The sequence below is a fragment of the Varanus komodoensis genome, unplaced genomic scaffold, assembly GCF_004798865.1.
Source record: "Varanus komodoensis strain SLA01 unplaced genomic scaffold, ASM479886v1 scaffold2, whole genome shotgun sequence".
Classification (NCBI taxonomy): Eukaryota; Metazoa; Chordata; class Lepidosauria; order Squamata; family Varanidae; genus Varanus; species Varanus komodoensis.
This window is the reverse complement of record NW_025335568.1, coordinates 1,170,125-1,239,765: the sequence shown is the minus strand read 5'-3', so window position 1 is coordinate 1,239,765 and position 69,641 is coordinate 1,170,125.

Genomic DNA, 69,641 nt, shown 5'->3' with positions numbered 1-69,641 from the left:
GACGGGGCAAATCCCCTGGGAATGTGGCCCTCTTTGGGGCTTCCCTTTGGCCACCGTGGGGACAGCAGGTGGGCCGGAAGGACCACAGGGCTCTCCTGATGCTCAGGGCCCCCCCTCTGCAGGCAGCGCTGGCTGGGCAGGATGTGGCCCTGCACGGGCTCCTCGCCAGCCCGCTCTGGGAATCCTCCGGGGAGGTCGGGTTCGTGGGACGGATCCCTCCCGGCAACCCTCGCTGCCCTCCCGGGTGCTCGCCACAAGCCGCGGGGCTCAGAGCAGGAGCTGCCGCGGGGCTGCCGTCCCGGCGGGGGGGCCCGTGGGTTGCCGGGGCAGGCTGCGCACGCCGGCTTGCTGTGAACCGGATGCCTGGGGCTGTGCCAGAGCATTTGTCGCAAGCTGGCATCGTTGCCACGGGCATCTGCGCAGCCCCTGTTGCGCAAGCAGCTCACCCACGCTTCCGAGCTGCAGAGGGGGCGGCCAACCCTTGCCACACGCCGGCTGGGCCAGGGTGACCCGACCGAGCAGCCCCTCCGTGGCCGGGAGCGCGGGATTCCCAGGCCGGTCACCCAGCACCGGGCGCTGATGCACCAGAAGCGCGCCCGGCAGAGGTTTGTTTAGAAGACAAAGCCGAGCATGAGTCACTTCGCAGGCACTTCCCTGGCTCGCAGTGGCAGTGGTGTGAGAGGGGCCTCATGTTTGAGTCGGGCAGCCCCTTGCGCTCTTTTAAAAATAGCTCGTGTTCACAAGGCCTGCAATTAGCCTCCCGTGGGGAGCAGCCAACTGACGGGCGGAAGGGAGCACCCGGGGCAGGGGTCATTGGGATGTCGGCCCACGGACGGTGGGGGAAGAGCGCCTGAGGGCTGCAGCAGCGGGGGGGGGGGGGGGGGAGATGCCAGCGCCTGGGTGTGTGCTAACACTCGCGTCCAGGGCTGTGCTGCCTGCGAGAGTTGTTCTCCGTGCGTGTCCCCTTCATTCCACTTTTACTCCTCGGAGCAGCAGGAGACTCTCTTCTTCCAGAGTTCCCCCTGAAGACCCTTCCATTTTCCAAAGGGGTCAAAAGTCCCCTGGCCGTTCCCCCCCACTGAGCTCGTCCCCACATGTGAAAGTCTGAGCTGCTGCCGCTCGGGCTGGGTGGATCGGCAGCAGCGGCCCCGGGCTCTGAGCCTCCCCGCTTCCTGGGCAAGCTGTCCCTTTCCCCGCGTGCACCGGGGCCCGGCATTCCGCAGCTCGCCTCCCGTGCCGGCGTTCCGTAGCTGGACATCCGCCTGTCGGAATGGCTGCCTGCTGTTCCTTTGCTTGATATGCGGTCAATGCCATTAATACATGCAGTGCGCTTGTGCTTCCGCCTGCCGTGGAGGTTGCAGTGTGGAAACTGAAGGCAGGCCGCCAGCGGTCTCCATAAAGCAGCCGGCACGCCTGTCTTGCGTGCAGTCGGATCCGTGGGCTGCTGGAGCACACGAGCAGGAGGAGCTGTCTGGCGCTGATGGCCACCAGTGCGGCGATGAAGCGATGTCTCCGCGGACGCCAAGGCCACCGTTGCCGCCATGAGCCGGCCTCCCCTCCCTCTTCCCCTCCCCAGCAGAAGCACAGTCCCTGGTTCGCGCCCGACAGCTTGCAGAACTGCATAAGTCAAAGAAGCACTCTCCTCAAGGTGTGGGAGAAGCCTCTGGCCATGTGCAGAGCTGAATCCAACTGGAACAGCCCCTCCCACCCTCCCTGGGTCCACCCTCCTCCTGTTTGAGGGCCGTGTGGCAGGAATGAGGATGCTTCCTGGCTGGTCTGCGCCACTCGCCTCCGGTCTCCTGAGCGGGTCGAGTGATGGGATGCCCGCAGCACGGGAGAGCCCACCTCCTCCTCAAGGTGGAACAGGTCCCACGCTCCATTCGGTTCCTGGGCGCTGCCACGGCCTCGGCCCCCTCTGCCGCTCCCCGGACTGGATGACTCCTTCTGAGCCGTGTGCGAGGGGCGAGCGCCAGGCCCTCCCACACTCTCTGAGGGGACCGGGGCTGAAGGAGGGCCCTGGTCCCCGGTCCCGGTCCCGGTCCCAGCTGCATCTCCTCACAGGGCTGGGAAAGAAGGCTGCCAGACGCCTCGGAAGGAGGGCTGGCACTGCCAGGCAGTGCCGGCCGTTCTGGGCCGGCTGGAGCGAGGGCCTGATCCGGGGGTGCTGCACAGACTCCTTGGGAGAGCCGACGCTGCCGTTCGCTAGCCGACCGTGGCTGCCCAGAGTCCCAGAGGGGCCTCCCGGCCTGGCGACTCCCTGCTTCCCGCCTGAGAGCCCTTTGCGATTCTTGGGGGCTTCGGGGGCGAACGGGGGCCACGTGCCTGCTGGGTGCCGAGGAAGGGAAGGGCCCGCAAAACGCAGTGGTGCCTCCATCGCCCGGCTTTCCCCACGCAGCTCCTCCTGCTGTTGTCCCAACACTCCAGCGCTCCTTTTCCCATCCTGCTTCCCAGAGCCGCTCCCAGGCTTTCGTGCATTGCAAAGGGCCTTTCCTGGGCGCGGCTCTAAGGCATCCTCCCACGGGCAGGTCCCGCTTCCGGGGATCCCGCTTCCTTCCGGCATCCCATCAGCTCGGTCACACCTGGTCACACAGCAGAGCTCGCTAAGCCGCTGGCTGTCCTCGCCTGGGCAGCGCCGCTGCAGCTCCGGCCGCTCTCTCTTTAATTCCCCTCTTCCACTCACACCCGCCAAAAAAGCAGAGGCCTGCAATTAAGATCTGTCTGGGCTCCAAAGCTGATGTTTGGTGGAGTTTAATGGAAGAAGCCATGTGGGTTTCTGGTGAGCGTTATGTATCGAGGTGTCTTCCAGATTTTTAAGGTACAGCAAATGTTACCATTAAAACAAAAATCAAACTTTACTTTTCTGGTTTCTCATCAGGCCAAGGAGAACAGCTGCCCAATTTCACGCCATTGAACTATTTGTTCAAGGCATTTCCATCTGGGGGAGAACCGAGAAAGGCTGGGGGGGAGGGGGGGGTTGGCCTCCCGTGGACAAATGTGGACCGGTTGCTCCCCAAAGGCCCGGAAATATTTGGCAGAGGCGGGAGAGGAGTTCAAAAGGCCACGGGTGACCTTGGATGGCCAGCACACACCTCGGGATGGAGCCTCACTGCTGCATTTGCTGGGTGTTCCAAGCAGTTTGGTTTAATATTTTTGGCTGACAGTTTTCAAGCACTGCACTTCCCACTTGGCTGAGCTCCTAGAAGTGCTGCCAGGAGAAGCCACCAGTCGCTGCAGGAGGTTAGATCGGGAAAAAGAAACAGAAACTCTCTCCCCGATTCACCTGGATTCCAGAACTGTTTAACGAGGATTTCCAGTCTCATGCTCCCCCACCAGAGGTGAACGGTGTGTCTTCATTGGGTTAAGGGAGTGTGCTTCGCGCTTCGGAGCGGCCTGGCAAAGCTCTTTGGGTGCTTTTATTTATCTTATTTAGCCTCAATTCAAGGATGGATTCCCCTCTCAACTCACGAGGCACGTCAGGCCAACAGGCCGCCATGATGTTTATCAGCGAAACCGAGGCCTCCTCTGGTGGAAGCCGTGCTCTTTCTTTTCAGAGTACCTGCCCTTCCTACTTTTCGCTTCTATAATGGTTTCCACCAATTTACCCAGGATGCACACTAAACTGATTTGCCTGAAGTCTCCCAGCTCCCCCACACTGCCGTCGTGCGGGCCATGCGGGCTGATCCTAGTGATGTGCTCCGTATCTTTATTATAGTCAAGGCTATGGTTTTCTCAGTTGCAACATACAGCTGTGAGAGCTGGACCATAAGGAAGGCCGAGCGCCGAAGGATCGAGGCCTTTGGATGGTGGTGCTGGAGGAGACCCCTGCGAGTCCCTGGGACCGCAAGGCGATCCAACCAGTCGGTCTGCCCCAGGCTGCAAGGCCCAGTTCCCCATTAAGGGAGTTGCCGTGCAAAGGGTCAGAAGGGCTTTGGGTGGCCCGCCCCAATGTGGGCCGTGCTGGTGTGGCTGGTGCTAAGCCGGTCGGGGAGCGGGGGGCTCCGGTGGCCAGGTGCCAAGGTAGGTTAACTCAGGGAAGTTCCATGAGGCACGGGGCCTATTCTGACCACCCCTCCCCACAGCTGCTCCCCGCACCCTCCCCAGAGCCCCTGATGGTCTTGTGAACCCTCCTGAGCACACGGAATGGGCTTGGGGCGGGAAGCCTTGGAGTCCACCCCCGCTCCCCGAAACATCTCTTTTGCCGAGTGTTTTATCAACGAACTCCCGCACTTCCACAAAACCGTGTTGAACTGGCATGCGTTGACTCTTTCCACCATTTAGCTATACAGGCTCAACTAAACGTAGAGTTTAATATTTTTCCCGTTATGTACGAGAGAGCAATAGTTATGCAAAGAGTAGAGCCAATTTTTAAAATTTTATGTGAGCATTAAAAATATACAACAAGAAAGGATTACTATTAAAAATTTATAGAGGAAAACAGATAAAGGAAAGACTACGGTGCCTAATATCAAAGACACAGCGCAGCACCGTTAAGATAATTTTTACAAGACGCAGCTCAGGAAAATCAAGCTAGAACAAGCCACAATACGGGGAACGAGAGTCCTATGAAAGCAGCTATTTATTTGGATTGATAAAAACAGGAAAGAGAACAAGGTGGATATCGTACTCTTGCCCAGGTCCAAGACTGAACAAATGGAGAACAACTTCAAGCACCAGGAATTTCCACAGTGACTCTGTTTCCAATTTCTATTTTCATTTTATGGAGCGGCAGTTTCTAAAAGGGGCCACTGCAGGTACAGAGTCTTTCAAAGAGTTTTACCAAAAGGAATGTGTTGCCTGCCATTCTGGGATCCCCGTCCAGCGGGCTGCCAACGGAGTCTGCGGTGTGGAGGTCATCTGCCAACGGAGCACGTAACCAGGGAAGGCCAAGGCTCCGCTTCCGGCCGCAAGTGGCCGAGGGCCGAGCCGCCCGCTCTCCACGGCCTTTGCTTCGCCACCCCTGGACCTGCGCCATTCAGGTTGTGCGTCATGGAGAAGCCTCTTTCTCTCTGGCACACACGGCCACGAGCGCACTTGCCGCATGCGCGCTGACGTGTTCGCCGTGACCCAAGGGACGCAGAACTTGGCCAGAGCACGGGTCCATCCCATGCAGTCCCTCCGTCCCTGGCTCCGGGCGGGAGTTTTCCAGCCCGGCTTGGGGAATCCAGGGATCAAACCGGGAACCTCCTGCACGCGGGCAGGGGCTCTGCTGCTCAGCGGGGGCCGTGGTGGACAGGGTGGGGGTGCTGGTGGTGTGCGGCAAGCGGGGCACCGCACGGGAGGGAGATGCTGCCCGGCACCGAGAAAGCTCGCCTGGGCAAGCGCACCTGTGAGGCCTCCATCCTGTTTCAGTGAAGGCCCAGCTTATTTGCAAAGCACTTCCCCTGCGCAGGTGGCGATCTCAAGCGGAGGGGGACACATGTGCAGAGACACAACTCTTCAGGTCAGAAATGGGCATGTTGCTCCGACAGTCAGCAGGTTTTTCCTGATGCTTGCCTAAAAGCTGGGCCCTTTATTCCAGGTCCTGCATTCTGGCATGGCTGAGAGGATATCCTGGCCTCCTCAGTGTTTTGCAGGACTGCAGATCAGACCCTCCCAATGAACACAGCGAGGCTGAACATGTATGTCTACATTGCAGCTGGAAATCTGACCTTGGGATCGTTCGAAAATCAGATTTTCAGAAGTGAATTTTCCATTCTTCCCCTTCCCTGCAATTTCTGGGCTGGTATGAAAATGCATATTTGCTTTCCCTTTATTTCTACTGTATGTTGTATACTTTATTAGATAGCCTTCTTCCTTCCTCTCTTCCTCCCTTTCCGAGAAGCACATACTTCGATGTGGAACCTAATCAACTGCAACCTACAGAGGAGGAAAATATGCATAACACTGGCAGGGTGAGAGGACCAACCTGTTCCTTAGAAGGCGACCCTGCCCAGAGGCCCCTGGGAGGGAGCGGGATCCACTGAGCTCACTGGGACTTACTTCTGAGGAGACGCACCGTGTGACCTGGTCGACAGCGCTTACTTGCACTTCCAAAGGACTTTTGACAAAGTCCCTCACCAAACGCTCCTGGCTAAACCTAGCAGTCCTGGAATCAAAGGGAAGGTTCACTTGCAAATGTGCGGCTGGTTAAGGAACAGCAAGGAGAGAGTCGGAAATAATGGTGCATTCTTCCAAACTATTTAATTTTGTGCTCTTCTATTGCATACTTTTCAGAGATAGCATCTTGTTTGTCTTCTAGATGTGCTTCCAGACGTAGGATGGATAAACTTATCTATCTCAGATTGTTTTTGTTTCCTTTCTTGAACTCCAGGCTTACCTTACGCACCGAGAAATGATTCAGCCTTCAGTTCAGTTTATCCTGACATCTGAGAATTGTTGTAAACATTTGTGGGGACTTTTTCACATGACTAGTAACAGATGCATTGTTGCAATCTATATGCACGTATTACATCCATTTTCCTAATATTATGACTTGTACTGTTGCATTTCCTAATGTATAAACTTTTGCACACTTTTTTAGACTGAAATCTCCATTGCCAAATTTTCAGAAGTGCCATCTTCCAAAGGATAACTTAGTTTCGAGCTTCATAGCAGTTCACATTAAATCGTGCTCGGGACGCATTTCTCTCCCATCCCTTATTCCAGAGAGAGGGACCCCGGAACAGATCATCCTTGAAGTTATTGTCCAGCTAATTTGCTCCCTCGCAGATTTGCTGGAGCGAGAAAAAGGACGGAAGCAGCAGTGGGAGAAGATGGTGCCGGGAACCCCTTCCGAGCGGCAGAAAGAGGCAGGCTGGCTGCACAATGAAAGACACATCTGGAAGAGTTCGAGGTGTCCACACAAGGATGAGTTGCCTAAATTGGTTCCAGGTGGGCCGGCCTTCGCTCTTTCTCTTCATGCAGGTTTCCACTGCTTTCGAAAATGACCCAAGGCGTGCCTTGGGAAGGGAGGCTCCCGGTTTTGCTTTGGGGGTGTCTCCCCAGCTGGTGCTGGGGGCAAACACAAGCGTGCCTACTGGTCTTGGGGCCGGGCACGGAGCAGCCGGAGGCCCCAGCAAGGGCAGCGGGCGCTGCCACATCAGCGCCTGGGAGAGCATCTGGGCCGCCATTGTTGCTCGGGGTCGGCTAGCTCAGAGAACGAGCAAAGTGAGCAATAGCAGCTCAGCACGGGTGAGACTCTCTTTGCCATGTGCAGGAGCGAAATTGCAGGAAGTGCTGTGGTGGGAAAGGCCAATCTTCTGTCTAGCTCAACATCCTGTCTCCATCTTGACCTCCTATTGGGAACTTCCTGGTTTTTCATGGTCTGGCCACAAATGTGCTCAGCACAGCCCATCACAGAAACCAAGGCATGCATGAACTGCTGCGGGGGGGGGGGGGGGGGAGGGGAGGGGGGGTAGACCCCCCCCCCCCCAGACAGCGGGTCTCCTTGGGGCTGGAAAGATGAAGCACGAATGTCCAGCGGAGACCCATCGCTCACTTTCAAGGCAGTCCTTCCCCATCTCTGGAAAGCTACGCGCTGCTCCGAGGCTGAGGGATAACATGAATTACGACGGCGTGCTGTTTGTGCTGGACGCGAAGCCTCGCTCGGCTCAGAGAGCCAACAGGTTCGATTTGTGGCTCTCCAATCAGCTGGTCCAAAACTGGGGCGATTTGGGGGATTCATTTTAAATGCAGCACCATTTTACAGCTAGTTGATGGTAAGGAATAAATTTCCGTACAGGCCGAGGCCGAGGCTGGAGGTGCCGGGAGCCCGTCGGTTCCCACTCCACATCCCTCTTGCTTCGGTTCACTTGCAATGCTGTTTTGATCCATTTCCGAACCACATTATTCAAGTCTGCAACGCACACACATGTGTTTTTAAAGGCCTTTTCTCCAAAATACACATTCGCTGAATGCATGCTCCCCCGTGTGACCGGCACGCCGGACGGGGGGAGGCTGGGTCCGAGCCAGCATGGTTTGTGGCACGTGGAACTGCGTGCGCCGAGTGGCCCTTTTCCTAGGCCACCTTCTGGGGCTTCCCCAGCTCACCTGGAGGGGCCGGGGCAGGAGCATGAGACGGTTTGCGTGCAGAGGGGAGGGTTCGTCTTGAGCTGGGCCCTGTGCGAGGGATCCGTCGATGCAGGAGTTCTGGGAGGAGGGACTAGGGAAAGTTGGTCAATGTATCGTCACCCTGTGATTGGACAGGAGGCTTCGAACGAAGGAGCCCTCAGTGAGAACAGCGGGATTCCTTACTGAGAATGCCGCACTCTCACAGCGCTTACATGCACACGCATCCAGTGCGACACAAACAGGAGCTCCACAATCCCCTCTGAGGTGCTTCGCATTGTGAGGGTCCAGCAGAACTTTGGTGTCGTGATGGAAGGCACAAGCCAGTGTGGGGCTTCGGCCCCCAAGGAAGCCAGCGCACTCCATCTGTTCCCCAGTGGCCCCTGGAAACTCCCCCAGATGCTGCGCCCGGCTGGAGTTTTTTGTCAGGGAAGAAGCGGGGGGCTATTCAGCCCCCCTGTAAGGCTTACGGTTAGGCCTGAAGTCTCCCAGGTCCTGCTGGAAGGAGAAGAGTCCTGACTGCGCTCTTATCACCCCTTCCTCGTGCAGCCTTCAGTGGAAGGACCTGGCGAGGTCGCGCGTGGCAGCACAGCGCACCCCAAGAGGGCAGCGGCTGGAGCGATTCCACTCTGAGGAGCCCCCCGGGTGTCCGGAGGGGGCTTTTGAGCTTACCAAAGGATGGCTGAAGGAGGGCGGGGCAGAAGGGTGCAAAGCTGCGCGGGGTGCGGAGAAAGCTGAGTGGGAGATTCCCCGAAGCTGAACGGCAGGGGATGCGGCACAGATGGAGGGCGAGGCTTCCTGCTTCAGCGCATTCTGAGACTCCCGCCAGAACACCGGCTCCTGCCAGATGTGGTGGCCGCCAACCTGGATGGCTTCGGAAGGGGATTGTGCAACTTTGTGGTTACCCGCGGCCTGGAGGGACGCGCTGCCTCTGATTCCGGGCATGATATATGGCCGTCCGGATGAGCAGCCATGGATGATCTGACCCTCCATGAATTTACGGGAGAGGGAGAGCAATGTCTCTCTGGTTATCCACTTTCTTCAGACCGTGTGTACCTTTACAAACCTCCGCAAGGTCCCATGTTACCAGCATTCACCCTTCTTTTGGTTCCATTTTCGATATCTGGAAAACTGCCAGCACCTCCTGCCTTGATCTCCTTCCTCCTTCGCAACACTTCCAGCCCGCCGTCGCCACAGAGGGTGCTTCCAACGTGCTTCCTAGAGCCGGAGAGCTGCAAGGGGCTGGCGCTGGGTGGGGGTCCCGCTGCAACCCTGCCAGGTCACGTCTGCCTCTTGGACTCCCCTCCTGCACTCGTTGACTCCCCAGAAAGGCCCCCACCACCCCAGCGGCCAGACGGCTCCGGTGCAGCGCTGGCTGGAACTGCAGCGCTCCCGGGCGAAGGAGCTCCGGGTCCCTCGTGGCCTCCGATTGCCCCGAGCAGCCTTGACCAAGGGTCGCTTCCATGAGCTGTCTGTTTGTTTGGGTTATCCCGGTTGCTGTTGACTTTATTCCTGGATTGCTTCCTACGGGGAACATGTGTCATTTCCTGAGCGGTGGCGTGCCTCCGTGGAGGACGCAGGGGACACCACGCACCGCCCTGGCCGCACGCTGCTCCGGAAGCGGGAGGCACTGTTGCAGCCCCGTCTTTTGCAAGAGCAGCCGATGAGAGCCCCCTCAGTAAGCGACTGCGTCCTCACACTCATTCTGGCATCACTCATCTGCAAAGGAAATTAGCGAGCGGTTTTGTGGGTCAGCGGTCTTGTGCTGAAGCCCCCGCATCTCCGCTGCCAGGGCAGGCCATGTGGGCCACATCTGTGGCTGGACCGATGCCTCCGTGGAGCTCTGCAGCTCGGCCGGGGGCGAGGCCTCCAGCCCGGGCTTGCCCACCACTCCGGGATCCAGGGGAAGGCTGCCCTGCATGAGGCGGCTCGGTTCAGCCTCGAAGGGGGCCCCTCTGCTCTTTTAAGCTGCTCAGGTTTAGTAGGGATGCCCTCAGACTGGGAATTCCTACCCAGCAGATCCCAGATCCACGGCTGAGTGTTCCGGCAGAGTTCTCAGCTTGAGAAATGAATGGCTTAACATCATTTTGAGTAATGGCAGTGAAAATGCATATTTTGAGAGAAAATGATTTTGGAAATACGGATTCTGAGGGGGAACACAAAAGCTCATAGCTAAATGTGAATTTCTTGCAGTTTGCCATTGTCAGTCAGAGATTCAGAGAGAAATGGGTTGGATCAGACTTTGGGGTGGGTATTTCAGGAAATGAGCTGGGCAGGAAATAGATTCACCTGGTTGGACTTGGGCGATGTTTGTGGAAGGCTGCAGAGAAACTGAAATGGGGACACGGACAAGGACAATCGTGAGCCTACGGAGAAACTACGGAAGTGGGCATGTCGTGAGCGGAGCCGACTGGAGCCAGGGGTCAGACTAGATGGCCCGGGAGACCTCTTCTGACTCGCTCTGTTTCTACATTTCTATGAAGCCTATCAGTTCCGGCCAAGTCAGAGCTGCATCAGCCCCCTTTGAATCGTTCCTTTCTGGTGCTCCCTTCCCAAGTGTGCAGAACTGAATGTGGTCCCAGGTGGGAGCGCCGGTCTCCAAAGATGCAGAGACCTCCTGTCTCCTGCATGCAGCATCTTTTCGTCCCGTTCCGCTATATCGGTTTGTGTGGTGGGGAGGAAGGGCAGCGGAGGGGCCAGGAGGTCCCCCCTCTAAGCCTAGCTCAGTTTCACGATCAGTTGTTGGAAGGTCCACCTTCTACTCTTAGTGCATCTGCTTTGCGGGAAGACGGGGGCGGGATGGTGAGGTGGCCTTTCTTCCAGCACCACCGGGGCTCCTACGAAAAGGGCCTGAAACTGGGCCTCAGCTCATCCTTGCCCCTGTGCCGATCCCTCCGAAACTTCGCAGGTGGCTTCCTTAGAGGCACCTCTGGGCTCTCTGTCATCTTCAGAAAAATAGTGCATGGAGAACATAAGGAGTAACTTTTTCCCCCTTTCCTGTTGGTGTGTTTTTAACTTTCGTTAACTACCCGGAGAACCTCGGCGACTGGGCAGTATAAAAATGAAGTAAACGCAATAAGGTAACTCACCTTTGGATGCACCCAAAAGTCCAGGCCGCCCTGGCACAAGGTCCCTGCGCCCTTTGGCTCGAGGTGTCCCGGCTCAGTCCCCTTGGGAGGCTCGGCGAAATTCGTCGAACGAGGTGGGGAGCTGGGGTCCAAGTCAGAACTTGGGGTCAGGGCGCGCCTGTGATCAAGGCGTCAAGCGGTCGTGGCTTTTCCGCTGTGGAACCCAGAGGGGTGTGGTGCTTGAGCGCTGGCTCGCTCCGGTTCACTCTCAGGGGTGCCTCTGGCCCCGCGGGTGACGCAGCCTCACCTGGAACAGGGAGGGCAGGCTGCCCTGGGTTCTCCTCAGAGGAAAGGGGGGGCACTGCCTGTGCGGGTCAAGGTTGTGGACAGGATTCTTGGAGGACTGAGGGCCCACCACTTGGTGCTGGACATCTGCCCTTCCTGGCTGAGAAAGGCAGCTCTCTCCATCGCCATCTGTGTGTGGGGGGGCAGGGGGGGCAGGTGGTACTGCTGAACAAACCAGGGCACTGGTGAGCCCCCATGGGGGCATTTAGTCCAAAAGAGGTGCTGGCTGTTGAAACGGCCCGCGGCGTCTCCTGCAGCACCGGACCCGGCCAGTCCCCAGCAGCCTATTGCTCGGCAAGGCGCCAGGAGATGTGGTGCCACTGGGTCCTGGGGGTTTCCGGATGAGCTCGGCCATCCAGGCCCACTCCAGTCGGGCTCCAGGCCTCCCTGTGTGGCGGAGAGAGCTCCCAAGGAGCGGTTGATCCACTCTGGCAGGCAGGAAGGAAGCGCGTCCACTGGTTCTGCTGGAATGCTGGTGGCCCGGAGCCCGAACGCCCCGGGTGGGGTGGCATGGGGGGCACGCTGGCACAGCGGGCGCAGCCCTTGCGGGAGGGGCCCTTTCAGAAGGTGGTGCTGGGGGGCTCCAGCTCAGCACGTGGCCCGCGGTGCCCCACAGGGCTCTCCCTCACCTCGGCGCTGTTCGACGCGTGAATGAGACCTGCAGGGAGGCGACTGCGACTGCTCCTGAGGATCCGGGCCTGTGCTCCGGCGCACTCTTGAGCATGGTGCGCTGGTTCTGCTGGTGGCTGGGAGACTTGGCTGGGCTTTGATTCTCCCAGCTGTGGTCTGATGCCTTGATTGCTTCACACCTGACCTACCGTAACATGCTCGACACGGTGCTGCTTTTGGAACACGCCCACAAACACCACCGCCCTGGAAAGCTGCAGCGCGGCCGCTGCCTGGTCTGGTCCCAGGGGGCACGGGGCACCTCGCTGCCACCACTCCCCCGGCTCCTGGTTTGCCTCCAGGCAGGATCCAAAGTGCAGCTGCGGCGCCTGGGGCAGCTCAGACAGGGCCTCCCCGTCCTCCAGGAGGGGTCTCCCTCTCCTGGTGGCACTGCCCCCTTCAGGGCCCCTTCTGTAGGCGCCGCAAGAGGTGGCCTGCTCGGGGGCCACTGCAGGGCTGGGGGGCGCCTGGCGAAGGCATCCCCCTTGGCTGCCCCCCACCGGCAGGCAGAGGCCTGTGGGTTCCAGCGGGCCTGTGGGATCTCCGGCCGGGTGCGGCTTCCATTCTGCCCCTGCAGCGTTTGTAGCTCCGCTCGGAACGGAGGGGGCCCTGGTCCCTCTGCTGTCCCGGGAGCCAGGTGGGGAGAGTCCCACCGCAGCAGGGGGCCGCTCCTTCCCGGTCTCCCTGTGCCACAGTTCTGCCGTGTGTTCGGAACAGAGACAGCAGAGGGCAGCAGCGGCGTGGCCTTCCCCGAGCTCCAGGATGAGCGGCGCATGCAATGTGGAAACTTTTAACATTCATCCTGCAAAAGAAATCGACCTGCTCTACTTGGTGCTGATGGTGCGAGAGCCAGGAGAGGGGGTGGGGAAGGAAGCTGGAGCGTGCGCATGGACCACATCTCAAGTCTGGCACAAGGGGGGGGGGGGGCTGGCTCAGAGAGGACGCCAAAGCCGCACCCCGTTCTCCACAAGCATCTGGGATCGTGCCTGTGCACCTTCTCTGGTTTGTCCCACCTTCAGCACCGCACCATCGCCGCGTCGTGCGAGGCCCCCGGCCTCCACGTGGTCCCACGGCCTTGTTCCTGCTGATCCTCTCGGCTGGCATTCACTGGGTACCTGACAACGATGTTGCTTCGGGTGTGTGCTGTGAAGATGCTGTCCCGTCCATTTCGTGACCCTCGAGCTGGCGGGTGAGCCCGGGTGGCTAATTCTGGAGAGGAAGAGCCGCTGCCGGGGGAAGCCAGGGCTCCGTAGCAGGAAGAGGGGCCAGCCGGACAACCGGGTTGGAACGGCACCATTCCAGCAGGGGAGCAGACTCTCTCTTCTCCCGAGATGCTTTGGCACCTTTCAAGCTTACGTCTTTATTTTATTTCTAAACTGCTGAAGCACTCTGGATGGTTTATAAGGCATAAAATACAATAGAGATGAAAACAGCAATAAAATCACCATAAAAAGATTACCATATCAAATTTCACATCAGAACAGCTGAAATAGCGGGATCCACCTGTTTAGCAGCTAGCAGAGGCCCGACATAATGCGACCATCTTAACTGCACTGCGGTGGAGGACAGTCTTAGCCCAGTGCCAGAAAAGTGTTAAAGTCAGCACCAGGAGGGCCACAGAGGGGCTTGCTCCAGAACTGCGGGGCCCCCACTGCGAAGCCCCTTCTCCTTGTAGCCGCCAAGTAAGCTTCCACTGGAGGCTCAGAAAGGGCGCCAAGGTGGCTGGTCCGTTCCAAGGGACGGCGTGGGGCCTGACCGGGCCCATGGGACCGTGGTGGATGAGAAGTGACGGTTTTTTAATGAAAGGACTCACTCCCAAGAGCGGCCACCGACGCAGCCCTCCGGAAGTGGGAATGTATCAGCAGAAGAAGGGGACGCAGTCTGCATAAAACATAGGTATGCAAAATGTTAAGTATGGCTGCAAATTTAGCTTTTTTTTTTTTTTTTTTTGCTTAGTTGCAAAGTCATGCCTGACCCATCACGGCCCCATGGACAACCTTCCTCCAGGCTCTCCTGTCTTCCACCATCCCCTGGAGCCCACCCAAGCCCACTCCCACCGCCCCAGGGACCCCATCCAGCCACCTCATCCTCTGCCGCCCCCTAGCCTTTTGCCATCATAGAATAGAAGAGCTGGAAGGGGCCAGGAAGGACACGACCTCGCTCAGACGGCTGCCCACCTTGAATGCCTCCAGTGTGGGAGCGCCCACCACCTCTCTGGGCAGCTGGTCCCACTGCCAAGCTGCTCTGACAATCGCTCCCAGCATCAGGGTCTTCTCCCGGAGCTGTTCTAACGATAATTACGATCCTTTAAATAGAAGTGCAGCATTTCCTGTCCCAGGAGGGAAGACTGGGAGTGGCTGATGCTCGCGTCTCTTCCGCCTGCCCTCCAGGTGCCCAAATGGCAGTGGGCGTAGGGGAGCCGCTTTGCCGGTCTGCCCCTTCCAGGTGGACCTGGATGGGCCGTGACGCCCCTTCCCAGAGGAGGCTGTTGCTCTGTAGCGGGTGGTGGATGCCCCCACCGCACACGGCCCTGGGCGCAAGCTCAGGGAGCGGCACGGTGAGCGTGGAGGCAGGGCGCCGCTGGGACCGCAGGAGCACGGGGGGCCGGGGGGCCGCCTCACGGCTCCGCACCCGCAGCTGCTTTCCTGACGCGGGCGTCACCCTTGTGGCCAGGCTGCGCACTGCGCACGGAGGCACACGCCGCGAGGGGAGAGGCCCCTCTGCTGCCATGCCGCTTTTCAGAAGGATGCTCCTCATCTAAGGAGCGACGCGGGAGAGAAGAGCAAGCACTGACGAAGCCACGACCCAAGGCCGTCGAAGCACGGGAAGACGGGGGGAGGGCAGGTTCCCCTTGGTGATCTGACCTGCCCCGCGGCCCCGCCTCTGACCTTCGTGGATGATGAGCCACGGAGTGGAATGCAGTGGCTGCGGGAAGGGACGGGTGCGGAAGCGGGCGAGAGGCGTCCCATGGCAAAGACTCATGAGCGGCCGCAGGTGGGCCGGGTGCCCCGAGGCCAGGTCCCGCTGTGCAGGGGGCCGCCCATCCCTGCGGCTGGAATGAGCTCCCCTGAGCCGGGCCCTCCACGACCGCACTGCACGGGGCCCGGCCCGCTCCGACACCTCCTCTGGACGGCTCGGTTTCTTCAGCGTCTCCTGGCCCCTCTCACGTGCGCCGCTGCCGTCTAGCCCCCGCTGAGCCATCCAGCAGCCACACACCATCCCGTCTCCCCAACCCCACACCCCCTCGTGGAGCACTGCCTCTGCCTCCCTCTCATGGCCTCTGGTGGCCCCTTCTGCGGCCCCAGGGGACCCCCCCCCCGCTCACTCTGGCTCTCCGGCATTTCCTGCGAGAAGTTCTGTTGGGACACAAAGCAGCCTCCCCCCACCCGCATTAAATCATCCCATCGTTTGGCCCCCGCTGCCTCGTCTCGTCTTCATCACAGCGAGCGCGACGTCCTCTGGGTGTCTCCCGCCCCGCTTTCCTGCCGCGCACTCCGGCTTAAATCAAGATGCCCTGAGCCGGGCTTGGCGTCTTCCGCTTGGGCACCGGCCCTGCTTCTGAACGGCTGGCTTTCAGGTGTGATTTACAGTTGGCCCAACACACAGATATTTGGGCTGCCTTCGCTGAGATCTCTGTATCGATACATTGGGAGCTGTTAACAGGTAATCACTATGAAGTGCAATTGGAAATGGTGGGGGTAGGAAGTGTCCCCACCCAACCCATGAGGGGCTGTTGCGAAGCCAGCCAGCCTGGCATGGCTTTCCCACGAGGCCCAGGCAAGAGGGGCGGCTCGGTGGCAGGGGGCGGGAGCCGCGTGCCCAGGGCCGAGGGCTCCGTCCTCGGGGCGCCACGATGCTCCCAGGTCACAGGGCTCCAGGAAGGGCTCCTGGCGCCGGCCTGGCTGTGCGGCGCTTGCACCCGTGCGATCGTCCACTGGCCGAGTGCATCCATTTTCTGGCCCAGGAAGGTGTTGCCTTGCTCCAAGTCGCCTGCTTATGCTCCGGGCCAGATCGTCGCACGGACAGAACTGAGCAGCCCTCGGATCCCAGCCCCTTCCTGCCGACACTGAGACCTCACGCAGTTGCCGATGGAAAAAGGCGGCGTGAAAGCAGCAGGCGAGGGAAGGGTCGGGGGTGTGCCGGACTGCGAGGGGAGCATTCGCACGGAAGGGTCTTTGTGGCCACGATTCCCCTTGCTGCTCCTCGTCCGGGCTCCTGGCCGGCCCGGTCGTACCCGCAGGTCCCCCCGATGACGCGACGTGGACATCTCCGTGGGCCTGGGCGAGAGCACAGGATGTCCCGTCCCGTCCCGTCCCATCCCACTGCACATTTGATTTTAAACAAAAGAGAGCTCACCTCAGAGCGTCTTGTTTTCCTTCTGGGTAAAAAAGAAAACGTCGCCAGTCCGCTGACCGGCATCTTGGCACAGCGGTTCAGAGCAATTGGGGGGGGGGGTGGCGTAACGTGCCAGAGCGGCTGCCAAAAGGCCTCGCAGGGGCCGGGCCAGGGCAGGACGGGCGAGCGCGAGGGCCGAGGCCCCTGTGGGAAAGTCTGCTCACCTTTCACCGGCCATCTTTTATTCTGCTGTCAACACGCTTCCCTCTCAGGGTCTCTTTTGGGGCCAATGCGAGCTTCTCTCTCTTCCTTTTCTCTCCTCAGCTTATATTTCCTTTCTGACTCTTTGTTTTGCGGCACAAGCAAAGGAACGAAATTTGTTTGGAGACGCCTGGAGGTGCGCAGGGGACCGCCCGGTGCATGAGCTGGCTCTGCTCCGCGCCTGGATGGGGGCCTCCCTTTCACGGAAGAACAAGGAGGTGACGCTTAATCATCGGTTGACAAGCTTCCTTCCAAGCCTCCAACAAAATAAATGAGCAAAGGAGAGCGATTCGGAGAAATAATTGCGGTTTCCTTTAGCCAGGCATTGTAGCGCTGGTATTTTTAGACTGCATTCGGCGGTCACAGAAACCCCATCAAAAAGCCTCGGGAGCCCGAAGAGTTGCGGCAGGGTGAGGCTCCTCCTGGGCCGAGCGCTCCGAGGCCGGCAGCCGTTCCAGACGAGACGCCGCGACTCTCTCGGAGGCGGCCATCTCCCCTCCACCTTGGGCCACCCCGAGACATGGCTGGCGAGCCCTGGTCCTCGCAGGCCTGCAGCGAGGCGCTGTGGGAGCCCCCGGCCGGAGGACAGCCCCCCCCCCCCAGCTTTCCCCAGCAAGGCGAGCCCAGGCCGCGTGGAGCCCAACCACGGGCCAGCATTGCCCCCACCCCCCTGGTCATGTCCCCCCTGCTGAGCGTGCTAGGAAGGGGGGTCAGGGAGCAGAGGAGGGGCAACGGGGCAAAGCAGCCCCCACCCCGAGCCCATGGCCACCCTCCCTCCCCAGGCAGAGCAGAGTTTGGGGAGGGGGCTCGCCTGCGGCGCCTGCCTGGGGGGCCTGGGGAGCTGGGCTTGGTCCAGGGCCGAGGTGCCCCGTCTCTGCATGACAGGCGAGGCAGGTGCACTGCCGAGTGCTGCCCTCCTGTTCCTCTTGCACCGATCTGCGCATTGGAAGAGGCGCACACAGACCCGGGCGCTGTTCCAAGAAGGCGAGTGGGAAAATGTGCACATGCCCCCTGGCCGAGCAGCGCTGCAGTCCAGGCACCGGCCTGCCGAGGGGGCGCGGGAGAGGAGGCTGGGAAGCGCCACGGGGCCGCGCTCGGCTGTGCCCCGTCCTGCTGCTAGGAGGGCCCGGGGGAGGGGAACTGGGCGCGCTCCCGGCCCAGAGGGGAAGGTCCTGCACCCGGGGGCTCCGGGGCCGCCCCCTCCTCTCTGGCCTCCTCTCGGGCAGCCCTGCCTGCCGTCCCTCCGGGCTCCTTTCCCACGCTTGTGGCTTCACTGCAGCCTGGCTCCCGCGACTCCCTCCGCGCGCCTTTTCCGGCCCGGCCCTCAGCAGTCTCCTCGGCTCCAGGCCCGTGGGGGTTGGCCCCCTTGAGGGAGGGTCTCTTTGGGGGACAGTGCCCAGTCCCCCCGGCAGAGGAAAAGCCCGGGCCGTCTGCAGCGGGACCAAGCCTGGCATCTGATTCTCCGCAGGATGAGGACAGGAGGACCGCCTTGGGGCCCTTGGACGGACGGGGCTCCCAGGAGGGGCCCGCCCAGCCAGCTGTTCCCGGGGCCCCTCAGAGCCGCGGCCCTTCAGTGGGTTCTGGAAAGTCGGCGTGAAGCGGGGCCGGAAGGGGGCCGGGTGGAAATCTTGCCTGGGGGCTGGAGAGGCAACGTGCCCATCCCGGCTGCTGCCCGGGTCACGCGGAGGCTGCCGGGCAAGGGGCCAAGGGGCACCTGCGCAGCCCGGCCGGCCGCCGTGGGATGAGGCAGCCGGGAAGGAAGCGCAGGCCCCCAGCAGCGGCCCCCCTCCAGGAAGGCAGCCACACTTTCCCGGCACCTCCCTGCCAGCCATGCAGAAGGAAGCCGAAAGGCCGACGGGGAGTGCGGGGGCCTCGCTCTCGGCCCCTTCAGAGCTCCTCGGGCCAAGTCCTGCTCCTTTCTGCCGCTCCTGCTGCCTGGCCTTGAACCCACAGCCTGTTTCCCGTCCTCCACCCCTTTTCCTGCCTGCTCCCTCCCTGCTGATCCCCCTGGAAAACCAATTCCTCCCTGGACCGGACCCCGAGGCCAACGGCTCTGCTGCGGCTGACTCCACAGGGCAGCGGCGACCCTGCCGGTCCCCGACGCTCGCCAGCGCCAGGGGTTTGTGGCGTGTGCCAGGCACAAGCACCAGCAGATGCCGCTTGCCTCCTGCCCGGGCCACGGGTCTGAGGCTGGGGCTAATCCCCGGACGGCCGCTGTCCCGCACCCAGGCAGCGGAGCCACGACCGCCCAGGCAGAGTCTGGCTGCTGGGGGAGCCCAGTGGCCCTCCCTCTCATGCATGCCCAGGTGCCCCCGGCTTTGAGGCGGTCCCCCGGCATCAGGCCCATGTGCCTTCCTCTCATTCGGGGGAGCTAGGGGGAGGACCCTTCTGCGAGGGTCTTGGCTGAGCCCCGCATGCCCGCGAGGGCTTCTGTTCTCACACCATCCGTGACCCAAGGCACTGGGGATTTCCTGGGGGGGGCGGGGGCCGAGCGCTGCCGCGACACTGGCTGGCCGCACGGTCCCATGAGCACGGCGTGTTTGTTTCTGTGGTTCTCACTGAGCCTCCGAGGATGGAAAAGACGCATCGCTGTCGCTCCCCCATCCGGCCGTCACTCTGGCCCGGCCGGGCAGCCCGGCTCTGTGCGCGAGGCTCCCAGCGGGCTCGCCCGGGACGCTCGGCGAGGACTCGGCCGCCTGGTTCGCGCGGGGGCACGCCCCCCGGGGGCCGTGGGCATTCCACAGGAGCAGCATCACAGGGTGACCGCGATTTTCCTGACCTGTTCCGAACAGAACATTCCCCTCTCTCCGTTCCATGACCTCTCGCCCCGCTAAGCAAAACAATGTCCCTCAAGCTGCATTCGTAATGCAGAATACTTTCTCTCCCTTTTCTTCCGTTTCACATGCAAACACTGGAGTAACCTGAGAATCTGGTGCTCTTTCAAGACAAGGGGGGCGATCGAGTGGATCCCGGGGTGGGGGAGTGAGGAGTCCGGAGCGCGTGGGAAACGCGGAGGACCAAGGGAGGCGAGGGAGGCTTGGAGAGCGGGGACGTGGCCGGCTGCCACAGGCCCTTCTGACGGCCAGCGACGGGAAGCATCCGTGCGGCCCAAGCGCTCCCTCCGCCCGCAGGCATGCCAGCTCACCTGCAACGGGCAGCCGGGGCTTTCCTCGGAAGGGGGGCACCGGCCGGACTTCTCGCGCCACGCTGGGGGCCTCTGAGGGGGGCTGCCCAGCTTCTCTCGCTAAGCGAGCGGTGCGTGGCCAGCCTCTGTCCGGCATTCCAGGTGAATTGGGGGGCACACGCCTTTCGGCCTTGATGCCCGTGGGCGATGCTGCCTTCGAGGCCTAGTGTCCCCCCCCCCCCCCACTCGAGCACCGGCTGCTGCCCCCCATCGGCTTCGCCTGGAAAATTCCTAAAATGGAGCAGAAACTGCCGACATCCAGGGCGGTCCTTGGGTGAGTTGTTGAGGGGTGATCCGTGGCCTGCAGGCCACAGATTGTGTGCCACTGATAGGTACACCCCAGGCATCCCAGGAGCCCAGTGAGCGCCTTCCTACGGCCACACATTGCAAAGGAAAATCCAGGATTCCCGGAGTGAGCTGCTCGTGGGGCCCCGCTGCCCTTCGCGCCCGATTCTGGCTTCCATGGGGATCGTTCAGGGTGCCCTCCCCCAGGTGGACCGTGGCCACCACCGCGGCAGCCCCGGTGCTCGTCAGAGGAGCCCCTCCGAGGCCCCTACTCCTCCTCCAGGCCACCCTCACCCCTTTCCCTTGGCAGGAACCAGCTGGGGCTGGGAGGGGAGGTGCCCACAGGCAGGGCAGGGCAGGGGCCAGAAGGGCCCCCCTGAGCCCCCCTCCAGCTGGGAGCAGACCCCGAGGCAGGCTGATCAGGGCACAGAAGCCACCCTTGGGGCGAGGCTGCCGGGCTGCTCCGAGCCTGGTCCAGCGGACGGGCACCCGCCCCCTCTCCTGTCGGCGCCCCACAGGCTTCCACGGAAGCTGCCTGTGGGCCCTGTCCTCACAGGAGAGCTGCAGCCCTCCCCACGCCCCTGAGGCTCCTTCCCCTGGCAGGCCTCCTACCTGTCTGCCATGCGTGCAGGACGTCCGGAGGAGCTCAGGGCAGGACCGTTCCGGCGTCTGGCCGAGTGCTGAGGAGGAGCCGCTTGCCATGGTGCTGCCCCGCCTGCCCTCCCGGGGGCTGTTCGTTTAGCCCCAAGCAGTCCTCGCCCCAACCATTTCCTGCCCGGAGCTCCCAGGCTGGGCCAGGCAGAGGGTGGGCTTGCCCCGCATCCAGTTTCTCCAGCGGTGACCAGCCAGAGGAAGGCGCGACCGGCATTCGGACTGCCCCAAACATGACCGTTAAAGGCGACCTGAGCAGCTTCCCCTCGGACAAGACACTGGGGGTCTGCTAGGCGAGCTGAAGGAGCTTTGGCTAGCCAACTGCCAAGCCCCTCGGGGAGGGGGGAACTGAGCCAGAAGGAGGCCACAGAGGTACCTGGGGATGCCTCCGTGCTGGCACAAGCCCCGGTCCTGAGCAATCCAAGGTGCGCAGCCTTGGGTCTCCGGCCAAGAGCCCAGTGCGGCCTGTGCCAAGCCCCGCTCCCCGTTTTTGTGCACAGTTGGCTGGTCCTCACAGCCGTGGCACCTCGGGAGGAGGCGGTGGGGGCCCCGTCCTCAGCACAGCCCAGGAAGCCCTCTTCCGTGGGGGTACAGCTGGAGTCCGACCACATATCAGCGAAAGAATGAAGCTCACGCTTTGCATAATATATTTATCTTGGAGATCATGGTTTTCTTCAAGCTATCCAAGTATCCAAGTGCTGAAACTAACACTAAGTCAACAGCACTTAGAGTAATGAAATAAATTCTTTTGAGGAATCCAGCAGGAGGAGTTGACGAGGGTTCTGAGCAGCTTGTTTTTCTTAAAATTCTCTCTTTCTTGCAAACCGGCATTGTCTGTGATTCTTGGATGTGGCCAATGTGAAGAAAAAGTGCAAAGTCTACCCTTGAGTTTATTTAGTCTGCCTGCCTGGAGCAAAGGAAAATAGAATGCTTAATAAAAGATTTCCTTTTGCGGGAGACCCTGCAAATTGCAGATTCTAAGATAAGCGGCCTCTGTAGTGGAAGCTATAATTCTACAACTAAACAGGGATGACCTTCCCCAGTTGAAGCTGAAAAGAATATATCTTGAGCACTCGGTTAACCACAGCCCTGACTTAGAAGCCACGAGAATCGAAAGCTTAAACAGTTCTTAATTGTACTGTAAAGCTCTAAGGAAAATATTTTCAATGCTCTGTCCTCTTTAATCTAAACATGATTTAATTTCAACCTCACCATTCACCTTATGCCACCAAGAAGCTCGCATTTGTATTCCGTAACCTTTCGTGGGCCTACTCAAGATTAATTTCGAAGTGGAAGGGCAGTTCAGAAGGTCCGGAGGTAAGTGCCGGTGGCCAGCGCTCCTCCAGCTCCGCCGGATCCCCCCTTGTCCCTTGGAGGAGGGGATGTCAGGACAGGGTGGGGGCACCAGAGGACATGGAGATGGGAAGCTTCCTGAGAGCAGGCCAGATCCTGGGTCCTCCTGGCTCGTGGCCAGAGAGGTGCTCCGGGGACTTGGGCTGACCGCCTGCGCCCCCAGTTCTTTTCCTGAAAAGGGGGCCATGCCTGGAATGGGATCCGGAAACTTCTGCGTGCCGCAAGCGACGTGCAGCAAGCAAGGGCCTTCCGCACCGTCTGGTGCGCTGCTGCCATGGAGCCCCGGGGTGGTCGGGGCTTCCCATTCTTCTGCCAGAGAACGACCGGCATCCTCTATCGAGAGAGCTGCTGGCAGCTCTCAACGCGATGAGCAGGGAGACGCTCCCTGGCAGACCCCGACCAGGCCTCCTTCAGAGCCAACGCCTTCGAGCAGCTGTTCCATGCCCTGCTCTGGGGGTTGGAGCCTGCCCTGCCCTCTGCTCTGGGGATGCTCACATGTGCTCTACAGGCCCCCTGGGACCAGAGGAGGGCATCCCAAGGAGCTGGTCCTCATGCAGGGATGCTGAGGACCACCAGGGCGGTGGTTCTGGCCATCCCTGAGCGATCCGGGAGGGCTCAGCTGCTGCCTCCTCATTGCCACATGGGGTGCAGTGCTCTTCAGAGCGGGAGAGCCAGCGGAAGCGGAGGAGGGCTTGCCACCGGCACTCGCCCTTTGTTCCACTGCAGACGATCTGAGCTGACCTTCCGCTCCGAAATTAATCATGAGATTTCAGAGGTGCATGAAAAGACGGATGGATGTCAGTGAAGAAACCAGTGCATGGCTTTCGCTGCAGGGCGAGCTCAGCTTGCCTGTGGCCTTTTTTGCTCTTCAAAGGGCACTCAGACCAGTATTTGCAGAGTTCTGCACCTCCACCAAGCTGTCCGCTCAGGCCGTGTCCTTTTCTTCTCTTAAAAAGCAACACGGTTCTTTTTCAACTGAAAAACTGCTCCAAGAACAGGGGCCCAATTTGCATATGCTAATTTACATTTGCTGTAGTGTGTGTGTGTGTGTGTGTGTGTGTGTGTGTGTGTTTAAAGGACCCTGTCAACTAAGGGCACCCACATCTGTACCCATGGAGGTCTGGAGAGGAGAATGGGGGGCATCGCCTTCAGGGGAGAGCCTCAGGCAGGAAGGGCTGGGGGGGGGGGCGCAGGAGGTGAGCCTCGTGGGCAAGAAGCCAGCTGCTCCCAGCGGGACCCATGCAGCTCAGGTGCTCAGGACCTTTTCTCCATCCAGTGCCCATGGGCAGGAGAGTGGAGGGGCTGAGGGACTTGCAGAGATTCAGGGCATCAGCCCTAGTGGTCCCCCAGAAACCCTGCCTCTGCCCAGGTAGATAAGGGGAAACACTGGGATGTTTCAGGCATGACCCCCCCCCAACAGTACTTCAAATGGTTGCCCAAGATCCTGAAATACATAGAAAAATAAAAGGCAGCTTTAAATAATGTGCAGAATCATCCGCAGGGGCTCCAAAACTCATAGTCAGCCTATCATTCAGAACCTGGAGGTGCTCTAGTCAAAGCCCACAGGTCAGCAAACGCAAACAAAGAGCAGAAGGAAGCATTGCAGGTAAGGGACGGATTCAGAGCAAAAGGAAGCCAATCCGCCGAGCATCGCAATGAAATGTAAGGCTGTCACTGCAGCAGGAAGAAACCCGAATGCATGAACACAGGCAGCGCATAAGGGCTGGAAAAGAAAACAAACCAGCATCTAGAAAGCTCAAGACCACAATGCTACAGAAGCCAGATGTACCTCTGGTGGATACTGGGGCAATCTCTCAGATTTACCCGAAGCAAACCAAATGACTCTTTGATAGCTCGGGGTGCTTGGCAACACGTTTGTTTATCACACCTGTGCCCCACGTGCTGGCAATGCCATCTCGTATGCACGGCAACCTGGAGAGGTCGGTCCACTTGAGATCAGCATCTCCCAAGGCAGCGGCAAGATCCGTGGCTGAGAGGAAGGCAGAGCCGGTCGGGCTGCTCCGTTTTCTACTGGGTCCGCACCGTGTTCAAGCTCAGCGCCATCGCGCCCCGTCCCGCTTCGGCGTGTGGGCTCCACTTCCCACCCTCAGGCCCCCCCTCTGCCCCTGCTGGGCTCCTTGCCCCTTGAGCATGGACGTCCTGTTGTCCATTCACAGCCTATTAAGAAACTGGAGGGAGCTGAGGCTTGGTGTGCAGGTGCTCCGACCTGGCACCGGATCCTTTGGCTCTTGGGCAAATTACTCCTTTTAGCCTCAGAGACAGTGTTCAAGGACAGGCTGGACCTCCACATGGCGGGCATGTCGTGAGCGGAGCCGGCTGGAGCCGGGGTCAGACTAGATGGCCCGGGAGGCCCCTTCAGACTCGCTCTGCTTCTCTGTTTCTATGCTTCTATGTCTCACCAGCTGGCCTTCCAGGAGACGAGCCTGGCAGGCATTTTGGGATGAGCCACCCCCCCACCCCGCCGTATTATGGGGTCTCTCCATTGCCCTCCCAGACACAGAAAGGCGGAGCCTGGACAAACATTTGCCCGCTTTGCTTGGGCACTTTCCTCGCATCACCAGATTCTGGGGAAGCCTCTCCAGCAGTTGTCCCCACCCCGATTCCTCTGGATGTTGTGGCCTTCCCTTCTTCTCAGCCCCAGCAGGGGAGTTCAGAGATCAGGAATGCTGGAAGTCGATGTCAAGGGGAGGGAGGATGACCAGTTTGGGAAGGTGGCCCAGGGGCCTCCTTCTCGGCATACAATCCCCCCTCATTCGGGTGCGCACCTTTTGACCCCCCGTTGCTGCATTGCAAAATTCTGAGAAACGCAAACAATGAGGGGTCCGTCCAGGAATTGTGAGTCAGGTGGTCTCCGTGAAGATGAGTGCAGAGCCCCCCTCTGGCTGGGATCACGTGCCATGACTACATGCCGCCCCCCCTTGGCTATGGCTGGCCGAAATGGCATTGGGCAGCCTTCCCTCACCTGTCATCCTCCAGGTGCAGGACAACTCCCTCACCTGCAGCCAACACACATGAAGGGGGACCAGCCGGGAAGGCTGGCAGAGGGGCCAGAGGGGCCCTTCCGGGCCTTAGTGGCTCCTCCCTGCAGCCAGGGCCTCAGCACCACGTCCAGACCCATTTCCTGCATCAGGATCAGCAAGGCTGACCTTCTTACAGCAAGAAAGCAGATCCTGTGCTTCACGACACACTTGAAACGCTTAGTGGTGTGTGTAAAAGCAAAGCTCAAGTCTCCAGATCGCAGCGGGAAGCTTCTTCCATCTCAAGCCTCTGGCAAGTGGCGTTCTTTTTCCTTTGCGCACAAATATTTGTGTGTGTTTTCCCAACGGGACGCATCAGCTGTGCATGTCTTCGAAATGCAGCTCCCACCGATCAAAGCAGCTTTGCAGTCATATTTCAGAAGTCTGCAGCTTTTCATGCACTTCAGTCGAACAAAGACCACGCCTGGAAACAGCACTGCAATCCGCAAAAGGGATGGAGCGTGTTGACGTTCGTGTCCGTGTTTCGTCCAGAAGGTGTTTTACGAATGAGGAGCGATTCTTATACATCCCTAGAAGCAGGCCAAGGTCGGGAGGTGGAAGCCAGCTGCCCTCATTGCCGTGAAAACCTGCTGGCGCAGAGCGGGCAGCATCTTGGTAGCAACTGACTGGGCTCAGCACCTGGGAGCTCCGACTGGTCGACTGTCCCCACGTGCTGCACGGGTGCAGCAGGAATCAAGCTCAGCAGCACGCGGCAGCGACGCCCCTGGATTGAGGAGGACAAGCCTCCGGGTCTCTGTCGAGCCACCGGCCTCTCTCGTCGCAGGGACTGCCAGGGACTGGCTGCTGTCTAACGACGTCCGTCCGTCACCCGAGCAGCGCTGCCGGCAGGGTACTCTGGGCATGGTCCGCCTCCCACCTGCCTGCCCTCAGGTTCCATGGGTTCATCCCCCCGTCTGCAGCCTCTGCTCTGTGCTCCAGTGAGAGCCTCCTTCCCCCAGGACTGCCGAAGAAGAGTGGGGAGGCTTGTTACAGGCAGAACGCCTGGCTGGCTGGCTGGCTGGCTGGTCGGATGCAAGGGAACCCAGGTTCAGATCCTCAAGCGATCGACACCGGAAACGCCAATGGACCAGGCAGCCCCACCATGTCGCTCACCAATTTGACCAATATCCCACAGAGTTAATATGGCACAATTTGTCGTCCTCTCCATAAATGACCCGCTTCTGCACTTGCCCCTGTGCAGCAGGACCCTCCAGTTTGGGGTGCCAAGGGTCGGTGCATCTGTGGGGCAAAGGGGCCGAGCCGAGCTGCGGGCAGGTCTGCATGACGCTTCATGCCCAGGGGGGTCTTAAAGTTCGGGGTCCCCGCTGCATCAAGTGGAATGCGTGAGAATGCATTTACCAAATAAAATGATAAGCAAAGGATCAGGCGGGCACGAGTCCCCCTCTTCCCCCTCAGGCTTCCCAGTAGTGTCACGGGGAAGATCGCAGGAGCAATGCTGGGGGCGGGGATGCCAGCTGCCCGAGGGGGCTCAAGCGGCGCCTGGGGCAGCGGTCGGAGGCTCCCCCGCGGGTCCCACGGGCACGGTGCGCTCAGCAGCGCTTCCTGCGGAGCCGGCAGCGGCAGCCTCCTCTTGGCAGCAGCCCCTCTTCTCGGCCGCTTGGGCTTCTTCCCGAGAGGCCCAGGAGAACACGGCGCACCCCCCTTGCTGGGCACCCAGCCCCGCTCTGCCGCCACCCGGACTGCCGGCATCCGTTCAGTTATTTAATTTCTGTACGATGCAGAAGCCAGCGCTCTCTGAGCGCTTCACAGAGATGCACACAATAAACGCCACGCACAGGAACAATTTAGCATGGAGACAATTGCAACACACATACAAATCGAGCCACATCTAGCGGTAGAAAATTCTGCCGTCAAATTGCTTCCTGCGGGAAGAAGCGCTCCTTTTGTTGCACTTGGGGCGACGTCTCTATCCAAATCCACCGTGCTGTGCACAATTCCATGCACCCCGACTTGGTTCCCCATTTCTCCTGAATGAGGTGGCCTCTCACGTTTTCAGGTTGCGCAGAAGGAGCCTTCCTGGCCCCTTGATGAAATCCGCTGCCATTTTCTGTGGCATCTCCAACTCCGCCACGTCTTGATCCCAGACCAGAAGCTCCCGGGGAAACGCTTGCTCAGCACCAGGGAGCAAATTCTGGTGGGGGTTTTGCTTTGGGGAACATCTATGCCCCAGTATTTCACCTTTGTAAACAGCCTTGAGTGCCTTGGCAGAAGGCAGTACAGAAATATATGAAATGATCAGCAGGAATATTGAATAAATGTTGAACGTGCGACTAACACACAGAGCTGGCCGTTTTCGCTGCAGCGGCACACTGGACCGACAGTTTTGTGCGCCGTGCCCCTCACCTCGCAGCCTCTTTCCCGGCCCAGGACGGCCAGCTCGGCCCCACCCGTGCTCCCGGGGACCGGGCGGCCGCCTGCCCCAGCGCGCCTCACGCCTCGTGCCGCCCCGGCCCTTCCCACTTGCTCTCCCAAGTCCTGCTGGGGTTCTGGCGGCCCCTTTGTGTCGCCACCATCCTGGGCAGTTGGGCGCCCCCACCCTCTGCCCGGCACCCTGCCCGCCCCAGCTGCAGAGCCCAGCCGCGTGGGGGGCTGGGCACCTCGTCCAACCCTCTGCGGACTGAACGGGTCCCCCCCTCCGCTCTCTGCCTCGGGTTCTTTCAGCAGCCAAGCCTGGAGGCGAGGCTCCCTCGGCGCTGAGTAGGGGACCATGAGCTGGGGCAGTGCCGTCCCTGTTCAGGTCCACCCACGGGCCCCCTTGATTCCAAAGGGACCTTTTGCAGGGGGATGTGAGTGGGGTCCTGCCTGATTAAGGGGGCAGTGCCCTCGGGGCTGGGAAAGGTGACCGTGTTGAGCTCTGCGGCAAGGTCAGCCATGAAGCAGGCGAGCTGGAAAGGGCCAGGGGGCCACTGGGCCCAGTCCCTAGCTCGGTGCAGGAGTCCCAGGCACGCCATCCCTCTCAGGTGACTGCCCAGTGGCTTCCAGTGTGGGGGAGCCCAACTCCTCCTGAGGTCATTGGTTCTGTTCTCAGCCGCTCTCGCATTCAGGCGCTGCTTCCTGATATCTGGCCGGAGCCAGGCTTCCTGTGGCTTGAGCCATCATTCTGCGTCCGCCACTCTGGGATGATGGAGAAGAGATCTCGACGTTCCTCTTTGCGACAGCCTTTCAGGCGCTTGTAGCGCGCCATCCAGGCTCCCCTCAGTCTTGTCTTCTGCAGGCAGAACATGCCCTGTCCTCATGGGGCTTCGCCTGCAGCCCCTGGGCCACCCCTGCTGCCCTTCTCTGAACCCCTCCCAGCTTGTTGGCATCTTTCTTCAGCTGTGGGGCCCAGAACTGGAGCCGAGGACCCTTCCTGTCTCTGACAGCTGGTTGCGTTTGTGCTCCTCCTTCTGTTCCTGGTGTGTGTGTGGCGGGAGCGATCCCTACTCCAAACACCATTTTGTTGCTTGACTATCGCCTCTTTCGCATTGGCCCGCTGCGTTCTCAGGATCTTCGAGACTTTGGGTAGGCCCCCCGAATGTCACAGGATACAAAGCTGGGCAGCGACGAGCATGTTCGAGGAAAGCACTCGGGCGCTGCAGTGCCCCGGGTTGTGTGAATTGCGGCCCCAAGCTCCCGCGCAGCTTCCCCTGCCGGGAGAAGTGCCCGCGGCTTGGGAGCCCCAACGGCACGGCTTGTGCCAGACCCTCTGGGGCACGCCAAGCCCTTCCGCAGCAGGCCTGGGGAGGGTCCGGGAGGCACCGCTTCCACCGGGAGCCCTCCGCACGCTGGCAGCCCAGCTCCGAGCAGCACGCTGAGCCAGCACCGATGCGGAGTAGAATCGCTCCCGGGGGAGCCAGCTGCATGGAGGCGGGGGCAAAAGCGGGCACCGCAGGCCCCCTGCCACGCCCAGGGGTGCTGGGCCCGAGCGAGAAGAGCCCGGCTCCCGTTGGGGGCGAGCGGGATGGCCCCGGAAGGGCAGCTGCAGCTGAGAGCGGTGGCACAGGGTCCCGAGCGCGGGGAAGCTCCCACGAAGGCTTCGAGCTGCATGGAAGGACGGAGGATATTAATGATTCTATAATAGAAACCAAATGCTGAAGTTCAAAGTTAAATCCTTAATAATATACAGTCACTTTAGGTTACGCCAGGCTCCAAAACAGATTGTTTTTCAAGGCAAAGCATTGTGGGTAAAATGTTCTAAATTCCCAAAGAGGCAATCCGGTTGGGATATTTTTGGCCACTCTGAGCCCCCCCCCCCCCGATTCTGCTCTTGTTTTCCATGCAGATAGAGGGGCCCGTTCTGGTCGTATTATTCCCCAAACTTCACTTTGCACGTTGACTGCTGATCCTGATGACAGGTGGCGGCCTGCCATTTGGAAGTTCTTCCCCCGTGGAAGTTCTCCCGGCAAGAATGAAAATACATTTTCCCAGCAGGGCTGGGCCAAAGGTTGGGTGTCAAGCGCTCCTGTGCCACAGAGATGGGCCAGCTCTCGGTGAGGGACACGCCTGGGGCCCGTGATCCGTCTGCAGCCGCTCACGGGCAGGAAACGCCACCCCGGCTGCCAAAGGGGGGCGTGGTGCCTGCCGGGAATTCCCAAAGCCGGGAGGGAGGCAGTTTCCGGGAAGAACGAGGGCTCCTCCAGTGGTCTGAGGCAGCCCTCCAGGTGGCTTGGAAAGAAACCTCCATCATCGCCTCCCAGCTGGCAGGCTGGGGATGATGGGAGAAGTAGCCTAGCACATCTGGACAGCAGCAGTCGGGAGGGGCTGGCCCGCAGCATATGCGCTCGGGGGGTGCGCTCGGGGGCCCGCCAGCCGCCCTTGCATGCTCCGGGAAAGGCCCTCCCTGCCCCCTGGCAGCCTCGCCCAGCCCTAGCGCCCTCGCCCTGCTCCTGTGGTCTCCGGCACAGGCGAGATCGCAAGGCGGTGGGGGGGGGTCCCTTCCCGCTCTCTCTGGACTCGGGTGCAGCATCTCCCGAGGATCCAGGCTCTCCGGAGAAAGCGGCAACAGGCCCCTCTCCTTTGACAGAGCTCAGGGAACCACCGGGATGGCTGTGTGAGCTCGTGCTGCAACCCGTGTGGTCCAGAGCCCCGATTCAGCCCAAAGGCCCCATCCAGGGACCGGGATGCCCCACACGGTGCCTGCGGTGGAGAAACGGAGAGGGGGCATGTTAAACCCTCCCCCATAATGGTGGGCACCAAAGGGGCTGCCCTGCAAAGCCGGACTGGGGAGACTCAGGGCGGCAGAGGGAAGCCTCCCTTCACCCCTTGGGATGCACGAGGCGCAGCGATGGCCACCAACTGGGAAGGCTCTCCGGGGACTGGGCAGGTTCACGGGGGAGAAGGCTGCCCATGGCTGCTCGCCTGATGGCCGTACGCTGCCTTCAGCATCCGAGGCAGGATGCCTATGCACACCACTTGCGGGGGAACATGGGTGGGAGGGTGCTGTTGTGCTCTTGTCCTGCTGGTGGGTTCCCCTGGGAAGCTGCCTGGCCTCTGGGTGAGCAGAATCGTGGGCGCATTGGCCGATCCAGCGGGCCTTGCCTCATGTTCTTAAAGGGGACCTGGGAAACTCCTCAAGAGGGGCAACTTCACTTGCTATGGAATTTCTGCATTGCCCAATGGCTGAGCTCTCTGGGTGGCTCATACGCCCATTTCAACGAAGCCGGTGCCAGTGAAAAGTAGGGCTGGGGGTGCAAGGGACTGGATCCAACAGCATAACAAAAGGAACCAGGATATCTCAGCTTAAAGCTCTTGCTGTCAGCCACTAACCTGAAGGACTGGCATTTCAAGCTTTCAGAAGAGGGGAGGACAGCAAAAGCCAGAAAGCTGGCAAATGGTCAGGGGCAGCAGAAAGCGAGGGGCCGGCAAGGGGGCACGGACTGGAGCCTGGATCCGTCCGAAGGGGCCTGGTCCAGCCAACGCGCCTCCCTTCAGAGTCAAGGATGCTTAAGAAGAAATGCAGCTCCCATGTCAGAGATGAGTTACAGTTTCTTGAATACAGCGATGAAATGTGGATGCGAGGTGTAAACAAGACAAGGGAAGCTTCCACGCCCCTGAATCTGCCTGGGGGTACGTCCCGGGCCTCCAACGTCGCCTGGGTGAGCAGCGCGTCTCTTTTTCTCCTGAAGCCAAGAGCAAAACACTGCGCTTCTTGCCATGCATTGCATGAAGTTCCTCTTTCTCAAAGCTTCGGAGGTTGTCTGCATGCACAGGCTTAAACCTGGGAGAAGGTGGGGGATAAAAATGAAAAGCGGGCGCAACCTTCTGCTGATGCTTGTTGTGTGGTCCATAACATTAAAGAGTTTTCTGGAAAGCACCGGGGATGGAAGACGATGTGTGTGTGTGTGGGGGGGGGACCATCTAGAACCATCTAGAACCTGCAGTGTGTCACTTGTAAAGCGAATATTCCTAAGGTCCAACTGCTCCTCACCTTTTCGTGGCACTTTTGGCTCAGGCGGCCAGATGCCTGGCCCTGCTGGACGACACCTTGTCTGCTTACCCGAAAGGAGGCCCTTCTGTGCTCAGTGGGCATCACTCCCTTCTGAACGTGTATAGGAATGCGCGGACCCCGAGCCTGGGTACCTGGAGCAGTGGTGGCTTGTTTCCCTTCCTTTGCTTCCCCTTTGCCTCTGCTTCTCCTCACGTGGGAAGAGGGGGAGCCCCCGTCTGCGGGAGCAGAGCCGGATGGACGGTGAATTGCCTGCACCCGGGGGGGGGGCTGCCTGGCGTGGCCACCGGGTGTGCTTCCTCTCTGGGGGTCCCCCAGTCACTGCAGGAGAAGGGTCCCTGGAGGCACACGCCCTGCATGGAAGTGCGGCCGACGTGACCCTCCCGAACGGCAGCGGCACCATTCTAACGGGAGGCGGGATGCGGAAGGGCAGGGTGGGAGGAGAGTTGCAGGCCAGTGCATGGGGCAGGCTGTGGGGGCGCGCAGCAGGGGTGGGCGGGGGTGGGGCTGCTGCAGGGGAGATGCAGCAGCGGCCGAAGCGTGTTCTCCTGCCCCAGGTGGCAGGAAGGCTGGTGGGGGGCTGCTCTGCTACCCTCTGTGAGACAAGTGTAGGCAGCCAGCCATGCCAAAACAGGTTCAAGCTAAGGAACAACTTGTCCTTGGAGTTTTTAAAGCAGTTCAGCCCAAGACAACTCGGAATGCAGAGCGAAGTAACAGCTCTGGGTAACCTGGGGTGCCTTGGATGCAACTGCCCGTCACACAGGGGCGCAAAGAAGGCCTCCTAGCAGGCAGGCGGAGGCAAGTGGGGCTCCTAGTGCCCTGGTCTTCTTGGGCAAAACGATTAGCACGTCAGTGTGTTCAGCAGTAGTAGTGGTTTCATTCTGTTAGAAGCTTGACTGAGGGGCACTGCTGCTCCACCTTTCTGGCTGCTCAACCCAGGGACTAACTGCTTGTAATACAATGAAGTTTGCCAATCCATTTCACTTTCTGGATTCAGTTTGCTTTATTAAGCCACTCAGCTGACATCCGTCCTCTGTTGGGTCCTCCCTCTGCTTCTTGGATTTTAGACTTCGGGGCAGGAACGGTCCTCTTGTACTCCGTAAAGCTCCATGTACTCTGAGGATGTTCTATGAACTACGAATGCACAAACAACAGCTTTCGTGTGATTGGTTCCATGTGTTACATGAATGGCCCCATCTAAAAGGGATTAATTATGTGATAATAAAACCAAGGAGGAGGAGGAGGAGAACATGCTAACACAGGAGAAAAAGAACAAAATGAGAGGCTGAAACTATTCGCTCTGGCTGAACAGTTCGGGTGGGGAAATGACTTTCTGACCAGCAAATGTACAGACTCATGGAACGAACCCTCCAGAGAGAGCTCCAGAAATTCTGTCACTGAGATGCTTTCCCTTGAACTGGATAATGCGGGATGCATCTTCCAGTAGCCAGGGAACAATCAGCTGCTGGCTGGATGTGGAGGGAACATACTTGACGGCGCGATGGGGTTTTTCCATCCTCGGCGCAGAGGCCCTCTGGAACGGGCCTTCGGGGCTGGATTTTATATACTGCCACGTTAGAGAGCTACTGAGAAACAGAGAGCGAGAGCGTGCGCACTGGAGGCGACCGGCTCTTCGTCAGCGCCTGCATCCTCTTTCCACTAAGGCAGCGCTCCCAAAGTTTCAGAGAAATGGAGCCCCTGCAGCAACGCGGGGCCTGCTGGATGGTATTGGCTGGTGGCACAGGACAGGTCTCCGAAATTATGCGCTGCACGTGTGGTGGAAGTGGCAGGGCTGTGCACTGCTGGGAGCCGCCAAAGCGCACAGGCAGCCTCCCCACCCACTGGAGCCCCCCGGGCAGGAAGGGCTGTGAGGCCCCTTCCGCTCCCCGCTGAGCCCTGCTTGGACAGTGAGCGCACCGCACTCGGATGGCCAGCAAAGGCTTCCTTGGCCCTTCCTTGGGCCCGGCTTCTGGTTTGCTCCACTGCTGTGCCAGTCCCTCCTGGCGTGGTAGTTCTGGTTCTGATTTAGTCTTGGATCCCGACTCCTGGCCCGCTGCCTGGCTCCTTCTCCTGGCTCACCCGTAGTCAATGGGATAGATAAAATAAACACCATAGGAAGCAGTCCAATCAATAACATGGGAGTTGCATCAGTCAGATTCATCTGCTTAACATGTGCTCCTGATTAATCAAAACATCGACCTTTTCTGTGGTTTAATGCAAGGAATTAGAGCCTCGTTAGAAGGTGCGTTTCTCCTTCGCTCACATACGCAGGAGAAAAGGGCTCCACCAACGTGCTCTCCAGGGCAAGCAGGACCTCGAACGAGTCTTCCAAATGCTCGTTTTTGTTTATGCGGAAACGTATGCAGAGCGACTCAGTTTATTAACCGATTACTCATGCCGTTCGATGACAACCCTAATGAAACGTTGAAGCGCTGGAAAGCTGCAACGCGACCCGAGGAAGACAGCAGCACAAACAGAGCTGGCGGGGTGGCCAGAGCGGCCCTCCGAGATAAGAACGCCTCCAGCTGCCTGGCGGGGTGCCTGGCCAGAGGGGACACACGGGCCGGGGGGCCGCGGCTGCTCCAGCGGGCTTTGCGGCAAAGGAAAGCGGAAGGCCCCGGTGCCCTTCTGGACCCCAGCGCAGGTGCCTCGAATCGCCCCCTTCCAGAGGCTCTGGTTGCGGAAGCCACCCTAAAAGGGACGCCCCACAAGCAGGGCTGCAGGAGCTGCTTCGGGGCTTTTCCAGTTCTCCATCCACAGTCGCCGTCACAGTTTGCAGCTGAGTTTGCTGGCAGCCTCACTGGCTTTCTGGCAGATGGAAAGCTGCATGCCATAAACCTCCATTTAAACCCTTCTCCACTTTACACAAAAACAGGGTGGGGGGATCTGCCTGGATGTGGACGTATTATGAAATGTTCATTTCTTCTGGTTTTGCCTCAATTTTCCTCCTTTGAAGCGCTCTCTTTGTCAAGATTGACAGAAGTTTCCTTTCAAAAATCCCTCGTTAGCTTTGCTCTTTTTTCAAGCCCCGCTCATTTGGTGTTCCAAACAGAAGGAGAGCTTCAGCTGGAACGGCCGGAGAGGCAGAACCGGCTCCAGAGACCGCCTCGCTCAGGCAGTTCGGCCAAGGGTCAGAGGACTTGGCTGGAGGTCAGTGCGGGTGGGAAGCGGGGGAGACGGTTCGGAGGACGAGAGGCGTGTCGCCGCCGAGACTCCTGCCAGTGGCGGCCCCGTGACAGCAGGAACAGGGGACCGGATCCTGCACAGTGCTGTGGCTGGAAGGGGTGGGCCCGGCTGGGCAAGGCCACGGGGAGGGGAAGGGCGGCCCGAAGCCGGCCGGAGGCGACCGTCGTGCCGACGTGCCGCTTCCCAGGAGAGGAGCGGGCTCAGGCGCAGACGGAGGGCCCGGGCCAGAGGAGCCCCGGCCGGCAAACGGGGGGGTCCGAGGGCTCCGAATTATTGGCCTGATGCCGGTGGCCCCGGCTGCAGCCGTGCTGTGGCTGAGCTGCTGGGCGGGGGGCTGGCAGAGGGAGGCCTGTGTCCGTTTGCTCGGAACCAGGTCGGCCCAACTCTCAGCTTCCCTCTGGCCTGGTGCCTCAGTCACCAGCTGCACATTTCCAAGCTTGTGCGGCGACTGGTGGACCTCGACGTCCAAGAGCAAGCATGCCAAGCAAAAGTGCACACCTTGAAAAATGTGAGCAAATACTCATAACTCTGCAGGAGTACGCCAAAATGTGCATGAGTGTTCCTGTGGAAGCGCCCACAAAGCTGGAGCCCTGATGCACGCAGGGAACCGGACAGGCCTTGCAGGGCACCCCCGAGGCCCCTGGGCTCTGGAGCGGCTTGCACGCCCCTTCCGGTGCCCCCGTGCCCCTTCCGCACACCTTCCTCGGCGATCCCTCCGGAACTGATCCGGGGGGGGGGGGCAATGAGGTGGGCGGAGCTGAGGGCGCCTGCCGCTGCCCCTGCCCCGGCCGTCCGGCTCAGCCCGCTTGGGGAGCCTCCGCCTCGCCTATGACGCCGCCGGGGCCTCGGCCACCCTGTGGAAGCCGCAGGGAGAGGGAGGTGGCGCAGCCCCGTGCAGGAGTCCCCTGCGGAGGGCGTCCTCGGCTGGCGTGATGGGCAGGCCTCTCCCCAGCTCCCCCTCCTCGTGCAGCCCCCCGCCCAGGAGCCGTGCCCCCGTGCCTCAGCCGGGGCCTGGCCGGGATCTTTCTGGCCACATTTTGGACCGAGCTTCCGTAAGACAGAAGCCTCGTGATTAATCCGGAATCCCCCACCAGGCACCGTTCAGCAAACCTGCACTTGGGGGTGGCGGGGGGAGCCGCTCGGTGCTCCGTAAGGCACATTTCCTTTCCTTCTTAATGTAATCTCAGCTCCCCCATAAGAAATCCCTGCTTGGGGACCCCCCCCCCCATTTCTGGTGTCTGTCCTGCAAAATCATGCGAGCCATCAGCAAGCTCAGGTCTGGCCATCCGATCCCTCGCAGGCCTTTCCAATCAGTGGCCGGCTCTCCCTGGCTATCTCCGAACATGATCCCTTCATAAACACAGAACAAATGAACTAATTAGGCAAAAGGAGGTAAACAGGATGAAAGCAGCCCTTTCTTCGTCCCTCCCCCACCCACAGGAGGGGGGGGGGACGTGAAATTAACATGCGTTTCGATTTCCCAAGCAGAGAGACAAAGATATTGTCCCGTTCTTTGTGTAAACCAAAGCTGCAGCCTCTTATTAAATTACAAACTAATTCCTTCTGTCAGGAATAGATGGGGGAAAGCCACCTCTGGAAAGCATCAAGGCCCCTGGATGACAAGCCGCCGTTGCCCCGGGCCTGCACCTGGGGTGAGGGCGTGGGGCGCGTGCTCGAAAGGCAAAGCATATCAAGGTGGGCACGACGGACAGCCGGGCCTCTGTGCGCTGCCCCGCTCGACTCCCGGCCACGCGAGGACCCTGCTCACTGCGTCCGGCCGGCCGGACGCCTTCGGACAGGCATGGGGAGCACTTGGGGGCAGCGGCACGAAGTCTCCGAGCGGGCCAGGCCCGGCTCTCCTCTCCCGAGAGCCCCTCCTTGGGCTCGTGGCAGCTCCCGAGGCCCCTGGTGCGCTCCTGGCCCCTCCCCCCGCCACCTGTCGCCCAGGGCGGGAGCCGCGAAAAAGGCGCCCCCTTTCTTGAGTGTAATTAGGAAATGCCTCCAAAGCAACACTGCCGGGATCCCACTCCCTTTATTCGAATCTGCGGCACGTGCCGGTCCGTGGGGGGGGGGGGGCGCAGGGAAGGGAGACTCGGGGCGGGGAGGGGGCTGGAGCATCTCCCCCAGGGGGGCGTCTGCCACGGCGGGGGCCACTCAGTGGAGAAGAGGGACGGGGAGGGGGGACAGGGGGAGGTGTCCCGAATCATGCCCGGGGTGGAGAAAGGGGAGGGGGAGGCAGCCGTGGAGGCTGGAACCCAGAGGGGTCGCCCCGTCCGGCTGGTGGATGGGGACGCGGGACAGACGGCAGGAGGGCCGTGCGCGCCCGGCAGGGTCGGATCGTGCAATTCCGTGCCACGGGGTGCACAGAGGAGCGCCGAGTGGGCGGGTGGACGGAAGCGGGGCCTGGGCGAATTCGTGGCTGCTGCTCCTGCATCTCCCGACGGCAGCTCGGCCTGGTGCTGTGGCCGCCTCGTGCCGGGGACACAGCCGGAGGCCCTCCCCAGCCTCAGGGCCGGCACTCGGCCTGCCAGGCACCTTTCCTCGTGGCTGAGGGCCGGTCACGGCAACCGGGAGATCTGCACGGCCCCCAGACCACGCCGTTGCCGCACGTCTCCCGCACGGGGCTGACCCGCACAGGGTCCAGGGTCAGGCCTCCCTTGAGCCAGCCTGGAGAGGCCCCGGCAGCGCCGGGTCTGCCAGTGCAGGCGACTCCCTGGAACTACGCCAAGGACAGCTGGAAATCCTCCATCACCAGGACCGGACAACGCCCTGCGTGTTTGGCCCACGGAGGCCGGTCCCACATGGCCACGAGGTGCGCCTTTACGCTCCCCATGGAAGGTCCGTGAGTGGCTGAGAAGTCTGGCACCCGCGAGGCACAGCCAGGCCGTGGGCCGGGCGAGCAGGACTCTTGGTGCTGAGCTCCCACGGGAAGGAAATACCCGCTAGCCAGTGCTTCCCATAATCCCTGCCCCGTGGGAGCTCCAGGGTGGTCATGCATGGAGTTGCCAAAAGGAGAAATGCAATGCCAAAGATGCCAAAACCCCCAGACTTGCCTAATGTTGACATGCAAGGCCATAGAAGTAACTTTCGAAATTGTAATTTAGTTTATGAGAAGCCACTCCCTGGAGAAGAGCCTGATGCTGGAAGGACCGATGGCAAGAGGCTAGGGGGCGGCAGAGGAGGAGGGGGCTGGATGGGGTCCCTGGGGCGGTGGGAGTGGGCTTGGGTGCACTCCGGGGGCTGGTGGAGGACAGGAGGGCCTGGAGGAAGTGGTCCATGGGGTCGCGATGGGTTGAGCACAACTTGCGACGAAACACGATTTATGTTTATTTCGTTCCACTTCTATGCTGCCCCCTAATGCACGGGTGCAACCCCGAGCACGTTTAGACAGAAAGGGGCTCTCAGCTGCTCTCATGCCCAGACCACCCGGCCGGTGGGAGGACGCTGGGAGCTGGAGGGCTTTTCCCACGTCAACCTGCACGGCACCGCACCGTCCGACTGGACTGCAGGGGCCCCAGCATGGCGAGGCAGCGGCGAAGGAGGGGCCTGTGCCCCCAGGCAGCCCTGCTGCGCATGCACCTGCGCAAGCCGGGCCGGGTGCTCCCCAGGTCCTCAGCCGGCCTGCCAGGCCAAGGGAGCCTTCCACCGGAAGACGGGCCTTGGCAGCCCTTACGCAGAGGCGGTGCTGGCTTCCCTGGCTGGACGCGAGGCCCGTCTCTGCTGAGACGCATCCCCTCGCCCGTCGCGTGCGGGGGCGCTCCCACAGGCCATGTGGCCCGGTGCCGACCTCGGGGCAGACGACAGCCCGGCCCTGCCGACCCCTGCAGTCCGGCGCTCCCCGGCCCTCGGGGGCAGCGCTGCTGAGCATCGGGGGCCCGCTTCCAATGGGTGTCGCTGCCCCTGCCCAGGAGAGGCCCCCCCCGGAGGCTGCCCAAAGGACTCCGAGAGCCTCCGCACTGGGGCTCTGGCCATCACCCTCCTGCCGGAGAGTTCTGGGAGGACGCCTTTCTGAGGGAGGGGCGCAGATCAATGTCCCTGGACAATGACCGGGGAGGGGGGCGGGGGGGAGCATATCTTTACCAAGGTTCAGGGCGTGTGTTCTAGTCTTCCTTGTTTTCCCCCGTTTAAACCCCAAAACAGCCTCAGCGGGCCATGAACAGGGAGGGGGGGTGAAGAAGACGCACTCGGCTCAAGACCCCCCCCCACGCGGTTTCTTAGCGCACGGCGGAGGGCACGTGACCCAGCAGCGCCTGAGCTTCCTGAAGCCCACATGTGCCCTCAGAGGTCACGACGGCATGCGCTTCCCCTTCCGTATGAAATCCACGTGCGCCTCGGCGAGCGTTTTTCCAGCTGCGAGCATTCTTCGTCTGCTTTTCCGCTTTGCGAGAGGACGCGCTGCTGCATCCCGCCGTGTCCTTGGAAGTGCGCGGGCCTGGCCTGCAGGCAGCGCCCCAGGCCGTGGCCGGTCCAGAAGGGGCGACCGGCCGCCGTGCGTCTGTGGTGGCACGCTGCCTCTGGCTGCCGGCCACCCCACCGGCGGAAGCACCCAGGCGCCTGGCCTCGCACAGCTCCAGCGGCAGGGGAGGCAGATCCCGGCAAGATCCGGGGGGAGCGTGTGCTACAAGCCGCTCTTCCAGCATCACTCGATCCCCGCAGTAATCTTGGCCAGATCGAAGAGCGCCTCCCCCGGCCTTGCCCCACGCGTGGGTCTGCGAGGGCACCCAGTGCCCATCAGGCACTCTGCGCATGTCCACCGTCACATGTGCGCATGGAGACGGACCGTCCGAGTGCCCACACGCACGCAGCTCCCACATGGCCTTCCCTGATTTATGCTGATGGGTTTCCACGAACTCTGGCCGGTCTTCTTCGGGCGGGTTTGGCGCGATGGCCGCTTCCTGCCGGGGCTGCCTCTGGCCCGGTATCAGAGCCACCCCATTTCTCCGGAGTCTGGCATTTCCGGGGTAAAGCGCTCTGGGAACGCTGTCCATTCCAGCCCGCTCTCATGCGCTCCCACCTCGGACGGTGGCGGTCCCTCTTCCCACTTCCTGCTGCACGATCCCCGCTCGCCTGGGTTCCTCTGCTCACGCCCCACATCCCGGTTGTACGTGTGCCGGAGCCCCAGACGCTTCTCTCGCCCCGGGCGCTAGACCCCCTTTCGGGCGTGACCTGGCCGCGTCCTTCGCCCCCCCATTGCCAGTCCCCGGCAGCGGGCCGAGCGCCTTCTGGCCTGGGGGGCTCCCCTTCAGCACCGCTTCATCTCAGGGCTTTCGAAGCAAGACAATTCAGCTTTGGGTCACCCCACGGCAGGTGCCCAGCCCACTGATCCATCCAACTTGTCCAACCGAAGGTCACCTCCCACCCAGGGGGAGGTCATGGGACACCTTGCCAACGGCCGCCTGGAACGAGGGACCGTGGGCCAGCGGAGCGGGCATCCTGTGGCCAGCGGCCCAGTTCCGCCAGCAGGCCTTGCCCCACTGGTCTCTGGGGGGGGGTCTATGTGGCCGCCTGCCCCCACCCGGTCAGGCCAGGGCCTGGACGGCAAGGCAGAAGCCGCCTGTGGTTAGTGCAAAGGGCATTTATTGCCGTGGGGGGGGGGGCGGGGGTAGGGAATCCCCACAAGCAGGGGGTTGTGGATGTGCCGAAGTGCCCTGAGCTCAGGCCCACGGAGGAACGGGGTGATTAGGACCCGTCTCGTGCTTTTGTCTCCTCAAAACGCTGGCGAAAACGATGAGGCAACATCTGCTAAACTATTTATACTCTTTCAGTAAATAAACACTGTACCTGGCCAGGGCGGTTTGCGAAGGATCTATTTCTAAATCCCATTTGTAACAAGCACTGATTCCTCTCCTAGTACTGTGGAAAACATTGCGACGAGTGGAGCTTTCTGACATCCATTTTGATTCACTTAAACTTTCTTTGTTGCAAACCCAGCTGGCTCAGGATGCTCCAGTGAAGCAGAAAAAAATATACATTTTCAAAAGTAGAGCCTTCCCATCTATGGCCAGAGACAGAGCGAGAAAAACTCCTCCAGGGTATGTTGGCACCATCTTTGGAAAACATGGGCGCGTTGGCCGAGGGGCAGGAGAACAATCGTTCCGGCAGATAAATAAAAACAGGGAACGCCGGCGTCCCTGACGGAGCCCCTGACCTGTGCCGGGTCCTGCCCCGTGCTGAACGCTCCTCGGGAGGCTCTGTGCAGCCTGAGCCGAGCCCGCCGGGGCGTGCGCACCGGGGCCTCCCCCAGCCGCCGCTCGGCTGCACACGTCCAGCGTGGAAAGTTTCGAGGGTGGGCTGCAGGACTCCTGGGGGAGAGGCGGCTTCCGGGGAGGCCGCGTGCCCGCGGAGCGGACCCAGCCTGCGCCTGCCAGTCCGTGCATGTGTGCGCTTGCAGATTTACTGCCACACCTGCCCACCCTGCGCAAGGCGCAACCAGCCCAGCTGCGAACGCTGGAGGGTTGAGAGGTCCAAGGTTCATTGGCTGGAGGGGGGTTAATGCATCGGGGGGGGGGGATCCTGGCAGGCGGAGACTACAGGGCCCGACCCAGCCGAAATCGGGCATGGTCAGCAGCAGCTGCCTTCAGCGGGAGGGTAAGCCACACCAAGCCCCCGCCCCCCGGCAGCCAGCGCCCCTGGACCTGCACTGTGGAAGAAGACTCACCTGGCACCTTGCGGGACGGTGGGGGGCTCGTCACGCATGCAGGACACGGGGCAACGGAGGAGTCCCACCTTGCACCGGGGCAGGGTCCGGCTGGCCCAACGTGGGGTTCTTTCAGTCGCCGGCCGGACCCCAGCAAGGAGCCCACGGGCCAGTCAGAGGCGCAGCAGCACCCGGCCAGCTGGGTCAGAACAAGGACAGAAGCGGAGGCCAGCTGGATCAGGCCCAAGGTCCATGCAGCCCAGCACTCTGCACGCAGGATCACTCCAGCGGGATGGGCGCAAGACCTCCGCCTGCCCAAGCCCCTCGGCCACTGCTGCGTGTGGGCCTGCCGCCGCTGGTAAGGGTTAGAGTTCGGGTTAGGGTTCGGGTTAGGGTCAGCACGTGGCCAGCAAGGCTAGCAGCCACGGAGGGCCCCCTCCCTCCTGAATCTGCCCGGTCCTTTTTCAGTCACCCAGACGGGCAGCCTTTGCCGCTTCCACGGCAGCAAATTCCACAGTTCAACCATCTGCTGTGCGAAGAAGCGCCTCCTCTTGTCTCCCCCGAATCTCCCACCGGTCAGATTCACTCCAGGACCACACGGGCTACTTTCCCCACGCTGTGGATTATTCTGAGCACCTCGATCCTGCCGCCCCCTCACCTTTTTCCTAAGGTTCCTCACAGGAGAGCAGCTCCAGCCTCTGGTTCATTTTTCTTGCCCATCCCCGTACATTTTCCAACTCAAAAATGTCCTTTTCCAGGCGAGGTGACCAGAACTGGAGACAATATCATAAGTGGTCTCATGAACGGTGGCGAAACCCCGGAAGGGCTGTTCCTGGGCAGCCGCGGGAGTGGCAGCTGGCACGGCTGGAGGGCCTTTCCTGAGACCAGCAGCAACGCCGAGCAGAAGCAGCAGTGGCGACCCACCTCTCCGTTCTCACACCTCGAAAGCCCTGAGATGAAGCGGTGCTGAAGGAAGCAGAGGTGGTGCTGAAGGGGAGCCCCCCAGGCCGGAAGGCGCTCGGCCTGCTGCCGGGGACGGGCCATGGGGGGGCGAAGGACGCGGCCAGGTCACGCCCGAAAGGGGGTCTAGCGGCCGACGCGCCCGGGGCGAGAGAAGCGTCTGGGGCTCCGGCACACGTACGACCGGGACGTGGGGCGTGAGCAGAGGAACCCAGGCGAGCGGGGATCGTGCAGCAGGAAGTAGGAAGAGGGACCGCCACCGTCCGAGGTGGGAGCGCACGAGAGCGGGCTGGAATGGACAGCGTTCCCAGAGCGCTTTACCCCGGAAATGCCGGATTCCGGAGAAATGGGGTGGCTCTGATACCGGGCCAGAGGCAGCCCCGGCAGGAAGCGGCCATCGTGCCAAACCCGCCCGAAGAAGGCTGGCCAGAGTTCGTGGAATCCCGGCAACGCAGCTGGTATTCGAATCTGTGCTCCAGTGGGCGGCGCATCCTGGGAGAGGCTGCTCGGTGTGCCGAAACGGCAGGACGGCGCATCGTTGGCCCGCTCCCCAGAAGGCTCTTTTTGCCTCGCTCACCGGGGTGCTCTCTCTGCTAGCAGCAGATCCCCACTTTCTGCCCAAGTGAGGGAAACTAAAGCACTGTGCAAGCAACGCTGATCCAGGTATGACCGGCAACAGAAACGGCTGCTAAGTTTGCCGACCTGCACAGGAGACCGGGCCCTGCGTTTCCCTGACGGCGAGAACTTGCAGCATGAAGTGACGCTATTCCTACTCCCAGGCCCAACAACAGGTTCCTTCAACCCACTCTGTGCAAGAACCTAAGAGCTTTCTTCATGCAGACCGCATGCTCAGGAGCTAATTTCTGAACTGCGTGCAATGAATTCCAAATACAAGAGCCAGTCTGCTTAATGCGGGCCTCAGCCGCACGGGCGAACCGACAAATTCCAAGGCTCAGCGGCGTCACCAGTGGTGCGTGTGGCCCGCAGTGGGGTTCTGATCCGAGAAGCGAGCCCTGGGGCAACCCCACTTGCCAGCTGAATCTGCCCTTGATATATTGTGTCCGGGCTTGCACAACCCCAGAAGGCCTTCTTCCTGCTCACCTTCCAGTGTGATCTAGGCAGTCACTTACCAAAAAGCACACCTGCACTCTGCTCGAGGCAAGTGGTAGGCCCTGCAGAGAAACTCATCCCACAATTTACTGAACCGGCTTTTCCCAGAACTGAAAGCTCTCTGAATAGCGGAAGCCCACAGGTTTCCAGTTTGTAATGTGATCTGCAGAACAACAACAAGAAAGTTAAAACTGTGTACATTTGAAACAACACATGCACACAAAAAAGTGCTTTATGGCAAAATGCACACCAGCACACTCCAGTCAATGGTGGGGGAACACACACATTTCAGAAAGATGTGTGTTTGGAATAGCTTGCATGAAAATGCACCTTATTTTTTTGCTGTGAAAACAAGCAAACAACCCTTGGAATCCGATACGGACGACGAATGAGCTGGGAGCCGGAACTCGGGGCATCTCAAGAGCTGGAGTCTGGCTGATTTATACATCCCTACGGAAAGGAACAGACCTGCACAGAAGATGAAGAGGGTGTGACTCTGACACCAGGAACTATTCCTTAGCCTGCAAGCTGTATCCAACCTGCAAGTGAACACAGCAGAGTCCTGCAGAATCATCAAGAGAAGCCGGCATGTCTGGAGTTCGGTGCGGGAGGATCCCGGGCGTGGTGCTGGATCCCCCTCGGAGGCAGGACCATCCGTGTGAAGCGCAGACCCTCGGAAGGTTGCTGCAGGTGCAGGCCACCCTTCACAACGACTTGCTGCACTGATGGAGGCAGCTGCTTTCCCTGGTCGCTAGGCCTCTCCTACCTGTTCCATTGTCCACCAGCTGCTGGGGAGGATGGGCACGGGGTTCTGTTGCACTCATGGCCCTCTTGCGGGTTTCCTGCGGCTGGTGGTCAGCCACTGGGCAGCAGAAGTCTTGGCCGGCCGAGCCCTCGACCTGCACCCGGCGCAGCTCCGCCTGGGCCCCTGGAGAGCCCCCTCCTCCTTTCTGGAAGCGCGCGGGAGCCTCCACCGTTCCCGAGCTTTCTGGAGTGGAATTTTTGCCTCTGTGAGGATCGCTCATGTTTGTCTGTGTGCTGCAAGTGGCTTTAAAGTTTCTCCTTCTCATTTTAGCTTATTCTGAAAACCGTGCTGGCCGCTCTGTTGAAAGGTGCCGCTTGAGCGACGGGAACAAAACGCGGCTGCATCCCCGTGGCGGACGGCCCTGCCGCTCGGTGGCCCTTGCGCGGCTGCAGGGGCTGCGCCCCAGCCTCCTCCCCACACCGGGGTGTGGCGCAGTCCCGAGACGCGCATCGGGTTGGACAGCCGGGGTGTCTGGCAGCAAGAGTCTCCTTTCCCACGATGATGTTCCCAAATGTAGACATTCATTCTCAATCCCTCCCTCCCTCCCTCCCTCCTTCCTTCCTTCCTTCCCTCCTTCCTTCCCTCCTTCCTTCCTTCCTTCCTTCCTTCCTTCCTTCCTTCCCTTTCCTTTTTCCAGTAAGAATAGTGTGCCTTTTCAAACACACAAGCATACATACACAGAAATGTTTTCCAAGCATACAGTCCAAATATGCCACCCCCCTGCAGGCTAATGCATGAAAATGGGGGCGGGGGGGGGCGCATTTCCTCAAGTCTGCACTTACACAAGTGTGCTTTTTGGAAAGTGCTTTCAGGCACAGGCAAGCCGGCTTGGAGAATCGCGCTTCACTCACGTCCGCCTTAGGGCCACGACAGCACGTGCCCTGCACGATCCGCGGAGCGGAACGGGGTTCCGACTTCTGGCCCCTTCGGGGGACTTCTGGCCCCTTCGGCGTGGCCCGGCAAGGTCCAGGGGCCTGTTGAGCCTGCGAGATCCGGCGCAGCCACGCTGGCCGAAGAACGGCGCTCTGTGGGAAACGGCGGCTCTGGGTAAGCGGCTTGGAGTTTGGCCACTTCTCAGCGGCAGCCCATGTGAGACTTCGCCGTCTTAGTTGACGATAAAAACCCGAGGAGAAGGGAAACATCGTGTTTCTTAGTATACTAACAACAGAGAAGCCGCAACAGGCGCACGGAGAATGTGGAATCATAACAGTTCTGGAATGTCTAGGAGAATGCGCTGAAAAATGTGCTGCTGGGTTGGACGCCGAAGTGACCTGTGGAACAGCCCGCAGAACAGCCGATCGGAGCTGCGCTTCCCCTGCAAGAGAGGAGATGGCCACAGACGATCTGGGGCAGGGGTTGCCTCCGCCCTGCCCCTGCCCCACAGAAAAGGGCGCAGTGGGCGCACGCAATGGCCCCCTCCTTTTTTGGGATAACCTTTGGAAATGCTCCATTGGCCTCCTCCTGCCATGGCCCAGCGGGGGGGGGGGGGCAGGATCGCTTGGAGACCCTGCCAAGGTGCCTAGTCAGTCACCCCAGCTGACTGGTCAGCGACTTCCCAAAGCCCGGGGTTCGAGCTTTTGGGGCGCCTGGTGGTCCTGCCGACGGCTTTCCTGGGCCGTGCTTGACCGCTCAAAGGATCCATTGAGCATCTTCGTAACAAGCATGTTTCCGGCAGCATCGCGCAACAAAAGAATTGGTGAATTAAACCCTGAGGCAGAGAATTCGAGACCCTGGAGGGGGCCGAGGGGCAACAGGCTCAGCCCAGGGCACCAAGGTGAACCCTCCGCCTCAGAGGGCTGCCCGGCTGCCTCTCGAACGCCTGCAGGGTGGGGGAGCCCACGAACCCCCGAGGCCACGGGCTCCATCGTCATCTTGCGCTGGCGGTCAGGAAGCTCTTCCTGAGGTCCAGCCGGAATCTGGCTTCTGGGAACTTGAGCCCGGTATTCCATGTCCTGGGCTCTGGGACAACCGAGAAGAGAGGCTGCCCTTCCTCTTTGCACAGCACTATCATCTCTCGCCCCGTCTTCCCTTCTCCAGGCTGGACAGGATCGGCCCTTTCACTCTCTCCTCCTCGGGGCTTGTTTCCAGGGCCCTGATCGACTGTGTTGCCCCTCCTGGGATCCCTTGCCTGCTCGTTGGCACCTTTCTTGAAGTGCGGTGCGGGAACTGCCCAAGGGGGCCTAAGCTGCGCTGCATGGAGGAGAGCTGGGACGCCCTGGGCCTCGCAGCGGTGCCTCCATGAATGCCGGCTGAAAGTGCACCTGCCTGTTTTGGACCCACATCCCATTGCTGACCCGTGTCGTGATCCTTGTGACCGGCCGCAGCTCCAAGCTCCTTCTTGTGGCAGTACTGTGGAGCCGAGCATCGCCCGTCTTGCAAGGAACAATGCCTCTGGTTTATTCTCCCCAGGGGGAGGGCCCGTCATTCATCCCTGCTAAATCCCCTTCCGTTGCTTTCAGGCCCGTGCTCCGAACTATCACGATCACCTTGAATTTTCTCCCAGGGTATTAGAGATCCCGTCTTCTGGCCCGCCGGGTGGCGGAAGTGCCGAGGTGAGCCCAGCTCGGACCGCCGGAAGGTCAGCGAGGATGCTCCTGACGCGCCCGGTCCAAGCTCTCAGAGGGAGGGGTGCTCCTGGGGCTGCCTCCGGCTTGCCAGAAGCTCCTTGTGGGAAGGGAAATCCCGGGGGAAGCCACTGGAGCAACAAATGTGATGATCTCCAAATGTGGGAATTATCTGGGAAGCAGAACGTGGGGAGGGAGATCCCTGGAGAAGGGAAGCCCATCCTATAAATAGCAGGGATGAGATCGAAGTGAGCAATGGAAAAACTGAGCCACCCGAACTGTCCCCTGGCGAGCCCCTGCAGCAGTGCCTTCTTGGCCCCAGGAGGTCCCGGTGCAGGGAAGAGGCCCCCACGGGCCGAGGGGGGGCTCGGGAGCCATGGGGCAGCGCCTTGCCGAGTGCAGCCAAGGCAAACATCACGAGCTGGTGCTGGAATATCCACCAGCTGGCACGGAGGTGTCCTGGACAGCCCTGGGTGTTCCCCAGTCTTGGCTGTTGCCAGAAAAGCAGCACTTTGGTGGTCCAGAGCACACGGAGCATGCTTCTTGCAAACCGTCCCGAGGCGCCAACAGAACGCTTTAAATACATAAATAAGCCTGCAGCAACCTCTAAGCAACCTGCTCTCACCGGGGCCCGGGTTGGTGCACCTGAGCATGTGCACGAAGGACCGGAAAGCTGCCCTGGGCCGGGGCAGAACCGCGGCCCATGTGCTCAGAGCATGGATTTAGTGCCAGCGGCCGTGGGGTCTGCCCCGGGCAGCGTCTCCGGTCCAGGCACTGGGGCACGAAAGTCCTGCCCCTGCCCAGTTCCCTGGCCAAATGCTGATGGCCTGGGCAGACTGGGCTGGTCCACCTGGGCAAACAGGCATGTGGCACTTGGGCTGGAGGGTGCTAGATAGGGGCTCGGGGGCCCTGGCTCCTGCCCCGACTCACCCGGGGCAGCTGCTGACTCCCCGCCTGGCCCCCCTCTGGGGTTCTGGGGAGGGCTATTGGGGCGGTGGGGAGGACCAGGTGGGCCCCCCCTGCTTCCCTGCAAGAGGAGGCAACGTGATGCACACCTGCCCTGGCCAAAATGAGAGGGAGGTGGGGACGCCCCTACGGTCTCTCTACCCAACTCCCCTGAACGTCCATTAATTATGTGAAGCACAACAAAATGTCAATTTCTCATTCAAATCCTTCTATTTACATAGCTGGTTAGCTTTGCCTGAATCTTCCGCTACTGTAGTTTTCCTTCCCCAACAGTTTGGGGCTCCAGTGAGTCCCACTGCGAAGCGATTGAGGTTCTTGCTGCCATCGTCAAATACTCTGACATAACTCTGGCATATTTTTCAGAAGGACCTCTGGGTCGATGTTCGAAAGCATGTTCCTGGGACTCATTGGAAACTTAAATTTGAAGATTTTCTGCATGTATCGATTTCATGAACGGGTCCGGGCCCCTTTGAAGGCTCCCAGGTTTGGGCCATCACTGCTCCCTGGGGCAGCCTGGGGCACCATCCAGCCCCACGCTGCACGGAGTAGCCCCCAGGTTCTGCCCGCCCAGGATGCCGCAGCAGCCCGCTTCATGGGGCGCCCCCCTTGGGCTGGAGCAACCTGGGAGAGGGCGGACATCGCGTCTTCCACCCCAGGACTAATTCTGGATGCCTCCCCCCTCTCTCCCCATCACACCTCGCTTCTTTGCTGGCGGCCCGGCGGCCACAACCTTCGCCCTTCAGGGAGTTGGAGCCACCTCCGCATCTTTTGAGTTGCAACCCCGCAGCATTTTTTCCGACTTCACCCAAACCATTTAGCCCACTGCACACAGCATCCCAGGCGTGGTCACCTGTCTCGGGGCAGGGTGGTCTTGGCGGCCCTCCTTGCAGGTCCTTTCTCCAGCGTGCCCAAGGTGGGGCCTGCCTTTTCCACAGCAGCTGAGACTCCTGCAAGACCCCTTCCTTGCTCAGCTCCCGCCAGGTTCTACCTGAAGCTGGGATGCTGCGCCGCTGCGCCCTCCTCCCCGGGCTCCAGGGCTGCTGACGGTGCGCACCGCGGGGGCCTGAGGCCATGCGGGCCTCCGTGACCCGTGCCGTCCCCACACGGCAAACGGGCAAGGGGCTCCCTCCAGGCTCAGGCATCCTTGGCCTGCCAGGGACAAGCCCGTGAGCCAGGCAGGTTCGTTGGAGACGGTCCAAAGCAGGCGGCAGGCACTGCTCTGGAGAAGGGCAGGACTGGCATCCCAAGCTGGACCAAGGCAGCTGCACGGAGGACCCTCCACCCCCCGCCCAGGGGCTCCTCTGGGGCCCTTCCCTGCAAGGAGAGACCAGCGATTCCCCTGGCAATCCTCTGCTCACCCGCCCCAGAGAGGAGGACGCGGAATAAGCCCAGGCTCAGGCTGGACACCAGGAAGAGCTTCCTCACTGCCGGAGCAAAGGGGCAGTGGAAGCAGCTGCCCGGAGGGGTGGGGGGCTCTCCCACACCGGGGGCACTCCAGGTGGAACCGGACAGCCCTCTGAGAGGGATGCTGTGACTTGGTGTCCCGCAACAGCAGGGGCTGGACCCAGCTCTGCTCTGCCACGGTTCTGTGAATTAAAGCAGGCTGCCCACCAAAGGTGGGCTTCTCCCACCCACCGGCTGGGCTCCTGGGAGCCTGCTGTGGTCTTGCTTGTTCCCACTTCTTTTGGGGGACACTTCATCCAGCCTCGCCCGGCCTTCCTGGCATCGCCCCAGCCTTTCCGGGGGAGCCACTTTCGGGGGCGGGGGGGAGCGTGCCACTGCAGCGGCAGTGGGAGGTCTTGAGAGGGGAGGACATGGGGCAGCCCTCTCCGTGGCCAGGCCACGGCCTCTGCTCTGCTCTCCTCCTCTGGACATTCCCAAAGGCACGTTCATGCTGGCCCTGCTGCGGCCTTTCCCCAGATGGGTCACCCTTCTCTCGACTTCCCTTGCATTCTCCGCGGCACCACCCCAGCGGGCCTGGAACTGCACCTTCAGTGAGATCCGGAGAAGCCGCCAGCCTTGGAGGTCAGCACTGGCGCTTGGCTTGGTGCACCGCACCCTCAGGACGGAGGGGGGCTGTTGCCCCCGTGGGGCTGGAGGCTTCTGAGAAGCCCCCGGGGGCATTCCGCAGCCAGCGGCCTCCGTGGCCGGGAGGGCGCGAGCGATGGCCCTTTGACATCCAGGCGGCCCCCGCCCCGCCCCCCGCGGGAGGTGCAGATGGCGCAATAGAGCCCGGCTTCCAAATCGAATTTGAAGCCCCGGTCGGTTCCGTTTCTGGAGGACCTGCCCATTTGGTTTGCATTAGGGCGGATATGAAAGCTCCCTCTGTGCGAGCGGGTGACTCACCCACACCCCCTCGGCCGCACGGATTCTCGGGCCGCCTGCTTCTCCCTGGATGGGCTCGCGGAACATCTCTCGGCCTTTTGGCGCTTCCTCTGCTAATTGGTAGCAGAGCTTCGGTTGCGGCGCATGAAGGAGGATCCTCGCGGACGCACTCGCGGGAAGGGCCATGCAGGGGCCACCGGCAAGCGAAGCGCAGGACAACTCCGGGATCCACGGCATCCCCAGAGCACGGGGAGCTCTGGGCCCACCTGGGGAGGGGGCGCACGCTGCGGGATGCGTGCCTCCCCCCTCGGCCCTCCTCCTCAGAGGCACCCCTAAAGGGAGCATGGTTTCGGAAGTCCCCCGGTCTCCCCACAGGCTCCATTTTGTCCAGTTCTGGCTCTGTGCCGAGAGGCCTGGCAGGGCCCGCCAGCCGACCCGCTCCTCCCATGCCAGCCTTTCCGGGGAATCCACGACTCTTGGGCTTTGTAGCGCGGACGTTCCTGGCAGCAGAAGGCCTCATGCCTTGCAGTTCAGGGTGCGCTGCTGTTCCCCCCGGAAGGACCTGACCGTGGCCCAGCCCGGGTGTGCGAATGGCTGTCGCAGCTGCCCTTGGGCGGGCAGGACGGGGCCCACGGCAGGAATCTGCAGAGGCCGGATGCGCACAGACTGGGGCATCCCCACAGCGCACCGTGATGTCTCAGGGGACTTCCCCAAACGTGGGATTTGGGTGGGTGGGGCATTTTCCGGGGGAGGGCCTTCAGTGGATTTGGGAATCAGCTCCCAGTGGCATTGCAAGCAACGGGACCTGGGCTTGCCTGGCCGGTGGCCGAGGGCATCCTTTGCAGTCGGAAGGTCCTGAGTTCAGTTCCCAGCATGCCCAGGTCAGGCTGGGAGGAGCGCCTGCCCGCCTGTGCAGGCTGCAGCCTCCAGAAACCCCTCGCACCCAGGCCTCCCACTGTGCATTCTGCTGGCTTGGGCTGGTAGGTCAAACCGTCCGCACAGCCACAAGCTGCCCGCCTGGGATCCGGGCACCTCTGAACCAAGAGGGCAGTTTTCTATGTTCTGCTGATCAGAGCCTCTTCATGGAGAAGAGGGACCTTCATTTTGTGATTCCTACCCAAGGATCTTTGGGTTCCGATTCTTCAATGTGCAGTGAAAAACTTGGGATCCGTTTCCAAGCCTCCCAACTGGGTAGCTGTTGTCCTCGCTGGGGTATGTGCTGAGTTTTATTTTCAGGTCCGCTTCAGCTTTTGCAGGTTCGGATGCTCAGCGGGTATCCATGTGGTCGTTCGCCAAGCATCCAGAAAGACTCCGGCCGCTGGGTGCCAGACAAACAATATTTATTATGATTCTTGCAATGCACTTCCATTGCCTAAGAACACACTGGCGAGGAATGCAAAGTATTTGCACTATTGCAAGAAGAGCGCGCATACAAATAAATAGACTTCACAGAGGGTCAAGGCTCTAAAACAAAACAGGGTTGCATTTTGATAGTCTCTCTCTCTCTCTCTGCCTTCATCTGGGCAACATCTGTATGCATTTAGGCCATGCATACAGTGATGTCACAGATAAGCATCTATTACATGGGTAATTTTCAATGAATGTGTTTCTAATAATCTGTTAGTATTTAACATATTATTACTGTCACCTTAAACTGAGAATTAGATTTATATGAGAGAGAGAGAGAGTGAAGTCTCTGCCACGTGTTCAGGTAAAGTAGGAGTCCATGATCAGAAACAGTCTGGCTGAACTCAAACGTCTATTGATTTCATTCACGCTGACCACCCCCACCATCGCACAGACCTGCTTTTGATCACCATTATTTAAAATAAAAGAACAATTACCACATCGGCCCCTCTAAATACAGCGCCTGCTTGTTTAAGGCTTCCTGGGCAAAAGGTTGGATTTTAGGAAGCCCCGGAAAGTCCGGTGAACACGGTCGGGTCTTGCTGTAATTCTGCCGAAATTCGTGACATGTAGGGCTTCATCTTGCACCAGCTCAGGTGCTCAGGAGCAGGCGCATCGCGCCCCTGCTGTGCTGCGACGTTTCTGGTGGCGCCCCGTGGACAGGCCCACTTCTGTGCAGCGGGGAGGGGGGCGGATGGGCCCCCGCCTCGAAGGAGCCTCTGTTTCCATGCCACGGTGTCCGTTGCCCCCTGCCGCTTGCCCAGACGTTCACCCTCTGGAGCCCGGAGCATCGCTGCTCCAGGGCTGGGCAGGGCAGGCAGCCTGGCTCACCTTGCGGGCTCACCTGTGGGACCGGAACCGCTGCCCTTGCAGGCCCCAGAGGGCTGCCCACCCCTCCCACACTGCATGGGCCACCGGGGCTCCCTAACCCGATGCAGCCCTGCCCCCGCCCTGCTGGGGTCCCCCTCCGTGCCCGGTCCCACTTCTGCCTCTGGTCCTCCCGCCTTTGCCAGGTCTCCAACCGCCGCCTGTCCGGCCCGGCTTTCTGCTCTGGCCCCGCCAGGCCTTGCTGGCGCGCGACCTCCAGGGGCTCCTTCTGTCTGCCGCCTCCAGCCCTGCAGGCGCAGCCGTGGTAGCCAGGGTGGGCTAGGGGCGGCGAGCTGCCCACCCCGGGCTAAAGGCCAGGAATGGGGCAGGGGGCTCATCATCCCCCAACAATGCCCATCCAATCCTGGCCATATTTGGGATCAAGGCTGAGCTTTGCCTCCCCCCGGCCCCCCCATTCCTTGGCCTGCTTTCTAGCTTTCTACCCTGGCCGGCATTAGACTTCTATCTGTGGATTATTAAGCTGGAAAACATTTTGCTAGAACAACAATGATTTAACAAATTCTTGATCTTTGAAAAAATAAATATTATTTTAAAATGATCTTAATGATAAAATATGTCCATTCTCATTAGTGTTTTGAGAAGCCGCATCCAAACTATTTGACCTCTTCAGCATGAAAGCAGCAAAGGCTTTCACTGGCAACTCGAGAGTCTGGGAGGGGTGGGAGAAGGAGGACGAGATGATATTTCCCTCCAAACTGTCTCTTTTTCAAACTTGCCCATTTCCCCCGGGTCTTTGGGCTAAACTGACACAGGAATTGCAGTGAGGACGGTGATGAGAGAGCGAGAGCCGGGCCAGAACATGAAGCCTTCAGAAATGATCAGCGTTTCTCCATCTGCCACCACGGCTCCGATTTTTAAGGGCAAAAGCTCCCAAATGTCACTTCTCCCTCCTGGGGTCATGGGGCTCCATCAAAGGTCAGGGTGGCCGGATCGGAAAGCGCCGCTCAGCCGAACGAGGGACCGGGCAGCGTGGCGAAGGCTGGCGCCCCAGCCTCTCCCTGCAAAAAAAAAAAACAGCCCCGCCCCCCGTCTGTGCCAGGCCCAAGGCTCTGCCCAGGCGCCCCCAAGCTGGGGGCTGCAGCCTGGCAGCCGCCCTTTGCCCAGCGGCGGAAAGGCCCCGGGAGGCCCCCCTTGGCTGGGTCATTTGCTCACACTCGCCCTTGAGGAACGCTCGCCTGCGCAGGGAGCCGGTGTCACTGCATCGCGCAGTCGCCACCCGGGCTGGAATCTACGGCAGGCTTTGGGACAAGCCCAGGAAAGCAGGACACGGATCGGCCTAACGGTCTCCCAGACCCACGAAAGCCATCCTCTTGACAAGCTCCGCAACTGTCATCGCCAGTGCTGGGACCCCAAGGAGGAGGAGGAGGAGGAAGAGGTGGGCTCCGCAGGGCCCTCTTCACCCCAAGGGCCGTGAGCCACCTGAGAGCCACCAGCCAGGAATGGGGCTCACAGCCGGTCGGCTCGCGGTGCCTCTGACAAGCACCTCGCAGTCTCTGTCGCCCAGTCTGCAAGATGGGAGCAATAAAGCTGGCCTCCCTCGCAGGGCTGCTGTAAGAACGGCGACTCCACCTTGTGCAGGGAGCACGTTGTCTGCCTGGAAGTCCGGTGCAAGATGCTTTTAGTGCAGCCCAGCCCATGAATGGCACTCTCTGAAGGGGGGACGGGCAGCGTTGCCAAATCTTTTCCACCTGTGCTTGATGGATCATCAGGCATTTGTTATCCACTTTTGATGAAATTGGATTGTTTTTGGCCAGAAGTTTGTTCTGTTTGCACTTACTTGCACGAATCTTGTGCAAGCGTGCTAGAGCGCATTAGCTAATGCAGGTCAGCACTCACACGCGGGAGTAGCCCCCCTCCCCACAGTGAAAAGCTAGTCCGTAAGTCCCCAGAATCCGTGGAAAAACCAGCCCGCAGCAGAATCCGCAGTCCAGCTCACAGCTATCCAAGCCCATTGGAAGACTGCCAGTTTCTCCAGCATCCCCACGATAGCCTGGCCGGGAAGGTGAGATGCTGGAGTTTTACCAGGCGGGAGGGTTCCTACCATGCAAGGCCCCCGCTCAGGCGCCGATGCCGTGCTGCCACGAGGCCCCGCAGTCCCGCCCAGAAGCCCGTTCCAGCAGAGGTGGCGCAGCGCCTGCTCCTGGCTGGGCTGGACCCCGGCGGAGGAGACGCGGGTATTGATCAAGCCGGCGGAGGCTGCGCAATCCATCACGCCCGTCCTCTGCAGAGAGGCGCTGAGGAAAGCCGAGCGGCCCCGTCCCTGGCCATCCGTCATGGCGGTGGCTTGCTGGGGTGCTCAGTCACAGAGGCGGAGCTGGCGGGAGAGGGGCTGGCGGGGATGCCGGTGCCGGAGCCTGGTGCGGCAGGGCTCGGTGGCGCTGCCGGCCCCCGGACAAAGCCCGCAGCGAGTCCGGCCGTGCCCCATCCCCGTAGACTCTGGGCACAGAACAATAAAAGAGAGACCGGAGAAAAGCGAAGCATCTGAAGAGAGTGGCACTGAAGCAGCGGCCGCTCAGCCTGGGGGCCTCCCAGCCAGGGAGGCTGCAAGCAACGCAGCGGGGACTGCCTCAGCCCCGGGACAGGAGAGCTGCCACGCTGGCGGTTCTTCCCCGGGACTCCACTCAGGCCGTGGGTTTCCACAGACCCCCCAGAAGGACGCTGAGCCCCACGACCAGCAACCCTTTGGCAGAGTCCCTTCCAGGCAGGCAGACAGGGCTCCAGGAAGCCGGGAGGGTGACGGAACACTAGCCGGAGAGAGGCCTGTGGGCCTGAAGGAGCATCCGAGAGGGGGGAATGTCCGGAGCAAAGGCCAGGGGGCTTTTTGGTGGGGGCGTTGCTGTGTGCTGGAGGACTCTGGCCCTGGGGCTCTCGGCTGCAGCCTGGAGCCCCCGGGAGGAGCGGCAAGCCTGGCCGAAGGCACAGCCCGCCGATCGGGAATCCCTGCTCGCTGCCAGGATCCGGGGCATGAAGGGGTGGACCAGGCCTCCTTCTCCAGCTGCGCCCTGCCTGGGTTGCAAAGTCTGCATTAGCTCAGTGCCCCTCGTGTCCATTTTTCCCGGTCAAGGACTGCCCAAGGGGGTGACCTGGACCCCCATGGCACAGCAGGCAGTGGGAGGGCAGCCTTGGGGACTGGGAATGCCCAGCAGGAATAGCCCCGGATAACGGCAGAGAACCCGCAGGGCCGGAGCTGGGAGCGACATTTGCCCCCGCCTTTCCCAGAGAAGAAGGGAGCTCTCTGGCTGAGCAGGGCAGAGGCGGCTGCCCCAGCTGGTCCAAGCAGCCGAGCTCCCAGGAAGCAGAGCCAGTGACCAGAGAGAGCAAGCCGGAGTCCGGCTGCAGGGGGGCCAAGGGGGAGGCCCCTCACTTTTGCTCTGCCTGCGCTCCTACCCTTTCTGCTTCTCTTTCCTCTTAGCACCCCGGCACCACTTCCTTCCCCGTAGCAGCCTGCCATTCACTGGTAGGACCGTGCCGTTAACCTTCCGGAGGCCGGGCCAAGGCCTGGGGGGCCCGCAGGGCCGGCAACGTAGCTTCAAGAAGGCAGCCGGAAGGAGGACCAAGAGGACCACAGAAAGGCAGGAGGGCGCGCTTGGTACCCCACGGAGAGCGTCGGGATCAACATAAATGGAGCAAGGAGTCAGAGGAGCGCAGGGGCTGGAGTCTGCTCCCGACCACCCAGTCAAGGAGAAGGCAATAAGCGTTTTGCAAAGCAAATTGACAGCATTTCAAGGAGGCGCGATGTCATCGTTCGGGGAGGCGTTAGTTTCCCCCGTGTCTGTTGGGAGACGAATTCTGCCAAAGAGGGCCCTCCAAGAGATTCTGAACACGCGTTGCTGGTAACGTCCTCTGACAGAAAGTTGAGGCCGGACGAGAGGAGCGGAATCCCAGCAACAGGAAAGACCTGGTGGCCAAAGGGGCAGCTGTGGGAACGCCGGGAAAGGTGGCCATGCCAGGCTGAACGCTTGATTTCAAAGGAAGCAAAAGCCACACGGCACCAAACACATGCCCTGGATTTCAGGGAAGTCGGTTTTGGAAAACTCAGAGAAATTATAAGCAAGGCCTCATGGCAAGCAACTCAGATGAGAGGAGGAGTCCAAGGTGGCTGGGAATTTTTAAAAAGGGAAATTCTAAGGGAGCAAATAGAAACAATTCCAACAAGGAAAATGGGTAGAAGACATTAGAGGGAGCCCATGTGGCTTGGAGATGGCCTGAAAACATGAAAGTGCTTGTGCTAGGGAAATTCAAACAGAATCTGAGCGGGAGGGTGTGACTCGGTGCCCTGCAAGAGGCGGGGTGGAGCCGATGGCCTTCCTGGGCCCTTCCAGCCCTGCTCTTCCAGGATGCTATGAAATGAAGCGATGGGAGATGGTGGCCGGAGGCGTGGCGGAGGGCACCGGCTCAGGAACCCTGTCCTAGGAAGGAGGCCTCTTCCCAGGCTCAGGGCACCTCCAGAGCATTTGGGGGGGGGGGGGGCTCAGCCCCCCCGCCTCCGAGGCGATTCCGCGCCAGGAGCAGCCAACCAGCTCATCAGCTTGGCCGACACACAGCCAGCTCGGTGCAACCGCCGCGTGGCACCCGTCGTCCGGCCGCCGCGAGTCTCCGCCAAATGCAGCGGGCGTGCAGAGCTACGGTCCGCCGTGCCGAGCATGCCCACCCTTCTCCGCGCGGCCCCCGTGCTGCTGGGAAGATTCACGCCGGCGGCGACAGGGTAAAGGTGGAGGGAGCCTGGGTGTGATTTACTCTGCCACCGAGTCATCATCAGAGCAGCGAATTACAGGGCGACCGAGGCGACTCGGGAAGATGCGCTGCCCGCAACGCACGGCTCCATCGCCCTGCTCAGCTTCGCGGTGGAGCGCTCTTTCCCGGGGCTCCTGCTCACGGCCAGGCGGGGCCGCTCGGGTAGGCCTGGGAAATCCCATCCATCACGGGCTTCGCTGTAAAGCGACTCCTCCGGCGAACAGGCCAGTTCAGTAGCCTGCGTGCTTCCCCTCTTTGTATTTTCTTTTTGTTTTGTTTCCACTCATATGAGGAGGTATTTGTTCTCAGAAGGAGAGCAGGTCTGGATTGTTCTGATCCCAGGAGGGGAAAGGTTGTCATTACTGGCAAACTTTCAAAACGTTGGCCCTGCGACTGCTGCTTTTTCTTCGGAATAAAAGGAGGCCATTTTAGGCATGCGTTATAAGAGCCCCGATCGGGCGACGTGTGGCTTGGCCGCAACATGTTTATCGTGGCAAACGCTTTTGTAAGTGGGGCTCTGCCATTTCCCCCTCGCTTCGGAGCAGATTGAACCTGACACTATTTTCCTGCCTTAAATTGTGTTCCCGTCTAACTTTTCAAGCGGCAGCTCCAGCTTTCCTGACTTTGGGAAGCGGAGGAGGTGCCGCTGCTCCCGGCGCCCAGATACTGTGGAGTCCATCCTCCAGATGTCCTGACCATGTGCCACACTGGCCAGAGCTAAGGGGGGTTGGAGCACAAAGCATCTTGGGGTGCAGGTTCGGGTGGAATTGCACCACGAAGCAAGAAGTCTCTGGGTTGGAACGGAGCATGTTTCTAGATGGAGGGGTTTAGAACTGGGCAGCTTTTCAAGCTTTTCTCATGGATGCATTTTTCCTGGTGAGGAGGAGGAGGAAGAGGAGGTGGTGGGAAAGTATGACAGTTACAAGCTGAAGGTGATGCCTGGACTCTCTTTCCCACCACATACACCTTAAAATTCCCATAATGTGTCACGAATAAGGCCGCTGTGTGACTGCACAGAAAATGCCCCACCTGGAAGCACCTGACGCATAAGGAAGAGCGCCTGGATTTGGGGGGGGGGGTTCAGAGAAGGGGATGCCCATCCTCAGGCAAACAGAGGGTCTCTCCTGCTTCTCTGGCTGATTTCTGCTTCCCTCCACTTTTTAGTGGCACCTTCCCCTGGAGGCTTGCACTGCCTTCAAGATGCTCAAGGAAATTTTGGACAGAAAATGGGGACATATATATTCAATAAATACAAATAAGAGAAGATAAAGTTGCGAAGCCCCTAGGGCCCAGGCACGCTCCTTTCTGGGTGGCCATTCATCTCCATCATGGTTGCCCACCTTTTGTTTCGGCCCCTGGCACACGCGGGCTGGTTCAGTGAAGTGGCGGGCGACCACCGCTGCCCGGCATGCAGTGCCCTCCCCCTGCACTGGAAGCTTTCCCTCGGCAACGGTTCAGGTATGTCAGCTCAAAGGAGGAGTGCAAGGAGGACGGGCCGGATCCCCGGGGAAGTGGGCAGGAGCAGCGTGAAGGCGTACTGGCCACACGCGCCGCTGGATCCTGATTTAATTACGGTATAAGCAGAGGAGACCGAATTGATGGGACTGGAGAAAACTCTGACTAGTCTCCTGGTGGACGCTTGGCTCCGGATCGAGTGCATCACCACGCAGGCTGGCCTGGGGCACAGCTGGCCCTTTCCCTCCCCTCTTACCGCCCCCTTACCCTCTTCTGGTCGTGCCGAGGAGCGCCCTTGCCTGAGCTGAACTTTTGCGGAGGACTTGAAATCCAGCCGAGGCCCCGTGGAGTTGCAGGACCGGAGGCCGCTGCTGGCCTGGTCCGGCACTCCTGGACTTGCGGTGGGGCAGGCCAGGCCCTCCGGGGCCTTTTCGCTCGTAGGACTAGAAGAACCCTTGCGATGCATCCTGCAAGCTCCCCGACGGCCCCTGCAGAGTCCACTTCTTTGCTCTCCAACAGCAGCCCCCGGCAGCCCTTTTGCTACCCAAGGAATTTCTATGGGGACACGCAAACCTGCAGACTTTCGGTGGGAGGACAGTGGCCCTCGCCCTCTCCAGGGGGAGCTTGGCTGTCGAGGAACGCTCAAGAGCCATTATCAAGGCATCGGCCTTACACACGCACGTGCACGCACACCCTGAAACCGTGAGATGCCAAGATTAGGGCTGTGCCTGGCGTGCGTTCGGGGCAATGTGTACATCGCGGGAGGAGGGGGGGATAGAGGCCTCATTGTATTCTCTGACGGCCCGGCAGCCAAAAGCAGCAAACAGGCTTGTCATGAAATGAATGTGGAGAGGAAGCAATCAAATTTGGAGGGGGAAACAGGCCGAACTGCTGCTTTTTGTGAAAGGAGAGAAGAAAAGATTTGGCTCTCTCTGGAGGGGCTGGGAGGCAAACAACGGGCGGCAGAACCGCCCAGAAGTTTCCCTCGCAATTGTGAGCTGAAACCTGGCGCAGAGCTGGCTTGGCGAACGGCTCCTCTCTCGTTCGGCTGGAGGCGGGTGATCGGCTGTGCAGGAGGGAGGCATCGGTGCCTTGGCGTCGCAGGCTGCGGCGCTGTCTCCGTCGCCTCTGTCGCCAGGTGGCTCGGGACCCAAACCTCGCAAGCTGAGCTTGCAGAAGACGCCGGTTCCAGCCCTGCAAATGCCGCTGAGGAAGAGGCAGGGTGGAAACAGGCGTCTTCGGGCGATGGGGCGGCCTGGAAGTGCGATGAGCCAACACACCACAAACAAGCGGATTTTGCTCTCAGAAACGCTCGGGCAGGCACGGGGTCGTGAGGATCGGAGCTCCGCTCCAGACCATGCCTGTGGCTGCTGGCCCACCTGCCCCCTGGTGCTGGGATCCCCTTGCAGCGTGGGGTGAGCGGGGCGGGGGGCGAAGGTTCTCTCCAAAAGGAACGCCCCGCAGCCCTTGCAGCAGTGCCTGCGCGGAGAGGCCTGATGCCGCCCCGTTTCCTTCGGTTCCCTGTTCCAGCTTTTCCCCGTTCGCTGCTCAGGAGTCGGCCCAGAGGCGGAGCGCTCTGCCAGTTCGGCCTGCCCTCTCCTGCCCGGTGCCCTGGGCCGGAGGCAAAACCCCCGGCCGGCTGGGCACCCTCCTTGGCCCGAGGGTGCAGGCCCACCAGGGCCATGGGGTCAAAGGGGTGCCCATGTTCCACGGCCACTGGCGCTGAGTGGAGAAACAGCCGTTCCGACTGCAGCCTGCTCCCTGGGTGTGTGCTGGCACAAACCATTTCTAGCAACGTCTCTGTAGAAACGCTTCCCAATTTCAGGCACTGCGGCTCTGCTTGTCCGCCAGAGCAGCCGACAGGGGCTGTGCCGGGAGCCTCGAGGCGGCCGACATCTCAGGCCCCAGGGACCCCTGCCGTGCCCGGTGGCAAACGCAGCCACCAGGGAGCCCCCGAGGGGGCTGGCGGAAGCCCTTCAGGGGAGGCCTGCGGGTAGCATTCTGGCCGCGCGGCCTGGGACCAGGCTCGGGGGGAGCCAGGAGACGGGCCCAAAAGCGACAGCAGGAGCCTGGAAGCCAGAGCGCAGGTCTGACTGTGGTGGCTCCGTGCTGGAGTTAGAAAGAGGGAGACCTGCCTTTGCATGGGCCAAGCGCAGGGGAAAGAGCCGAGTGCCATTCCCCAGTCCCTCGGCACCCCAGGCGGGAGCAGAGCAGGGTGGCCCAGAGGGGCGGAGACCCCAGGCCCACGGGGGCCCGTCAGCTCAGCCCTCTGCCACAGAGCTGGCCACGGCAGCCCCTCCACGGAGCAGCTGAGGGCCGGAGGTCGGAGACGCTCCCCTTGGGCGCAGCACTGCGAGGCCGGGAGCCCAGGGCGCGTGGGAAGGGGCGGGAGCAGAGTCTGGCTATTCTGTGAGGAAGCGTTTTCTACGGCTGGAAACTGAAGCAGCGGCAGGAGGAGACAGCAAGGAGCAGCATTCCCGCCACCAAATGGATAGACCATTCTAGGAAGCGCTTTGAGTGCGCGTGTTCCCCGCACACACGGTGGGAGCGCTGCTTTTGAGTAAAGAAATCGGGATGGGAGAACTTTTGGTCCAGCTCTCAGTCACGCTGCCCCTGTTCCCATAAACTACAACACACACGGAGCCGTTTCCCCCTTGAATTTGAAAAAGGAACCGTTTCCTTAAACGTGCCATTGTCCGCCATCGATGGAGGCGAGTTTGCAAGGATGGCTGCCGACAACAACGTGACAGGAGGCTTTTCCAGCCTCAAAGGCCGAGCCGAGGAGGCAGGACCATCCGAGCCGCTTGCTTCTCCCAAGAGCCAGTTGGCTGGAGCTGCCTGCATCTGGCAGGAGGCGCTGTGTCTCGCTGGGCCGGAGCAGCATCGGCGGGGCGGAGCGGAGTGGGGCGCCACGGGACCCGGAGGCAGGGCAAACGTGCGGGCCCTTTAGCCCTTGGCTTCTGTGAATGCTGCGCTCGGCCAAAGATCACTCGCAAACTATTCCAGGCATGTGGGGAAAGGAATGGCGCCTGCCGGACGAGGGCTTGCAATCCAGCGGAGCTCTGCCAAAGACTCTGCGAAGATGGCTCGGCCCAAGCGCTGTGGTCAGCCGCCCGTTCCGGGACAGAGACCCTTTCCCGCGAGGAGGACCTGGCTTCCACATGGGCAGGGTGCTGGCCACAAGCAGAGGCTGTCTGGGGCCGGGCGTCTCCACCGAATGCAGGTGCAAGTTCCCAGGAGAGAAGGGAGGCGCCCCGTGCGGTGCCTGGCCAAGGGGGCTCTTGGGCGACGTGCTGGGCCTTCTGTGTGCGCCATGCGCCCTTTCGTGAGCGCGTGCAAGGCGCTTGAGCCCGGCCTCCCGGGGGCTGACAGTGGCGGGGGCCATTCTGCGGAAGGACTGGGCCCACCCGGCCGCCAGCTGGAAGCCCTGGAGGGGTTCAGGCAGTGTCTCTTCCTACACCCGGCCAGAGAAGCCTGGGCTTGAACTGGGACCCCCAGCAAGCGCGGCGGGGCCTTTGCCACCCCAACCTGCCTGCGGCCCTACCCAAACGCAGCCCACAGGGGCACATCCCCGTGGCTTGCTGGCCCCTTCTGGGCAGGCCCTGGTGGCCCTTCCGGGGCGCTGCAGGGTTTTCGCTTCAGAGGAGGCCCTGGATGTGGGATCCACGTCCTGGCTGAGCACGCACGGGCACGGCAGCCGTCCCGTCGGCGACCGCAGAGCCGCCCCGTTTCTCCTTGGTCCCGCGAGCCGCAGCTGCTCGAAGGAAGGAAGGAAGGAAGGAAGGCGGGGCTGGGATTGGCCCTGGCAGAGGGTGTGGGAATGCGCCCTCCCACGAAAGCGCTCCGGGTGCCGGCCGGGGTGAGTCCACACCTGCTGGGCTCTGCTGTGGGTCAAACGGGTTGCGCACCGGCTGGTCCCTGGGAGAGACGGAGCGCCGGGCTTTGCACAAAGCGGCTGGCAGTCCTCCCAGGGGCGGGAACCGGGCTCTGCCGGGGGTTTTGTTTGAGCCAGCGAAGGCGATTCTTCCACCGCTGGAGGCATGGAGGCAGCCCGGCTGTCCCAGAGGCCACTGAGGGGCAGCACCCTGGCACACGCATCCTGCCCACACAGCCCAAGGGTGGCACCCGCGGCACGCCTGCCCCGTCTTAGATGCCTTCCGGTGTGCGGTGGTGCTGGGCGGCGCCTGGCTCATGCGCTGCGGGAGGCTTCCCCTTCCAGAGACGTTGGCTGCCCTCCTGAGTCTTCAGAAATAAAATGCAATTATGAGGAGAAACAGCAGAGAGCGCGGCACGGAATACGCCTAATAAGGAGAAAAACAATCAGAATGGCAGTGGAGCATTCCCAGGATCTGTGCGTGACTCCGAGAAACGCTCTTCTGCTTTCTCCATTTCAAAGATGGCTGCTGTTTTTGCTTATCTTGGCCGAGGCGTGTGTGAGTCTGTGTACCCGGGGGGGGGGCGGTGGGGGGGGCGCAACAAGCCCTCCTTTCGGGCCCGTGCAAGGGGATCTGCCCACGGCGGGAGGCAGTGGATGCATCAGGGAGAGCATGGCGGGCCCAGCTCCTGGAAGAGGTGCCCTCCCGCCCGGGCCAGTGCCCAGGCGCCAGACCTCCCCGGGGTGTGGTGCAGAGCGCTCTCTTTCCGAGGCCTCTCCTCCTGCAGGACCCGGGAGCCTGGCTTGCCCATTACTGGACGTGCTGGCTGGTCAGAGACCCTTGGCTGGAGCCCCCCCCCCCCCGGGGCACCTCCGCCCACTTGAAGTCGGGGCAGGGTTGAACTGCTCGAATTGCTGCTGCTCAGTGTGCTGGCTCTGGCTGGCAGCCGCAGCTCTCCCTCCAGGGTGGTGGGCAGGAGCTCCTCCCGTCCTGCCCGGGGCCTTCTGCGTGCCGAGCGGAGGCCTCCTCCTGGGGCGCTGGCGAGCCCCGCGTCAGGGGCCTCCCTCCTGCCCTGCTCCACGGCGGGCAGTTCCCTCTTTCGCGCCGCTCGAGTGTGCCGCTTTTCCGCATGCGCCGGATGCCGGCTGCTTTGGCCCCAAGATGCGGAGAGGCAAAGGGCCCGGCGTTCGGGCTGCTTTGCCTCTCCGTCCGGCCCGTGGACAAAGCGCCTGTGCTGCACTGCCCCCCCGGCCCACGGCTAGGACTCCCTCCGTCCCGCCAGGCCCCGAGCCCAGAGGGACCGCAGAGGGAAGGTGAGGGTGCCGTGTGGCCAGTCGACTGGACAGTGGCCCTGCTCCGGCCACCGGGCAGAGAGGCTGCTGGCCTGAATCCCGGCCGGAGCAGAGCGGCCTGCGCTCGGAAGGAAAAAGCCTCGCACGGAAACAGCCCTTCTGACCGCCAGCAGCGTGATAAAGGGCACGCCGTGCCTGGCGAGCGAAGGGTTAACTCTGCCCCCCCCCACACACACACACACACCTCCCCTCACCACTGGGCTTCCCGTGTGTGCCTGGTTTGCAAGAGCTCGACTTCGGGTGGAACCTGCCTTGGTCACGGCCCAGCGATGTGCTTCAACTTGGGAGTCGCCTTCCCGGTTTCAGGCGAAGGGCCGAGGTTCGCGCTGGGGGCAAGTCATATAAGTGTCAGAATGAGCGATGTCTTCTGGGGTCACGTATACTTTTGACTTCAGTGCTGCTTTGTGTAGGCTGTAAAATTAATAGCTGGGAATGAGATTTATTTGTCCCCACAGCATGTTAGTTGCTTGTTAGGTTAAACTCGCTGATTTCCTTGTACAAAAGTGCTAGTTAAAATAATCGCCCTGGAAACATTCCCCGGGGATCCATCCATCTTCTGGAATCACAATTCCTGGATCGCGGAGCATGAAAAAACATGCAACCAAACAACCGGGCAGAAAGGGAACCTTTGAGCTATTATCTGATACATGAGCCTGCAGGAGGAAGCGCCTAATGCTGCAGATCCACCCAGAAGTAAGGCCCATTTCGTCTGGCCGAGCTTATTTCCACGTGCATGTGCATCGAATCTCAGTCTTCGGCTGCTCTCCTGCACCGGGTCACCTGGGAGTAAGTTCACCGACTTCAGGCAGTTATTTTTCTGAGACGAGACCTATAGGATCGCACTTGGCCCCGATGCTCCCGGTGAGACAAAAGGATTTTTCAGTGGGACTAGTTTCTTTCCTCCGCAGCTTTAGCCTTTTGCTTCTTTTGTGTAGCGCTTAAACTCTGCAAGAAGGTTGCTTAACTCAACCACATTTTTCAGAAGAAGAAACAGTTTTGGCTTTTGTCTAATTCACTTGTTTATTTTACAACATTCCCAGGTGTTTATCTGTTTAAAATATCTGATTGCGAACCTTTCCATGTATTGAGGCAGTTTTACAACAGGGTAGGAAAGGCCCCGCACTGCACAGTGGCGAAACCTGTGGAAACAGCTTTTTATTTATGATTTGTTTTATTTATTAAATACATTTGATCCCACCCAGCATCCTGAAGGCTCACTGTACGCTTCAGCTTCTAACTTGCAAGGGCATCGTTTAACTTACATGCACATTTGCATATCTTTGTCCTCCTCTTCTTCTGCCTTCCACTTTCCCCAGCATGACGGGAGCCTTGCCTTCCCATGAAGTGTCCAGAGTACAAGAGCTGCGGTTGCATCATTTTTGCTTCCGGGGCAAATCCTGTCTCGATTTGATCTTGGGACCAGCTTGACCAATTAGTCACTTAACAAGTTAAAGGCAATGAGATTGTCCTTGCTCAGTCAGGAAGCTACACTGACTTCCTGCAGCCCGCGTGCCCGGCTCAGGCATGGTCCTGCTGATCGCACCTTGATGCTCATCGCCGCCCCTCTTGGGGCTCACGGCCCCCAGTGTGGAGCCAGAAGGGCAGCGGCAGCGGCCTCCGCCTCCCCATGCCTTCCGCTCCGCTCATTCACAAGATGGCCCCTCGGGAGGAGCAGGAAGGGGCAGGCCCAGCTCCTGCCCCCTCGGCAAACAGAATGCCCCCGCGCTCCCTCTCGGACGATGTATTTCTGACCTCGGAGGAGCAGCCGGCACAGTCTCGTTCCACGAGACGAGGCTGAGGGAACTGGGCCTCTTCAGCCTGGAGAAGAGGAGATGCCGAGGGGATCTGTTGGCGACATGCAGGTACTTGAGGGGATGTCACACGGAGGTGGGTAGAGACCTGTTCTCCCCTGCAGAGGAGGGCAGGACGTGCTCCAACGGAGCCAAGCTCAGGGAGCCAAGGTTTCGTTTGGATGCCAGGAAGCACTTCCTGACAGGACCCCCGAGGGTGTGCAATGGGCCGGCATGTCGTGAGCGGAGCCGGCTGGTGCCGGAGGTCAGACTAGATGGCCCGGGAGGCCCCTTCTGACTCGCCCTGTTTCTATGTTTCTTTCTGCACCTCCCGTTGGGATGGGGCTCGGCTTGGGGAGTCCCAGCTCTGAGGCTGGTTCTAGGAATCAGCATTGCCCTGTGGTCCTGGGGACATCTGTGCTCTGCAAGGTCCCAGGCAAGGAGAAGGCTTGCCTCTGGCACGGGAAAGTACCGGACCTGTGGAAGCAGCTGGGTATCCAAAGTCTAAATTGCTTTGCATTCATCAGAAATACAGTATCAGACTTGCACCCACGTATCCTGTGGGAAAGCAGGAAAAGGAAACGGGGCAAAGAAAGCGACGTGTGTTCCTCTGAACACGCCACCCAGCGCCCACCTCTCACTTTCGCCCTCTCCCGCTGGGCCCTGGAAGGCCACGCGATTGCTTGCTGCCCTGCGATCGGCCGCTGCACTCCTGCAATCCCACCTCTTCACATTGATTCATATTTGAGAAAGTTCCCGTGTTTGCTTGTTCATTTATTGGATTTATCTCCCACTCCGTTAGCCAGGAAGACTCCCTGTTGGCTTCTAGAGTTCCATAAAAGATGTCCCAAATTGTTCTCCATAGTTTCGATCTGCCTGGGGCATGAACCCTATCGAGCAAGGCATTCTCTCATTGTGTTCTCGTTTTCCCCGGTCAAGCTGACCTCCAGGAACAGGTCAACAGAAACGTTTGGTGCAATCGTGTCTTGCCCCGGCTTCTCTCATAGGCCTGCTATGACTGTTGCATTAACGCTTTCCGTAGTCCATGGAGACAGCTAGGAGAGCCCCATGCTCTTAAAAGATCCACGAGGATACAGCTGAAATGCTGCCTTTAAAGCAAAATCCCCTGTAAGGCAGCTTTTACCTGTTTGCATCCAACTTCGTTCGTGCATTCCCAGAACAGTCTCCATCTTCCTCCTTCCCCTGCTGTAGGTTCTCCCAACACATCGGTGAAATAAACATACTTTTATTGCTGTCAGATCTTCAAGGGAACCTGCAAACAATGTGCTTTTATCATAAAGGCTGTGACAAAAAGCAGATAAGAAAAGCAACTGGATGAGAGGAAAGGACTGTTGCAGGGCTGGATAAGATGCTGTTCTGTAATTTTGAACTCTTCACTGTTGTCCCGATTACACAATAATTGCAATATGGCATTTTCATTGTGCTGCCACAGAGGTCTGATTTATATTCCAAGCTATGCATCATTTATGACTAACACGGCCCGTTTTGTAACCTCGTTTGTATTGAGTTCAGGTTGTCACCCTGAATCAACATATTTGCCAGTTCCTTTGCAGTGGGACCTGAAGCACCTGGGACACAGCTAGGCCTGCTTCAGTTGCCTCCAGAATTTTACCGGGGTTGGAAATGCGTCATGGCTGATACCACACATTCGGGCTGTGGAGGAAGCCCTCCACAGGACGGCCCTCTCCCGGCTCCCTTCCGGGGTCTCGGGGCCACCGCTGGGCAAGTTTGGATCCAGCCTGTCAGAACTCATACAGAACACGCAGGCCAGCAAACGCCCTCCTTCACGGATGCCAGTGTTTCGCATGGTATAGTGTTTTCGCCTTTTAAACATTGGTGTGGTACTTTCTATTTTTAAAAGCAGTGCTATGGCATTCTAGATTTTAAGTGCTTGCAATCTGCTGAGAAAGCATCGGCTCTTGGAGTGGATTAGAAGTGAAATGAAATCAATAAACAGATAAATAAATCAGATCACGAGCATCTGCACCGCTCTGTGCTAACAGCACGCATGAAAATGGGCAGCTGTGGGGCCCAAGGAATGCCTGCCCCCGCACCCCATTGTTTTGTGGTGGCGCACACCATCCTGCTGACTCCGTGCCGCCCCTGCTCCTGGCCTTCTTCAGTGGGGAGCTTCCTGAATTCGTTCTACTTTCGCACAGATTCTGGGAAGCAGAAAAGAGAAAGGCGCAGCACCCACAAAGGGGAAGCTCAGGATGGTGCGAGAGGAGGGGGGGCCGCCCGCCTCCCGGCTCTTGATGCTTAAGGATTAGGGTCCAGGTGGGCTTCTTGCTGTCCAGGCATCACCCACTGGAGCGACGGTCCTCGCTCCCCTCGTGCAGCTCATGCCAGGCTGCCTATGTGGAAAGGACACCCACCCACCGCCTTTCAAAACCTAGCTGCTTCCTTAGAAGGTCGGCCGTCTGCCTGGAGCTGTGCAACCAAGTCTTGGTTTTGCCACCTGCTTTCCTGTGGCAGCCAGAACTGGTGAACGTTCTCCAGCTTTGCTTCTGATCCACAAGGACCGAAATTACTGGGCAGCTTCTACAGGTCCCAAATGCGCTTCTCCGTGCCATCAAGTCATCTCCAGCAAATGGCAACCCAGCGCATGAGTGCCCCCCAGAATTCCCTCTCTTTGGCTCTTGCCGGCTCCAAGCTGCCGTTCCCTTGACGGAATCGGTCCTTCTCATGTTTGAAAGACCCCAGATAACTCAGGCATGATCTGTGTTTGCTGGGGCCAAGGAGATAAAGCGCATGAGGAATAAATTCTTTGGTGCGAACGCCGTCACACTGCGGGCAGTGTAGCGAACAAACGCCGTGCTCAGGGGAATTGCGGGGCTGGGAGCTCCCAAAGGAAGGCGAGCAGGCACCTGGCGGGGGTGCCTTGGAGGATCAGACCCCCGGCTCTAGGTCACTTGCCTGCGTCTCTCCGCTGCCCAGACATGGCACAGGATGACGTACATTTGATACCCATCCAAAACCTGACACAGTCTGAATTTCTGACTTGTTGGTGAAATTGGAGCCCAAGTTCCAATTTTCATAATTGAAATTTCATGTCCAAATTAAGTGCCCCAATGATTTAAATGACTAAGTGATGCTAACAGAGAAAGTAGTAAATTCTGGTGCGAGACATCTGTCAGATATTTCCCGTCCTGGGCTCTGCCTGCCAACCGTCAGATGCCGTTGTGCGCTGACATCTTCAGAGATCGGCAGGGGTCATCTGCTAGTGCAGAGTTATGCGTTGTGCTGATGTTGGCTGTGGGATGCTTGGCCTTTCTTTCCATGGCGAGATAATGCCGGGAGAACATCCACCGCCGAACGTGAGGAGTGAACTTTGGAGCAACCCATTGCAGTTCTGCCGTGATCCGTCTTGAAGATGCTCCATTATGCTGGCAGTGAGCAGACTGTTTCGGGGTCAAGTAAGAACAGCGATGCATCGCGACGGGTGCCCTGGGAGGACGAGGCCGGCAAGCTGGTTGCGCCAAGGAGCATCTGCCGTGGCTCCAAGAACATCTTCAGGCACTTGCTCCAGCCCCGCAGTGGTTCACCTTGGGGTCCCTTCACAGTATTCCAAGTTGTCCCGGTTCCAACCGGCCCTTCGGAAAGATCCTCCCAGGGCGCTTTGGAGCAAATGTCTGTTTATAGCAGCAGCCTCTCCATGTCCAAACAATGCTTGATTGCTTTCGTGCTGCTTCTCTATCTTGCCTCAGATGCCCTGGGAACGGCGTTCCCGGGATATGCCGCCCGCACAAGACACCATTTGGAGCTCATTTCTTGTTACTGCTGCTAGTGTAAACATCTTCCTGGATTCTCCCCTGAAAAGGAACTTTTATTGAAAACATTCCGGCCAGACACCGCGGTGTGTCAATGACACAGTGCAGGCAGCCACGGA